The sequence below is a fragment of a genome, unplaced genomic scaffold (genome assembly GCF_019419815.1).
Source record: "Pyrus x bretschneideri cultivar Hongxiangsu unplaced genomic scaffold, Pyrus_bretschneideri_v1 Contig128, whole genome shotgun sequence".
Classification (NCBI taxonomy): Eukaryota; Viridiplantae; Streptophyta; class Magnoliopsida; order Rosales; family Rosaceae; genus Pyrus; species Pyrus x bretschneideri.
Genome location: NW_025999422.1, coordinates 269,271 through 330,218, shown reverse-complemented (window position 1 = coordinate 330,218; position 60,948 = coordinate 269,271). Strand labels below are relative to the sequence as shown.

The following is a 60,948-nucleotide window of genomic DNA, read 5'->3' as shown; positions in this document are numbered from 1 at the left end:
GGTTTGTATGACAGGCTGGGTGTAAATAAGTACGCTCAAGTGCTACGATCACGTGAAGGTTGTGCGATGAATCGTAGGTCACCTACGAGTCGGAACCACCTAATGTGGTTTGTACAACAGGCTGGCAAAGCTATACTAATGCATATGCTAAAATGTAAAGCAACCATGACATGGCATTTTAAACGAAATTCCATTTAAAAACATTTCTAGCAAAAATGGAAACATATATACATATATATAGAAAACCAAAAGCCCACTCACCTGGAGTCCGCGCTACAACTCCCTAGCACAAACATCAAGGCGTCACGAACGATCGGCGCCTAGAACAATTATCAAATCATGTCTTAGAATTCTTATCAATAGAACACTTAACTTACATATCATATTCGGGAAGATCCGTATGTCGGATTCCCGATACGTAAGTTTCTAACATCCTCAAATATTATGTATTATAACATATCAAATTTGGGTGATGATCCAACGGTCGGATCGTTGATTGCTATAATAATCAAGTGGCGGACCTTAATGGAACTACGTTCAAATGACGGAAATTCGTCAATCAGACTTCACCAATGAAATTCGTCAATGAGAGAAACAACTTTCATACATGTGGCCAAGCCCAATTTGGCAGGGAAAACACTTGAAATCCACCTCGATCTGTCGAAAACCCTTGAAGTGGGTGTTCTTGATTCAACTCCAAACAAGCTTCGACGCCTCCAAGGTTGATTGGTCTTTGTTTCTGGGTTCAAGGAAAGTCTAATGGTGGTAGAGATAGAAGGACTGTGCTTCAAAAATTGGCGAATTGCCACCAAGAACAACATGATACCGTCGGTGCCATTCTCACGAAGCCAAGACCAAATCTTGTCTAATTTGTGTGGAAAATTGAAAAAGAAAGGCTGGTGAGAAGTTCCCAGGTGATAACTCGGTGTAAATCGTCGGAAATTGGTTGGAAAACCATCGAAACCCATAGGGTTTCACAGTTTCCACGGGTCGGGTCGTAGAGAACTAGTAAGGGATTCATGATCCCTTTGTTCTCACCCTTCTCCTTTCCCCTCTTTCTTTTTTCTCCATTGGTCACTCACCATCTCTCTCTTCTCCCGGTTGGCTTCACATCCCCATCCTTTCTCTCCTTTATAGCCTATCTCCACCGTCCATCTTTTCTTCTTTAAATCTGGACCACACATGTGGCTCCACCAGATTTTACTCCAAAAATCTGGAGTATTCCAGAAAATAATAAATTTACAACTTTACCCTCGACTTCATTTGTTAATAACTCATTCATTATAACTCCAAATTACGTTTCGTTTACGCCCACGCGTCCGTAGCGACGAGTACTACAAGAATATGGCAAGAAAACAAGTCTTACATGACATGACATGGCAGTCAACAAAAGTCAACATTTTGCCTCGAAGGGCATTTTCGTAATTCACTTATTAAAATTATTAAAACTGTAACTTTTGGGGACGGGTCGTTATAGTGGGCCTCATTTTCACTTAAGATTGTCCTCATACAGTCCCTATAGGTGAGAACATGCTATGTATCCTGTGAGTCCCTATACCTTTAGGGACTCACTTTCCGATCTATTGGAGATTCATTTTGTCTCTGTATTTGTTTTATACCCATTTATAGGTGGTTGTCCCTATCTAGGGACTCCACAGGAGATGCTCTAAGACCTCTCACTTACAAGTGAATATGAATACCACTAGAATTGTCTAGGTGACTTTAACGAAGTTGAGAATCGAAATCATCTCGCATGAACTAAGTTGATTGACTCCTCCCCCACATGGTAATCAACCTAAGGGAACTGAACACGTGTTAGCCCATAGGTGTCCAAGCGTAGGGGAAGGTCCCAAGGTGCTGGTTTTTTGTTTTGAATGAACAATATTATCTACACTAAGAAGAATGAGATGGGCTTAGCCTCACAATGAGCTAGCAATAATGTAGTTCAAATATACCTTTTGCAAGAACCAAACCTAAAATCTCTCACTTGTAAGTAGAGATAAATACATTTAGATCGTAGTACTAAGTGGTCAAGGTGTTGAGTTTGTTCCGCTGTGTGAAAATATTAAATTTTTTATTTTATTTTGTATATTAGTGTTAATTGTTTAGTTAAGTGAGTGAACGCATGTTAAAAACTTAGAGACAGCAGACGCGCGGCCGTAGCGGGTAAGCACACGTCACGTGGCCGTCTCTCACCCTCCGTTAAAAAGCAGCCTCCCGTTTTCTCCTTCGTGACTTCTCTCTTCCTTTTCACATCGACATACCTTCCTCTCTCTGGTCTTCTTCTTCCCCTCGCAAAATCAACATAAACCCTAAAAAAATACTTAGGAATTTGAAATATTAAATTAATTTCGTTCAGCTTTTGCAGATCTCAGACGCGTCGCGATTGAAGCTTCAGAAGAAGGCTGCGTTTCTGTACTTGTTCTCAGGTGAGTCGCCAACTCGTGCTGAGTCAACCCTAGGTTTTTTTTTTAATTTATTTATTTATGTAATTGTCAAATTTCGTTAATTGTGTGTGTTTTGCGAGTGGGTCTTGTTTGATTATCTGATTAGTGTTTTTCTTCCGTGGTTCTTGGAGTTTTGGATTTTGTTAATCGGTTATGCTGGGTTTGTGTCTGTTTGGTTGCTGAGAAAATGCTAGGAAAGGGGAACAAAATTGAGAGAAAGTAGAAAGATTGGGTTTTTCTGGTTTTGTGCTTTTTGATAAAGTGAGAAGATTACCCAAGTTTTAGTCTTGTTTGAATTTCCTTTCTTTTTCTCAGAAGCCAAGCGGATCGTTAGAAAGCTGTGTTCTTTTTTGTTGATTTGTCTTGGAAATGTATGGTGTTTGTTGCGTGCAGCTTGGGGTAGTTGAAGATTGAAATTTTTGGCAATTTTTCGGGTAAAATTCGAGTAGCTTAGAGGGTTTTCTTGTTTAAAGTTCGAGCTCTGGGTCTCATGAGAATTGTTAGGGGAATGCAGAGATCGTTTCCCGAGGAGCAGAGCGTGCTGGGCTGGAAGAAAACCTTCAGCCAAGGGATTGGCGTGACTGTGCCCAAGGCCAGAACGCGTGACAAACATAACTCTAAGTTTGGGGTTTTGTAAAGGATTTTAGGCTAGGGTTTTGAAGACGTTAAACATTGAATGCAATGACTCGAATTCTGGTTCAGCGAGGTTCTTCGAGTGGTTCTTCTTCCAATTCAACTCGTCCTTCTTCCTTGTCTGGGTCTTCTTCTGCTTGGGCACAGCCACAGGTTAATAATCCTCAGGTTCTTTCGGTTGTGAAAGATGAGGAAATTGTTGAGGAGGCACAGGAAAATGTTATTTTGGATGAGCTGCCAGAGTATTGTGAGAATGGTGACAATAAGGCTGTGAAAAGTGAGGATCTTTTGACAGAAAGCTTTAATGATGACAGTGTGAGTCCAAGTGATGAACTAGCTGATGGGGAGAAAGTTGGTAAAAATGACATTGCAAGCCCAGGGGAATTGATGAAAGGTCTAGACGGGCTGAGGATTTCTGAAAGGGTGACAGTTGAAAATGTGGACTGGAGCAGGGATTCTTTACAGAATGTGATTGGGAGCTCTCAACCACCACCTCCTCCGGTCCCTCCCCCAAAACTTCCCTTGGCAAACTCAAATTCAAGGAGATCTGTCTCAGGAAGTTCAAATGCTGTGCGGATTGGACCTTCTAGAAGAGCAGTTGCCTGGCCTGTTGTTTCAACTAGGACTTCGCCGAATGGGTCGCGGCCTTCTTCTCCCAGGTCTCATGGTGAAAGCGAGGGGTACAATAGTGCTGATGAGCAAAGTCCTTGCTTTGTATCTTCCTATGATGACACTGTAAGTTTCTGATCTTATATATGCAAATAAATAGGAATATCTGATGTCTTCCTTAGTAGGTTTTATTGCAAAGAATCCCAGTGTTCTAGAAGGAATTGAAAAACGTGTCATAAGATAATTTTTTTTTTTTTTTTTGGCGATTTTTGGTACATTGTTCAAATATTTGCTTTGGTTTTTTGGTACTCAAGCATGATTGCATCCTAAAGTTGAACTTTTTAACTATTGTATGTACATGTTCTCAGAAACTAAGAAACAGCAGCATCCCAATATCAACTTAATACAAACTCCTCCATATCAGGAAGAAATGTTTAACAAAACGCTTATGCAGAAGCTAAATGCGGCCTCATTAAAATTCTTTACTTTTTATTTCATGCCTTGGAGGGCGCATTTGCACCCCCAGTGGGGTCTTACATTTGTTTGCTCCATTCTTCACTTCTAATTCAGAAGTCTCAAATTGGCATGTTAAATCTATGTCAGGAAAGAGAACGACAGTTTGAAATTGATATCAGACGTGCAAAAGGTTTTGAAGTGAAAAAAATGCTGGAGGATGGGAATTGTCTCTTTCGTGCTGTTGCAGATCAAGTTTATGGGGATTCTGAAGCCTATGACTTGATCAGGCAAATGTGCATAGATTACATGGTATTATTCCTTACCCGTCCTCTATTTTTTATGCCATTTATGCTCTTTATTAGGCGCTGCGGATACGTACAGATGTTTGGTACTTATTATTATGACAGCTTAATTTGGAATCTGGCCATGTAATGTTATCATATACTCACAAATAACAACTATGGGGTTGTTGGACAATGTTGTAAAGTGAATTGGTAAACCCCACAGATGTTACTAAGCGGGTAATGAGGAGAAAAATGAAAGATTTGAATGGTAAAATAGAAGAAAAATCATGGAGTAGAGGGAAAAGTTTTTCATAGTAACAATACTTATAGTTTTGATTCCCATTAATTGTTAAAGAAACAAATTACTGGACATGAACATAAATATTGCTTTCTTTATCATAATTTCATCAGTTAATGCTATACCATAATCTTTTTTGTACCCACTTAATGCTATAGTCGCCATGATTTCTGATGCTAAGTTCTATTTATTTTTCCAGGAACGAGAGAGGGATCACTTTTCTGAATTTATTACAGAAGGATTTACCTCTTATTGTAAGAGGAAAAGAAGAGACAAGGTATGTCATATCATAGTTCCATTGATGCTTTACTCAAAATATTTTATCGATGAGGTATGCCTACACAATAGCTCCGTATAGTCTTTTAAATTGGCATCTTGAGTTCCACTAGTTTATTCCCAGAATAATGGTAATGTGGTGGAATGTTAATTGATGCATGTCTTCTTAAAGATTGTCATCCTATTACAATATCATCCCTACGTTCCAAGGTTAGTTTCATAGTAGTTATTTCTAAGTTGGAAACTGGCGAAAGCTTTTGTAGTATCCGTTCATGTTCTTCAATGCCCTTCCCCCTTTTTTGTAGGCGAAGTTTCATAACAGTGGTATGCTTGTATGTCTCTACTCTTTATGTGTCTATTTAACAGCGGTATGCTTGTATGTCTCTACTCTTTCTGAAAGTGAGTCAACGCTTACTGTACTTGACTTTAAAGGGTGAAATGGCTTATTTTATTGGTCTGTTTAACAATTTAATTTTATCTTATTTTATTTTGAATGTTTATAAAACAATCTAGTAAGGGTAATAAAATGGGAGTGGGAAACTTAATTCTGTGTAGTAGTCTTTGATAAATACATTTAAGTTAAACTTACTAGTTATGTGGGAAAAGAAGCAGATTAATTCCAGGTTGAGTTTTATTCATTAGATTACTAACTTTATTCCTAAACCTTTTATAAAGGTGGTAAATAATGAAATCTTTATCCTGGTAGGTGAAATTACAACTATAATGCTTGCAGAAGTAATATATTTTTCCAAAAGAGTTCACAATTGAGTGTTTTGGAGATCTAGAATTTGTTTCATTTTTTGTAGTGAATCTGGGGAAATTAATAAAGTCTTCCTTTCTTTACTGTCAAAATTTTGGTAAAAGCATCAGTTTAAATGACACAAAATTGCCACAACGAAAGCCTCATATTTTGGTTTAACCAAAGGACAGCTAAAAACCCTCTCAAAAAAAAAAAAGGGCCTTTTCCTATGTTATTATGTAATCTTAGAGTATTTTGAGCTTGGAGCCACTAGAATTGATTTTTCTTCCGAGTTAAATTGTCTTGTTTATAAAATATTTAGCATGAGCGTCCTATTGGCAAATAGTTCGTAATGGTCCCTCATATTGATGGTGATGTGATTCCCATTTTTATCGAATGTAATTTTGTGTGCGACTTTTGCAAAGGTGGTGTTGGTTGAATCATGATTTCAAATTACATATTGAATTTGAATTCCGTTAAGAGAGGTTGGGTTGCATCGGTGAAAACTGGCAATGGCTTTGACGTTTTTTTTTTTTATTAAATGATTCCTGGGCTATGATGATGATGCATGTTCTCAATGAAAGGCCCTCTGCAAAAGGAGTTTTTATCTTTTTAGTTCCTCACGACATGGTCATATCCAGGCTCAGTCGGTGATAAAAGATAAAAGACATCTTAAGAATTTAAAAATATTGTGGACGGAAACTGCCCAACTTTGCACCCTCAGTGAAGGCATTCAACACCTAGATTTACACCCCCAAGGAAGTATTTGCCAACCTATCTTGGAAACTGCCCTGAATGGCTGTTGATTTCTCAGATGACACTGCACTATATCCTGGTGAAGAGTAATCAGTTTTCCTCTTGAAGTTATGCTTGCTAATTGTGAGAGTGCGGAAAGGCCTAGCTGCTGAATTATGACACATTGATGAATATTGTCAATGATCATAATAATTTTATGGTAGGTGACTCAGGTGAATTATAATAGAGATGGTATGATTAGAAAACTTAAAAGGTCTTATCCCCAGGATTGCATGGTACCTATTTTACCCTCCTCACCGTCTCTTTACACACTAAGCATGGTTGTTTTTTCAGTCGCCCTTCAAGTGTTTGTCTTTCAGTAATTTTATATTATGACTTGGATCTGGTGGCTTCAGATTTCACCATGTATTAACCTTTGTTTAGTTTTATACTTAATGGTAATATGATGTCTGTTAATTATTGGCGAGTGAAGTTTTGCACAGTTCCCCATCTTTTCCACTGCAGATGTGTTTAATAGCTCATTTTATCTTATGTCAGGTATACGGAAACAATGTGGAGATCCAAGCCTTATCTGAAATGTATAATCGGCCCATCCATATTTATTCCTATAGCACAGGTTTTGAGCTGAATAATGATTTCTTTCGTTCTTCCAGTGAAATTTTCTATTTGCAATGTTTTGTTAACTTAAGTGAGTTTGATGCAGAACCAATTAATATCTTCCACGGAAGCTATGACACTGACACACCACCCCTACGATTAAGTTATCATCATGGAAATCATTACAACTCTCTTGTTGATCCCCGTCGTCAGACCATCGGTGTAGGACTTGGGTTCAGCCGTCTTCGTGGGGTGGGTGCATGTGCTTAATCATTCTATATTCTTCTGGCTTTAATTATGTTACTTCTAATACATGTGGATGAAACATGGATAACATAGATTTTCCTTTTCTTTCTGACATGATAAAAATAGGCTTGTATATAAAGGGGAAGGTTAAAAAAGGAAACTAAGAAAAGAATTCTGAAGTGTAACACTATTGCCAGTTTCCTTCAAAAAAGTTCGATTACTATTTACTGCCATGTGAGATGGGCTCATAAATTTGTTCTGTACTTTATTAGGCTTTGGCTGCTTCCACTCCTATATAAACAAAAGAAGTTACTGTTAGGGGAAGGAGAACTGTGTTTAAGGGGTGTTTGGCTTGACTAAAGTGAATTTGATTCATTTTAAATCTTTTTCGGGGGCTGGGAGTGGGGGTGGGGAAGAAATACGGTGGGATGATGAAATTGGGCACTGAAAATGGCACCATTCACTCAAAGCATTGTCAGTTATTAGTGTTTCCAATTAAAGAAGTTATCAAAGAAAGCAAGGATGTGATGATCACATCACTTAACGGGCCAAGCTATCCAGTGGTTTTGTTTCTCACTATTTTTTCGTTTGTTGGGGGTATTGGATGAAGGGTATTTGGAGGTTTGGTAACCTAGCTGTAGTTCAGACTTTCTGAAAGATATTATTCGGTTAACTGTTCAACTTACATCTCATGTTTCATCTTTTCGTTTCTGTAGTCAAATGTTGACAAGGATCAGGTCAAGGCTGCTATTAAGGCTCAACAAGACCAACAAATTGATAATGCAAGTATCTTGATATTTGAGTGTTATAGTTTTCAAAAATACTTGACCAGGAATATCATGATCACTTTTTCCTCTCATCTTTACTATTGGCAGGCACTTCTAGCTGAGGGGCGATTTTACTCGGATCTGGAGCTTACTGAGAAAGAAATTGAGCGCATGGTGATGGAAGCTTCAAGGCTTGAATATGCAGACGGCACATTTAAGCAACAACTTGGTCGTAGAGAATCTTCCACTTCTAGTGCTGAGCCGTCATCTTCTGGAGCTAGTGAGTTTTCCGTTCCTGTGTTTCTTCCACCCGCCCTCCCTCTCTCATACAGAACTCGGTAGAAGAATATTTGTAGTTTGAGTGGGCTCAATTTTTAGGTATTAGACTGCATTTTTGGATGATATAGTTTGGCAACACTTGGGTACACGGGTGAAATTTGCATGTAGGCTTTGATTAATTCTACGCTTTTACTGACTAGAATGTCACATGAACAACAGGATCATCGGGCAGTGAGACTAAAATGGGAGGGAGGGACAAAGGATTTCAGGACTCGACCCTTAGCAGTAGTATGCAAGTCGTGCTATCGATGGGGTTCAGCTACCTGCAGGTGATCGAGGCATACAGCATATTCGGAGATGATGTCGATTCCATGGTTTGTTACTTGTTGGAAACTAGCAGCAGTGACCGGCGCAAAGGCAAGGCAACTGAATGAGCTGGTACGAGCCAATTTGGGGATGCTCGCGAGATTGTGCTGGTTTCGTTGTGCTGAAACTGTAGTGTTGGTAAAGAAAATGATTCCTAATTAATGGAGGCCTGTGAATCTTAAATATGTTATCCAAGTTTGTTCAATAAAATGGATTTACTAGTCTGTTTTTGAGGTCTCGATAGCGAACCTTTTCGTTAACTAAGCACTCTCTTGTCTTTTGTCATCACGTTGAATAGAAATTAAACGAAAATAGCGGATATAATTAAACAGGAGTGTGTAACGGGGGGAGAGAATGTAATCTGAGGGGTTCAAGGAGCCATTTTAATAGCTAGCTAACGTGTTGACGGACTTGTGGGTATGACAGGTAGGAAGCAAAAAAGGAATGCACTTGGGTTGGTTGGAGGGAATCACTTTTGCCGAAAGACTTTGACTCAACCAACGGTACAAAGGCCGAAGAAGTTGGATCTTGACAACTAGAAATTCAATTACTTCATAACTGCTACGTGAGAGTGGTCCCGAAAGCTCCAATAATTGTAGTCAAGGAACACTCTTTGAATACGAGCAACGAACTCTGGCATAAAATGACTACTAGTATTGAAATAGAGAACAATACAATTCTCTTCACAAGAGTTCAAACTTAAATTAAATATAATGTTTTCCTTATTTATCGAAAATGTTGTGCTCTAAAATCAATTTCCTTCAATCAACATTTCGTTACAAGGCGGGAAAATGTTGTCAGCGTAGCAGCAGCACTTATGGGCGAAGTGGGAAATGGAACTTTCCAGAAACAAATGTTAAAAACCCCCAAAACCTCGAATTCCCTTCTAGAAGAAGAATGTCGGGGTATTTTCGTCATTGTGAATAACAGAGTCACGGGTTCGCTTGAGAAACAAGGTTAATGATGTCTTTGGACCTTCGCCTTCCTTAAATTCCGCTTCTTCCTCTGAAATTTTGCGGTTGCGGCGGCGGTGCGGTGGCGGAGCAGAAGCCCAAGTTAGAAAAAAAATGTCGCAGAACGGGAAATTGACGCCGAATCTGGACCAGCAGAGCACCAAGCTTCTGAATCTGACGGTTCTGCAGCGAATCGACCCCTTCGTCGAGGAAATTCTCATCACCTCCACTCACGTCACCTTCTACGAGTTCAACACTGACCTCAGCGAATGGGTAGTCCTTCCTTTTCTACTTAATTTTTCATTATTTTCTTCTTGATATCTCATTATTTTTTGCTTATGATCTGATTCCATTTGCATAATTCTCTCTGATTTTTTTTCCTTTCCATATTTAGAGTCGCAAGGACGTTGAAGGATCGCTCTTCGTGGTCAAGAGGTAATTCTGTGTAGCAAGATTTGGGTTTTTTTTTTTTTTTTTGGTTGCAATTTGGATTTTGGGGGTTAATTTTGTTGCTGTTATTCCAGGAATGCGCAACCTCGGTTTCAGTTCATTGTGATGAACCGGCGGAATACTGGTCAGTGCATTTGCATTGTGTTTTAATTCCTGATCCGTGTCGTTTCGCTGCATGTGTAGTTCTCGTAGATTGGAAGTTTTATTGGTATTTGTGAATGGGATTGATCAGATTTTCCGAGTTACTAGCTAAACTTGATCCTTTAGTGTAGACTTCAAAAATGGAGAATTTGCTATGGTACTATTAGGTTAGGGTTTAACTTAGTAAGTACGCCAAATGTCTCACACTAGAAGAAGAAAATATGTTGAAGTAGCGTATGAGCTCTCGGGTGTCCTTCCCTTAGCTGGCTTGGCCTGCTCTGGTACCAAATATCATTAGAACCAGTCTCCAATCATTACTGGAGTATGGACTCTGGACCACATTTCTGAGTTCTTTTTTTTCCTTTAATTTGATTCCTCTCTGGTCTCATGTTCTTCTTTGCCTCGTGTTGAATCCTATGCATTTGATCCTGCATATGGTGAATATCTTGTACTCCACACAGCAAGTGTGCTACATGAAAGGCTAAGCACCAGAGGGACCAAGTATTTGAGATTGAGAGATGAAAGTTCATTCACTTGAGGCTTCAAAATCTTCTGATTTGGTTATTAGCCTTTCAAGTATTGTTTAAGTCTATATCTCAGTTTATTCAGACGCCTAATGATGTTTTTCTTTTAATTTTTATATGGCATGCTTTTTATGTTTAAACTTAACTAAATTTCTGCGTTTTAAGATGATTTAGTATGTTTGCATAAGCAGAAAATTTGGTGGAGGATCTCTTGGGAGATTTTGAATTTGAAGTCCAACATCCATATCTATTGTATCGAAATGCGGCTCGAGAGGTCAATGGCATTTGGTTCTACAATCCAAGTGAATGTGAGGAGGTGGCAAATCTTTTTAGCAGGTATTGTCTTGTGGCAGTTTTAAGTTGATTGAAAATTATAATCTTTGTGGTATTTTTTATTGACACGATCAACAACTTCGTGGATGCAATAAGTATGCCAGTGAATGGATATTCTATTACAATAAGGCATTTATGTGAACAGTGCATAACATTTAAATATCTGAAGATCTTAAAAGTAATCCAATAATGTACTATTTAAGATTTATCTCATTTTTTTTTTTAAGACAAGTAAGAAAAATAGATGAGTAACTCTAAACTTTAATACATGTTAATACGTGCCTAAAATAGATATAATCTTTTTACCTGTGTATGTTTATCAGTCATTGTTGAAATACGTTGTGGGCAGAAAAAATCCTTCCAGGGAATCTACCCTTTACTAGTTTCACTCTGTTGGACATAAATAATGAAGGCTAGTTTTTGTGCCAAGATACAATTGAACTTATCGTGTATACAATTAGTTTAAAACTTTAAATACGAGAAATATGTCTCATGGTGAGAGAAAGTTGAAGGTTATTGTGACATAGTAACGCCATAAGAAATAGTTTTGCGTACCACTCTTTCGAGTGTTTACTTTCTTATATACTTTGTGTAACTTTAATTTATTGGTCAACTGAAGTTCCGGAAATGCATTTTTTAGTGTTTTAATTATTGGTTTCTCACATGACATGACCTAGGGATGTTATTATTGCAACTGTTTGCTGGGATCCTGACTGAATTGCATTTTATTTATCCTTCTTGTTTATATAAAAGTTAAAAAGGAAAAGTTGAGATGTGCTAAATTATATATTATCCTTAAGTGCTTTGTTTTTAAATCCATTCTATCTTTTATTTATGTGGCTCCAGGATTCTTAGTGCATATTCCAAGGTGCCTCAAAAGTCAATGGTATCACCAACAAAGAGGTAATATTCCTTTCATCCCTACTTAGCACTAATGTAGTTATTCCTTTACTTCTGAAGTCTGTGGAATTACAAAGTTATCCTTGTCGACAATAGTATATAAACTTCTGGCTTTGTAATATTGGTCATTTTGAAGGTGATATTTTCTTTTTGTATACTGCTGAGCTTGCAAACTTCAGGTTTGTAAAATTCTTGGAATATTTATCTATGTTTTATTCTCAATACAATAGCATAAGAAATTATGCGTTTATGCTGTTGAATATTTCAAATGTTCAGTTGTGCAATTCTGTAGAAATTTTAGTCATTTTGGTTATGATAACAACTGAAGGAAGAATGTGTTACTTTTGTAGTGAGTTTGAGGAACTGGAAGAAGTCCCAAGCATGGTTGTTATGGATGGTCCTTTGGAGCCATCATCATCAACTGCCTCTCATGTCACAGACGTTCCAGATGATCCAGCTTTTGTGAACTTCTTCAGTGTATGTTCTCTTCCTCTTAATGTTCTGCAGTTGTGGAAGTTTGTTCTGGCCTTTTGTAGTATTAACCGTCTAGGATTTCATGAATTCCTAATTTTGAGTCATTGATTGAGGAATTTTGGTTGTTCTATACAGCTGTAGAATGAAAGTGTTTTGATTGTCTTAACAATTTCTGCATTTGATGCTAATATTGGTTTACTCTCAAATACAGCGAGCAGTAGTTAATGTGGGATTGTTGGTTCTAGTCCTTTAAGAAATAATAAATAAAATTGCCAACGGAGTACCTCCTAAATGTGCCTGTTTGCACTATGTTTTATGCTCATTTCAAGGAAATATAGACTTGGTAAGTGGATGCCTACATATACATGCCGCAGCACAAGCACGTGTCTGTATACAGCTTGGACATACTGATGGATGTAATTTTGTGTTCATGCATAATGTCATCCCTGCATATGTATATATATTGGTGAACATACCGATGGATATAATTTCAGGATCGATGAAACATCTTTTTTCATTTTTCCTATATCTGGGCTCATCTAAATTTGGACATTAATTGCAGACGGCTATGACTATTGTGACTTCTTCAACTACAGCAATTACCGGACAGCCTTACCAGTCGTCTTCGACAGTCTCCCTACCTTCTCATCCAGTCGGTGTTGCCCCTTCAAGTATTCCTGGCATGCAAATACCATCTACTCCACTGTTATCGTCTACAACTTTAGCCTCTTACCTTGACCTCCCTGAAGCCCATAACACCACCAACTTGGCCAGTAATCTTGTAAAGCCATCTTCTTTTTTTGTTCATCCTTCCTCTTCAGCAACAACCATGCCACCTGTCTCTGCATCAATCCCTGCTGCTCCTCTTCCTCAACCTGCTGTAAGTGTGCAACGTCCATATGGTGCTCCTCTTTTACAACCTTTTCCACCGCCAGCTCCTCCACCGTCTCTCACTCCTGCTTCTTTCCCGACTCCGAACTATGGGCCAGTTAACAGAGATAAAGTACGAAATGCACTCATTCTGCTTGTACAGGTTAGTCTTGTCGTAATGGTGCTATGTAGATATAATTACACTCATTTTTTTTTCAATTGAAAAGATTAAATGTTTGTGGTAATGTTCAAAATTCGTTCACATATTCTGGAAATTGTTTAAAAATGCATCATTAACGTTTTGTAGTTTTATAATCGATAAAAATGCATCAAGGAAACAAATACCTAGGTTTATATCTGCTGATGCCTTTTTCCAGGAGACATATCCGTTTGCATTACAACTTTGAATTTTTTGAATTATATTGGGTACCGAGTCATGATCTAGAGTTCTCGACTGAAGTAACTGCTTAATAATCTTTAGGTTCTTAATTATGATTATCATTAACTTTGTTCATAATTTGAATATGAACTTTGCCTGCTCTGTAGGATAATCAATTCATTGACATGGTATACGGAGCACTCCAGAAGGCACCCCACTCATAACCTTTTCGGAAAAGCTTTACTGTCAGCATGTTAACGCAGGCCAGTGAACGCCTACCTGAAGCAGCAGAGTCTACAAGCTGGATTGTTTTTGTTCGTTGTGTGCCTTCTTCTTTCATTCCCCCTTTAAACGTGTGCATATGATGTATAGGATTTCGATTCTCATTCTCATGGGAGGGGAATTTCGATATAGGGGTATTTGTAAGTTTTGAATTGACAGTGCCGCGTAGTTTTGAATGTTTGTTTAGTCTTTTACCTGATGCGCGAGTGAAGACCTTTGTATTCTCAGCAATCTTATACCCCTAAACACCCCCTGAACCCAAGCAAGTGAATTTTAAACACAATGCTGATGCGTACTAATTGTTAATTGAAAGTGCACTCGACTTTTTTTTAATGAAAAGTGTGATCAGCACTTCAATTTAGTCTCGCATTTTGTTTTCGCTAGGTAAGAGTGAGTTTTTAGGTATTTTTCTGCACTTTTGTGTTTCCTTTGAGGAAATCTTGCATAAGTTTGTCCAAGTTTGTTAGCAAATAACAAAAATAGGCCATTAGACCAACAAAAACAATTAAATGCAAATTGGAGATGGAGCTTGAGTTATCAAATTTGATTTATGGCGTTGGCAAATGGTTAGAAAGATTTTCTACTTGAATGTAGATATGCGAGTTTGTCAGGGAAATTGGAGATGAGAAATCATAGCCCTCTTTTAATGTAAATGTACTACCTCAGTCAATTTCTGCTATAAATTTCATCAAAATTGCATCGCATGAGCCTTTTTTCGCGTGTATTTTCACTACTTCATGCCCCTTGATGACATAGAGAAAGAATTTCGATGATAAAAGGTCGTGGAAACAACTCTATACTCGTGAATTATCCTCAATCTTTTAAGCACCTTGAAGTAGATAAGTACCCTTGAAAAATTGTTTATGACAGATAAAAAAACCCTCAGCCATCCATTTGTCACGTTTTAATCAATTCCCTTGCAGGAAGAGATCCCATCCGGATCTCTCCCACCAAGTCTTAGGGATCCGGAGATCTGGACCCTTGAAATTTGATCTAATGGCTACAATTATTATAACTTTTAGAAGGACTCCATGTTTGTAGCTGTTTGATCAAATTTCAAGGGTCCGGATCTTCGGATCTCTAGAATTTGATGGGAGAGATCCGGAGAGGATAGCATCCCTTCCTTTGCCCTTCTCTCAAAGTACATTAAAAAATTGATCCCTTCCTTTGCCCTTCTCTCAAAGTACATTAAAAAATTGTTTTTATATAAACTATTGAATTCTCAACACATGCTTAATTGGGAAATGTCATAAAAAAAGGAAAATACTCCAAAATGGAACAATTTCTTAATCTTGGGACAAAAATAGGACAAACTGGCCATGCACAAGCTATGCACAAAATCGAACTAAAATACCCACATATAAATGGGTTATTCCTCTCATTTTCTAATAACTCTCTCTACTCTCTCTCCCTTTCTCAGATCTCTGAGCTTCGATTTCGAAGCGATGGAAGTCCAAAGAAAGGCGAAAAGAGTGAGTTGGGCTTTGGGTTCACCTCATACCTTTGATTTTGAACAAAGGGATGCGAGAGAGAGGTAAGAGTGAGCTAGATTTTGTACCATATTTTCTGTTTTGGCCGGAAAGTTCCATTTTTTCCGACGACTGAAGCTTCAGCAAGCATAGTAAGGTAGGGTATTTAGTTCCAAGTTCCTTCATCAATGATTTATGGAATGAATGGGTTGTTTGTAAGATGAATTAATACTTAGAAGTTAAATTAGGGTTTGTATTTCATGTTGGGGCGTATGGGTTGTGGAACAAATTTCAAGTTTTGACGTGCTACAAGACTGGGATGGAAAAATTTCTGGTTCAAGTGTTCAATTGCAGAAATTTGTGAAATTTTTTCCGTAATGTGCATGTTGTGCGCATATTGTGACATCCCACATCGCCCAGGGGAGTGATCCTTAAATGTATATTCCCATCCTTACCTAGCACGAGGCCTTTTTGGAGCTCACTGGCTTCGGGTTCCATGGGAACTCCAAAGTTAAGCGAGTAGCGCACGAGAGCACTCCTGGGATGGGTGACCCATCGGGAAGTTCTCGTGTGAGTTCCCAAAAACAAAACCGTGAGGGCGTGGTCGGGGCCCAAAGCGGACAATATCGTGCTACGGTGGTGGAGCGGGTCCGGGAAGTGGTCCGCCCTGGGCCGGGATGTGACAATTTGGTATCAGAGCCTATCCCTGGCCGTGATGTGCCGACGAGGACGTCGGGCCCCTAAGGGGGGTGGATTGTGACATCCCACATCGCCCAGGGGAGTGATCCTTAAATGTATATTCCCATCCTTACCTAGCACGAGGCCTTTTTGGAGCTCACTGGCTTCGGGTTCCATGGGAACTCCGAAGTTAAACGAGTAGCGCACGAGAGCACTCCCAGGATGGGTGACCCATCGGGAAGTTCTCGTGTGAGTTCCCAAAAACAAAACCGTGAGGGCGTGGTCGGGGCCCAAAGCGGACAATATCGTGCTACGGTGGTGGAGCGGGCCCGGGAAGTGGTCCGCCCCGGGCCGGGATGTGACAATTTGGTATCAAAGCCTATCCCTGGCCGTGATGTGCCGACAAGGACGTCGGGCCCCTAAGGGGGGTGGATTGTGACATCCCACATCGCCCAGGGGAGTGATCCTTAAATGTATATTCCCATCCCTACCTAGCACGAGGCCTTTTGGGAGCTCACTGGCTTCGGGTTTCGTAGGAACTCCGAAGTTAAGCGAGAAGGGGGCTAGAGCAATCCCATGATGGGTGACCCACTGGGAAGTTGCTCGTGAGTTCCCAAAAACAAAACCGTGATGGAATGGTAAGCCCAAAGCGGACAATATCGTGCTACGGTGGTGAAGCGGGCTCGGGAAGTGATCCGCCCCGGGCCGGGATGTGACATTTGGTATCAGAACCTATCCCTGGCCGTGATGTTCCGACGAGGACGTCGGGCCCCTAAGGGGGGTGGATTGTGACATCCCACATCGCCCAGGGGAGTGATCCTTAAATGTATATTCCCATCCTTACCTAGCACGAGGCCTTTTTGGAGCTCACTGGCTTCGGGTTCCATGGGAACTCCGAAGTTAAGCGAGTAGCGCACGAGAGCACTCCCAGGATGGGTGACCCATCGGGAAGTTCTCGTGTGAGTTCCCAAAAACAAAACCGTGAGGGCGTGGTCGGGGCCCAAAGCGGACAATATCGTGCTACGGTGGTCCGCCCTGGGCCGGGATGTGACACATATGGTGTGCATGGCTACATCTTTATATGAGAAGCAAGAATGTTCAGTAGTTATGATGCACGTATGTTGAGCCCCATAATTTAGCAAGTATGACCACAACCTAGTTGGCCTCAACAAAAAACAAAATTAAGAAAAAAACATAAAGGACATTAAGGGTCATGCGTGTTCGTGAAATAACGACAACGAGTATCATGTTTTCCACGTGCACGGTTAAGCAGTGGTTGATATACGCAACAAGACTTTTCAAACTATCACTGTAACCTTATATACATAACAATTATGTTTTAATTGTATCCACTATACCATTATGTTGCCGTTAAAGTTTTTCTCGTTCTGTGCATATCATGTGTATGTACTATACATATTATGTGCATGTGGTGTGCATATTGTGAAATCCCGTTCCTGGATTTCACTGTTATAATTTACATATTTGTATTACTGAGATTATATATTATTTTCGGGAATTTATATTAATTTATTTGAATTTAGATTTTAATTAAACAAGTTATGAAGGTTGAGGTTTCGAAATTAATGATTTAAAATCCGTAGACCTTTCGAGGTCAAAATCTATATTTTTGGATAGAGCTTGATCCTATAAGTGCGTAGGTAAAAACCGTTCGCAAAACGGAATTATAATGGAAAAGTTACTGGCATTCAAAATCATTTCCTTCGTTTTATTAAAACTTAAATTTATATATTAATTGAATTCCCACCAGGTGGGAATTCAACCCAATCAGAATTAAAACCAAGGCCACCAATCAGAAGGGGGGACTCGGCCCAATCAAATGGGAGGTAAAATGAACCAATCTGAGGAAATGAGGGGGGAGGACCAATCAGAAAGAGGGAAAGGAGAGAAGAAGAAAATAGGGGGAATCGAGTAGCAGCCGACTCGACCCAACGGCTTGCAAACTTGATGCCATTCACGGCGTTTGATGCTAACTAATTAAGCACACAAATTAAAACCCTCTTTTGACAATTGTAGTAAAGATGCAAGTAGGGATCGTTCTAGACCGGGGATTAGGAGGGATTACTAATTCACTTGGAAACTGACTCAAAAACGTAAAACAAACGTTAAAACACTAAACTAGACTCAAAGAATACAAAACTAAACAATAAAACACTAAAAACAAATCAAAAGACTCAAAGAATACAAAACACTTATAAACACAAACTAAGACACTTTCTTAATACATTAGACACTAAAGTAAAGGGGGATTGAGGTTTTGACGAAATTAACTAAATGCAAAGATTGTAATTAAAAGGCAGAATATAAATATGAATGTGAGGAAAATATGGATGAATGATAGCTAGAAGGTTCTTCTCCACACATGTTACACTTGCATACAATTTGATTTTCAGTTGGTCTTTCGATAAATTATGAAACTCAACACCCCAGGTTAATTAGGTCCGCTTAAATTAACCGTCAAGTTTTCCTTAAGTTAATGAATTGGATGGGTTAGCGCAACGCAATTCAAAACATTCTCCAAAAGTCCTTTACGTGAAAAGCACAATAAAGATACAATCAAAGATCATTAAACATCATGAAAACTATAAGTGTTGACGAGGCATTCGTTACTATGATGAGCATGAAACTAGTGCCAAGAATTCATTTAACGCGATTGTTTATAAGCAACCTCCACTACTTGTGAAAATAAGTTCATAACTATTAGGTGAAATTCACTTATATTCTAGCGTCATATTCATGCATGAAAATTAAGCGTGCACTCTCAATAAACATACACAAATAAGTTATCAATCAAGCAGTTAAACAAATTGAATTCACCATTCATGAAATTCCAACCAAAAGTAATCAAATCATATTGCAAGCATAAACATGGTTTCGAATCACCCCCTAGCTAAATAGGGGTTTAGCCTCTCATGTTCACAAAAAGAGAAATACAATTGAATTTAAACATAAAGCACAAACGATTGATTACACCTAGAACGCCCAATGAATCCACTTGAATTTCTGCGCGTCTAAGTCCTCTTTCTTCTTCTCCTTGCTGCGGCTGTGATGTTTTTTGTGTGAAGGCTGCACGGTTTTTGGGAGTTGGGATGCACGGCTTGCAGGGAAAATATGGGAATTGGAGAAATATGGAAGGGTGGCTGCGGCTAAAGGACAAAGAATGGGCTGGAATGGAAGGGGGGGTGCACGGCTCAAGTGGATGGGAAAATATGGGATGGTAGTGAATTAGGGTCAATCATGCACGGCTTTTGGGAGAGTGGAGAGAATTATAATATGGTGGAAGGCACGGCAAAATAATGGGAATTGGCTGCAATGGCTTGGTTGTAATTTTTGGGTGAATGATGAATGGAATCAAAAGTTGCGGCTAAGATCCTTTTTTGGTTTTTTTTAAGGTCCTTGATTAATGGGAGCCACGACTTAGAAAGGGAATTATGGGAGAATGGCTGAATGGGTGCTACGGCTTATGGTGGAAAAAAAATGGGAGAATGTGAGGAATGACGGCTAGAAAAATGGAGAAAAAGGATTATGGAGGCTACGGCTTCAAGGGAGATTGTGGAAGGGTGCGGCTAGGGTTAGGAAAAATGTATGATTTCAGAAAACTAACCCTAGCTTATTTAAAATTAAATCAAAGGCTTACGAAAATAGGAAATTAAAACATAAATATAAAGGTGCGGCTAGGGTTTAAAAGCATGTGTTTTAAGTGCAACCCTAGGACAAAATTGCCCTCCCTTGCACGGCAAGGGAAGGGAAGAAAATAAAAGGGCACGGCAAGGATGGATAATTGGGCTAGGGCCTTGGTTTTGTGTCCTAAAGTGCCTACAAGGCCGTCAAAGTGGCTAGAAAATACGGACGTTTAAGTTTAGGAAAGGTTACCAAAACGGGAAACTTAGGGTTAACTTTCCTACTTCAAGTAGGAAACCTTGTTTTGGTAAGAATTCATCGTTGGAGTAGGAATTCGTCGTTTCTTCAAGTCTTCAACTCATTCATTCCTCTTCCGCTCCAAAATACTCCAATTTGCATCTTCTTGCACACTTTGGCCTTATAATCTGAAAATATACAAAAGTGGCCTTAAACACTAAAATAACTAAATAAACACGACATAAATGCACGAGAACAACCTAATTAAGTCGCATGAATATGCTCCTATCAGCGTTCCACGAAGAATCGATGCAAATTGCCACCTGGAAACAACTCCCTAGCCTTCCCTCTTCCTTTTCCAACCAAATTGTATTGGGTTTGAACACGGATTCGATAAGAATGAAATCCGTGGGTTCCGAGGGTGTCACGGCGGAATCCGACAATCGTGAAGGTCATGTCGAGCGCCACCACCATCAAACCACTCCTCTTGAGGCCAGGAACAAAGCCCAAATAGTTTTAGAGGTGGTGGTGTTAGAGATTGGTCGAATTAAAGAACTCTTAAAATCTAGGGTTCCGGCGGTTTGTGGACAAATTCAGGCGTACCTTGGCCAAATTGACCTTGGTCACAGGTATGAAAATTTTTCCCCTCACTGAGATCTACATGCTTATAAAATTTGGTAATTTTTAGAAATAGTCGAATTTTCCAGCGGACTCAGTGAAGCTTTGTGGACTTGTCCAAGTGAGCGACTTTAATATATGTGATATGGTGATTACCCAATTCCTTATATTAATATCCTTTGTGGATATGATTTGGTTTTATAAATGTGTTTTCTATTAAGATGTGATTCTTTTATAATTGGCCATCGATCTATTTTTATTAAATGTGATTTGATTCATGAATTGGTAATATTTGTGAAAAAGTGATTCGAATTGCATAGTGAAATGTTTGTTAAATTGAGGGCTAATAGGGGACTATGACCCTGCTTGGTTAATCCGCGATGAGGGGTTACTAGTGGTCCTGCTTGGTTAATCCGCAATGGGGGACCATATTATTTATGGATCGCGCTTGGTTAATCCGCGATGGGCCATCCTTATGGCCATGTATACTTAGGAGTAATCATGCTTGGTTAATCCACAATGGGTGATCGCTGCCTAATAGTTATGTAGGTGTGACTCTGCTTGGTTAATCCACGATGGGGGATCACTACCTACTTTGTTATCTTGACCTTGCTTGGTTAATCCGCAATGGGGGGTCACTAGTGGTCCTGCTTGGTTAATCCGTGATGGGGGACCATATTATTTATGGATTGTGCTTGGTTAATATGCGATGGGCTATCCTTATAGCCATACATACTTAGGGGTGATCATACTTGGTTAATCCGCGGTGGGTGATCATTGCCTAACAGATTCGTGGGAGTGACTCTGCTTGGTTAATCAGCGATGGGGGGTCACTACCTACATGGTTACTCAGGGGTGGCTCTGCTTGGTTAATCCGCTATGGGGGGGCCACTTCCTGTTTGGTTACTTATGTAGGTTTCGGCCGAACTGTGTCCCTCTAGCCCTAGTTTTTAATGTACATATGAACAATGGTTTTTTAAGAATCTTGTGGTTTTGAATTAGGAAAATCGTTGGATGTCTGGGTGACTCATTCAGAGGTTCATAGACTTGAATATGTTTTCATAATTATAAACGCATATTTGAGGTTTATAAATTGTGATCGGTGGTCTTTCCTTTTATTGAATATCACATACTTGTATTATTGTCACTCACCCGAGCTTTGCAGTTTATCCAAGTTTTGGTTGGCCTGTGCACCGTTTCCATGATGAAGGCACTGATTATACATGTGATAGGCCTGGGTAGATTACGAGAAACCGCTTGATATTTTGGATTCCGTTGAGCGCTCCGGAATCCTTGCTCTTGCTCATTTCCATAAGGTTAGTCTAAAACCCTAGATTCGAGTGAATGAGAATTAACCCTAATAGACGTTGTGAATATAAATTAGAATTACCATGTTTATTACTCATAATCCAAGTATGGAATTATATAAAGTTCCTTGGTTAAATTCGTGAAATGATATGTTATTGCATTGATTGATTAATGTAATTATGCTAAGATCATGCATCTTTGACTCATGAATTGATTAATTGACAGGATTGTGGAATGACGCTGAATATGATTGTTATTAGTATGATTGTTTTAGTTGATCGATGTGGCTAGAAAATAATATTGTGCTTTGTTGATTCTTTAATATGTTTCATGCTATGTATTGTGATTTTATGTGGAGAAACATGATGATTTATGCGATGGATGTAATGGAAATAGTAATGATCATGTGGGATTGTTATGTAACCCTGAATTTAGAAATTTCTAGCATGTCAAGTTCTATTAATTGATTGATGAGTGCTATGATTTTCCACTTAAAAGTACTGTGATAAAAGTTGAGTATAATGTTCGGACGAACTGCGAATGGCTTGATGGGTACGTAGGCAGTCTAACGGGAGGTTATATGCAGCCATAAAGTGTACGAAAAATTACTACGCAATCCGAGGATTGGGATGTGCTTGGTATATATTCCGGAGACGGGTATGTTAGATATACAGTTATTTGATGATGTCACGTGTTGATCCTGGACATATATTGGGATCGGGGCGTGACAACTTTTGTGCTATCCTGGACGTATGTTGGGATCGGGGTGTGACACATATAGTGTATTATGTGTAGATGATGCATATTTACATCTTTGATACTCTTCGCATTAACGTAGTTTACTACTTTTTTCTTTGATTTAAAGGCAAACCCTGGAAATACAAAAATAGCGAACGAGTTCATGAAACAATTTTCTTTGATTCAGTTGGGTTCTTTCGTGCCCATTCAAACTACAATTTTTTCAAATCCTTGAAATATTTGAACCCAATCAAATTTGATACCAAATTCAAATTAATGAATCTTCGATTCTTCATATATAGTTTAGGGTCATTTTTCTGATTTCGAAGAGAAAGATGTGAGTTATGGGTTTTTGGGTTGAGCCCAGATCTATGAGCATAGCATGAGCATGTCATGTGCATGTTGTGTACATACAGTGTATGAGAAAGCTTAATACGAAGAGAGCAAACGAATATGCGAAACAATTTCATCCATATCATTCTCTCTTCCTTCTTTCCACTCTGATTTCTCTCTTTTCCCTCAAATTTATCTCTTCTCCAAAAGGCAACTGACCTTTAATACGTTTTTTCATTTAATTGCAGCAAAAGCCAAACCCTATTTTGGTGCTTGTAAATTGGATCAAGAGAGGAAGCAGAGGGAGGGAGAAGACAGAAGAAATGAAAATCCACGTATAAATAAGAGAAATGATAAAATAAAAATTCAAAAAATCAAAATTGAAGGATTTGGGTCTCCTCCAAGAAACACCAAACCAATCACTTCAACTCCATAAATCCATCGATCAAAAAGCAAAATTAAGCAAACCCAGTTCGCAAAACCTATGAATGAAAAGGTAAAAATCGAAGAAGATGAGTGGGTTAGAGAGAGAGCTCTTGAGTATATTCGAAATTCGAAATGTAGAGAGAGAGAGAGAGAGAGAGAGAGAGAAGAGAGAGAGCTTGGATGAAGAAGATGGGTGGGTTAAAGAGAGCTCTTCGATGAAGAAGATGGGTGGCTTAGGCTTCTTTGAACTAGAATTGGGGGAGAGAGATTTCTCTCTCCTCTCTGTTTCTCTCTACAAAATGAGAAATGAGAGCTGGAATTTCTAGATAACTCATCTATATGGAAGGACAATTTGGTTATTTCAAGGTGTAGGAAAATTCACTATATTCACACAAAAAATGATAACCCACCCCTTTATCTTCCCCTACACACTCCTGTTTAATTCTGCTCGTTATTTCTATGTACGACAAACTGAGAGAGGTTGTAGGAGGAAAAAAAATATGAGACTTACACTACTTGGTTGGACATCTTGTATTCAATTCACAATCCCATCAAATTTTTTGAAGCCGTGCTTTTCAAAATAAATAGTACTTAACTACTTAAGAATTAGTAGGAATTCCTTGAGATCACTTGAGATTCGAGTCCTATTGCAAAAGACACGTCAGTAGAGTATCATACTTATATTTTGACATTGTTACCATTTAGGTGTGCTAAAGAAGGTATTGGCTCATCTAACATTGGAAATGCACTTAGACAAAAAAATAACCCAACTTCAATAACCAGGCTTTGAGTTTCTCTCTCACCGAATACCACCAAGGTTAAGTATGCAATTTTTTTTTTTTTTTTCTAAAGTTTTGTCTAAACAGATAAAAACTCGTTTTGAATCTTGAATCGTTAGCACAATCTATATATTCCAAATCGACTCGTTTAGGAATAACCAATTCATGGGGCGGTTGGAATATCGCAAGGGGTACTGTAACGAATCCGGATACTTGGAGTTACCAAGGTGTGGATGGGGCACATACTGTGTTTTCAGGCTTCTGATTTTTGGCAGCTATCTGGCATTGGGTGCATTGAAATCTAGAAATACTGAGGATTTATCTAAGATCTTTGGAATTCAACCAAAATTGGAGTTATCCGCTAAGAATTACAGTAGAGCAGTTTATGAATGTCTACGCGGTACACTTGCTTTTACCAAAGACGATGGGAATGTTATATTAATTAGAACAAAACACAAGCAAATGCAGAACAAAAATGGACCAATTCGAATTTCACTCAAAAACACATCGCACTTTGCACATTCTATAGGAGTTGAAACAATCGCGTGATAAAATTGATCACTCCGAAATTTTTTGCTACCACTAGGTAACAAGCGAGTGGAAAAGAAAACATCTAAGATCGTGTTGCTTTCTAGCAAAACCAAGTAAATATCTTCACCTTTGCCTTATTTATTCGACCCACTCGATCGAATTCATACAAGTTGCCAGAAATATTACTCGGATAAAATATGAAACGTCGACAAAGAAAAAATTCTCAGCACCTTGATGCTTTTCTGGCGCAATAAACTATAAGCATCTTCCTATAACGAACATCTGAATGATCCTCGTGACATGAACTAGGCCAAGACATGGATGGAACCACTAACAAACTAGTCAATTGTCATTTTAATCTAAGCCAGAGAATCTTCAGTACCAAAAATGCAATTTTCTGGCTCAATCCTACCTTCGGTAATCAAGCTGTTTTCACTTTACGCGAGGGAGGTCGTCGAAATAAACTGATTAGATCATCAAGACCCTGTCAACGAGCAGCACAAGCAATTCAAAAAATTCAGATATCTGGCTCGATTCCATTCAATCTACAAGTAAAAAGTGAGAATGGCAGGACAAATATACGATGCTATGGTATTGTAAGGATTAGGAACAATACCCTAGTTGTGATGACAAGGAAACTGAAAAGTACGATCAAATATGATCCCAAGACCAGAAGCAACAGCAAATCGAATGTCACACTAGCCACCTGAAATAACATGGTTAGGCTGATCAGTCTTTACGCCAAGAAAAGAACTGACGGGTAATTAAAAAGATAATGCAACATATTTTATGACGGACAATTCTCAAACACTCCTACCAGCATGTTTCTATGGCAGTTTAAATATAATAGGTGTCATGAGAAATTTATTTAAGCTCGAGCACTATAAAGGAGATTGTACTACCAAAGAAGATTGATATAAGAGCTGAGAGTAAGACTAGAAAACTAGCAAGTATAAGCTCTTGCAGTAGGAAGAGCCGAAGAGGCAGTTGTCATTCAATGTAATGCCCCTTGTATAGGGTTCAAAAATCAACATAAAATAACACAATCAAAGAATTTTGTTTTTTCATATACACAATTAGTACCTGATATACGTTAAGGCTAGCCCTAGTTGAATCGTAGAAAGTAAACATCCCATCAAGCACCTCATGCTGCACATTCACCTCATCTGTGTTGTCTTCCAATTCCTGTCGACAATATCAATTCTGATAAGTTAGAAACAAATACCAAGGGAATGAAAAGGAAATCAATTTTATACAAGACAAGTTGGTTTAAACTTTCCTCTTTTATTTGAGGTTCCTCCCTTCCCTCCGTTTTTTAATGGTTTCTATGTACTTGATTATCCCATAGTCTACCACAATATATACCCAACCCCACCTAAAATGGCAGCCTGAAGCACACCAGGTGCTGTCCCCAGTTTCTTTACCATGATGTCTCTGAGAAGTTTTGCATGCTCGCAGTTTGATCATATGCCACGAATGATCTCTAAGTATAGGTAACTTGAATTCAGAAAGACAGTTATTTTAAGAAACTCAAAGATTTTATTACATATATTGCATAATCCGACAATTACATGTTGAGCCCATAAATGAAACTTATTAACCCAGCAAAGTAGCATTGCCAAACTTCTGAAGGTTGAGCTCAAAAGACTGTCAACAACAGAGAAACCTTAGATGCATCCAACATATCTTTAACTTTATAACTTTGTTCTTTTTCATACACTAAGAAAAATTAGAGAGCATATCTGTAAATAATTATTTAATAAATAGTGAGCAATTTTTAGCATAATATCAAGGCAATTGTGAGTATGAAGATATAAACCATGAAATGTATGTAAAATATGAAGATAGTACAACCTTCTTCAATGCCAAGATAAAAGGGTCATTCTTTGATAAAAATGGCGCCACTCGAGGTGTTTGTGACAGTAGATCCAACCACGATTTTATGTAAGAAGGATTAACTGCTAAACTACTGTTGTCAGCGAAGATTTGAACGTTCTTTCCTTCATGACCATAGATATGCCTCTGAATAAAATAGAGGGAAATAATACATTAGAGATTATAAATAATTATGGTCAGGAACCAATTACTTCCAACCCATTAAGTAATTTTTCTGGCTACCATTTTAAATTCTATTGGACAAATATAACAATTAATATTCCAGAATTCGCAAGGTTACACACTTCCTGTTCAAGCAACTATTTCCACATCAATGCTAGTTGATGATGACCTGAATCAACTGCATCCATAATATAGACGATGCGGACACCATTACGTTATAGATCCTTCTAAATTCTATATCGAATGACATGACAATCACCAGGTGCAACTGCTTTTACAGTATCAAGTCACAAGTTTCTATACAGCATAATGTCAAAGTTTCTAAGTACCATGATCCTGAAGTTTCAACTTCAATAACTCAAGTCACCCAAACATGCTGCTTATCTAGATGGACTCTACCACTCCTCTCAGACCTACATGTCTAGTTGTCAAATGTATGGAATGTTAACAACATAACAGACAGAAGATTCCACAAAAACTTCTCATACTTCGAAGCTTTAGGTATCTACGAAGCATGGCTAAACGTTCTCTCTCCTTAAGCATGACAAAAAATAGAGAAAGTAGAAAACTTACAAACTATAGTATAAGTACTAAAACCATGATTGCATTCTTATAAAGATAGTACTAGAACCAAGAGAGAAATATGTGAAAAAAAGGAATGAATAAAGAGTAATTTCCAGATAGATTAACCCTACCGCAAGGCTCTCAGCAACTAGCTTGACACTTCTGATGATTGCAGTTTCATTCACAAAAGGTCTGCACAAACCAAGATCTCAGCAAAAGACCATTTATTTATAAGTTCCAGAAGTAAGAAGACGTGGGTATAGATAATAACCTGCCATCAACAAGACTGCCAGTGCTTTCTAACAGTTCAGGAGCAACGGGGAGTCCAGAAAGAGTGGCAGCAGTAACTCTCAGCCGTGAAAACTGTTCATGCTCCCAAGCTACCTACAGCAATAAAACGGTTTATCACCTGATATAAACAGTAGGGTACAGGAGTGTGATGAAAATACAGCATGTTTCTAGCAATGGACTAGTACTTTGAAGAAGATGCACCCTGACTGATTTACAGTCCCACAAAAACACCAAATCAGTAGTGTCCTGTTTGGTTGCAGCAGCAGAACATACAATTTTAAAAACAAACCAACAAATTGTCTGTGTAAGGTATGACCTCAACATATACCAAACAAGCAAAATATTCATGTCGATGATCAGTAAAGATGACAATAGATTAAAAGTTTGCAATGAACCTCATGCATAACAATGATTAGTTTGATTATCCTAGAGCCAGATATTAGATTAAGGGGATTCTAGTTATTTTCTCAAGCCAACATTTTCCATGAAATTTCAGTATAGCAAGATATTGGGCCCTGAGGATTTCCATATCAAAGTCAGTAATGAAATTGATTGCAGGTATCACAAAATTCCCCAAGTACAAGATTTTCAACCAACCCAGATACCAGTTTATTACCTGAGGAAAACCGAAGCAATCTACTTCCGGAGCTATAATAAATAATAGTTATATTGCTTCCAAGAATAAAGTGCAAGATAACCAAACATCTTTCCTAGTTTGAGGCATTTAGCAATATACTTATTCGGGGATTTGAAATATTATCATTAAATTGTTCGGCCACAACATAACCAAATATTCTTAGTTCACCAAAAAACGGGTACTTACTCGGGGATTTGAGATATTAATCTTCTTGTGCTTCAGACCAACTTTAAGGCCCAGTTCTTCTGCTACATTAGAGAAACCCTACAGCAAATCCCACATTTAAACCATACTAGCAGAACTCAATGTAATTCAACATACAACTTGTAGTATATTCTGTAAAACTTTATTAGCTTACTTCATAAATTTGCTTTATGTAGGCATTTTCTGGTGGTTTAGACACATGAATCCACAAGTCCTTGTCCCATGAGCCAATACTATTCAAGCATATAGCATAGTCAATACTCTCACGCTGGCGTTGATCAAAGCTCCGAAGCCACTGTAAATGAAAATAAATAAGATATACACAAGATAAAGAGAGGAAAAATATTTAAGTGACTTGGAGACAAAATGCTAGCTGTAATAAACCAGGAAGAGATGAGCACCTTATAAGTTCCATTGTAGTTATAAGGTCCTCCTGATGTTAACCCGAAAAGTAAATTATACCTTCCTCTTGTCTTAGGATTGGAGTAAAGAACAGAAAACAACCTAGCAATCTCAAGAAGTGCCACAACACCGCTTCCATTGCTATCACTTCCCACTGATAAAGCCTATAAACATAAGAAAATTTAGACCTTTATGACGATTAAAGTAGCTGAAGTTATTGACAATATGCAGTAAAGTTACATACAGGAGCTGCCCCAAAAGTGTCATAAGATGCTACTATAGCAATAGTTGGAAGCTGATTTGCTTCTCCCTCTGTTTTCAGTCCTGACAACCATCCCTATATTCATCAAAAAGAAACATTCAATTTCCAAACAAAGTGAAGCAAACTAAACACAATCAACTGCATGTTCAATCTTCCAATAAAGGGTTTCCAATTACAATGACGCTCCTATGAAAACATTTGCTGATGCTAATTGCAGAACAAGGTTACAAGACTACAACTAAAACCGGACCGACGCTCAGAAGTGTGAAAATATTTAGTACAGGTGACGTACGATGTTAACAAATATTTATCTCCAAGATGCTAATATGAATACAGAACTGAGAAACTAGATAATCTTGGCCGGCCATGGAGTTTTACAAAATGGTGGAATATATGTGCAATGACCTCACTTCACTTTAATGTATTACAATGAATTACAATGTCAACCAGCTCCTATGCATACTAAAGGTATTTCTGGTTGCAACATAAGTTGTCAAGTTGTTATTGCAACATAAGTTGTCAACTTGTTACTTAACAGGTTTGGAACACTTTTTGAGCTTAGCATAGCTTTAACACCTCTACCATTGCAGGAAAAGACTGCAAAAACTCAAATCCTATTGAATACAACTAATCAATACATAGGCAACAAATAAATCCTGGGGGACTACTTAAGGTAATATGATAAGCCAAAATTATTAACAACTTCTCCATCACTTAACTCTTTGTTCCAATCAGCTAAAATGCAATCCATAAAAGCAGTAAAGCTTTAGTCGTGTACAGGGAAATGTACCCAACACATTATAAGAGCAGTCCAGGGTCAAGTAGAATAACAAGTCATGTTCTAAAAACAAAGCAAGTTTTTTACGGAATTGTAATCAAAACCTAATACTCTTCGAGGGTGCATTGGAGTTACTAGTCATGCCTTGAAGCCTAATGATGGAAAACTCATTTTTGGAACGGATGTGAAGATTATTGTTAGGAGCCTCTTTTATCATTTTTGACGTAATAGTCTTCATCATCCTCATCGACAATACTAGTCATGTTCTTGAACACTCTGAGAAACTCTCTTGCTACCACAAACTGGGGGTCATTTTTGTTGCCATCGTTTTTACGTGTGCTGTTTATATTTGGGAAAAAAGAAACACTCATCTTCCATAAAGCTTAGAATATATATCCCAAACAATTCGATACACTTATACGTGCCTATTAACTTCAATAACAATTAGTTACAAACACACCAATTTGGTTTCACACGTAAACAGTGCATGAATTTTGTTAAAAACTTGGTGAAAAGGTCAGACCAGTAGAGTTATTGTAGAACCTTGGAGAACTTTATGGACCCAACTACAATGATTCAACTTGGAAAAATTTCCCCATGGAGCATACTCATAACTATTATCTATCTCAATACCCAATGAAAGAGGACGCCAACAGCAAAAGAAATAAATAAATAAAAATGAAAAAATAAACGAGAAACTTTTTTAGCTTAAACCTGAATGTTTGTGATGGTGGGTGATGCGCGCTTTTTAGGTTCTGGCACTGAAACAACAAGCTTGTATCTGCGAAATGTGACCAGAAAAAGAAAGTGATTCAGAGGTGTTCCATGACTAAACATTATAACACTCCTCAAGCTTGTGCAAAACAAGGATATACAAGTATAGTGTGAGTTGTTACTGATATACCTAAAAGGACTGATGCGAACAATGACAATCATACACAAGTAACAGTACCACGAACAGAACCATATGTATGCATTTAAAGCATAATTAAAATTCAAATATTTTCCTTCAAAAAAGCACAATTGAAATCTTTAGAATTGAGCAGAAGAAAAATAATAGATGAGGTCAGAAAAATAATGATATACAAAGGAAAACAAACAACGAGGATAAGAACAAAAGCTTATTGCTGTATAAGTTGTACTTGTTTTCTAGACGTGATCGAAAAGATCTCCTGAATCAGCAACCATATATGTATTTTCACACTACAAGTTTCAAGTTTCTAGTCCCCCAAAAAAACTCTTTGTGGTTTTGCACAACCACCTTTAACAAACTCGGTCTCCAAATATTTTGTCTACAGACCTATGTTCTTTTATTCTTTTCCCCTCCAGCTGTCCTAGCCAAAACCAGCTCACATCCCATGGGAATTAAGATTCCTTTCTCTAAACCTCTAACCCTCCTATGACCAGAAAGCTGCACCAAAATCCACCTTCTGGAAGTAGCTATAAGTTTATTTATTTCAGGAATTCTGATTGCCGCCCCTCTAGAATCCTGATGAACTTGTAACGCAATGATTCTGTGCAATCTTTGCATCCTTGGTATGGCATTCCAAGTAAAAGGTATAAGGGCCCAAACTCGCTAGAGGGACCACCCTCCCAATGTAACTCACTCTCACTAGAAATCACTCTCTAAGACCAATATTTTCTGGCATATCATCGATTTGAAATTCAGAAAATTCTAATTTAAGATGCACATTATACTCTGCAGCTATCTGTCAAATAAGTTTCATAATATTAAGGGAGTTTTAACGAAAAGCCCGCGGTACTGTTCACTTTAACGAAAAACCACATTTTTACACTAAAAAGTCAATCCTGGTACTATTTACTTTACTCTTTATTTTTTCCTTATCGTTAAAACTCAAAGTTTTCAAGCCCTTTTCGTTAGTTTTCCTTAATATTAATCATATAGCCATTTACTTACCCGCCAGTTGTTGCAGTAGCAGGTTGACCAGTGGCATCATTCCGCTTGACATCAGCCAACACAGCCTCAATATCATCATCTTCAAAAGCAAAATATACAGGATACTGTAACAGAACACACCACCACAAAAATATCTTTTAGAAAAAATAATTTAATAAACACTTAAATAAGCAAAACGCAACTAAGACTTAGAATTACTCCCATCCTAATATATGAATTCTCCAAACAAACAAAATTCAAACATTCAAATAGTGAATCACAGATAGGAAAGAATTAACATGAACCAATACAATTTCATTTATGAATGCTGAATGCAATTCATTGCTTCTGAAACTAGAACCTACATATTAGTTTCCCATTGACTATATTAGAAAAGCACATAATAAGTTTCCTAATAAAGTTCTTACAACATATGGTACAACAATCAAGGATCAATATTTCACCCTTATTGGTAAGCATAGATACGTATAAAATACTATGCATATTCTAAGAAATCCTAGAATAATTCATTGATCCTTCTTTGGTCAATAACATGCAGTGGATGGAAAATAGATAATAGGTTTAGATGTTCTTCCATGAAACCCGAATTCTAGGCAAACGTATATACAATAGAGTGTAATTTATTTATTTTTTTTTTAAAGATAAAAAAGATACATTGGAAGTGTAAATGATGTAAAAGTTAACGTAGAAGGCCTTTTTTAAGAATCTACTTGCCATTTTCAAGTTTAGTATTGCTGGTGAATGTATTCTTAAACAAATGCTCACAAAAAAAAAACCAAATGCACCACAACGCCAATTATGGTGCAAGTACTTTGCTTTGCTTTCATTGATTGGTTCAAACTCAAAATGCAAGATAATAAAAGGAATGAAAAACAATTACTGGGGCGGTTTACTGGGAAAACTAAGATTGCATTGGATTTCACAAATTAAGCTAGTAGCAGTTTCTACCAAAGTTATGTTGAGAATATGTGCCATACTGATCAAATAAAGAACCTCAAGCGTACGGTTCAGTGGTGGAGAAAATTAGGGGAAAAAGTTAATCATATATCTTAAACCACGGAAGGACACTGAAATATTCAGAAACCTACCAACTAATGTTCCAACAAACAAGTCAGAAAATAAACATTCATCATTTAATCACTATTTCATAAATTTACATAGGAAGGCTCGAGGAAAACTATAGAAGCTAGCTGTCAAGCAATCATAAAGCTAAATACAACAGCATATGCATAGGCACACGGGTATCATAAACCATAACTTGGGAGCTGCAAGAAACCAAAAAACAATTGCCTGAATGTAAAAAGAATAAGAAAAAGTTATGGCTGTTTGACTCACAGGTATCTTGGAATGAATAAGTAATTTTTCAAGTTCGGCCAGATAATTCTTCATTGGCACCTCTCCATCAGTTTGATGATTGCTCGTTGCCCTTTCTCTGTTTTCAATACTAAATATCTGGGGCAGCAAAAACAGCAAACCTCCCAGAGGCTGCTTCTGGGTAATGTATTCTGCAATGTGATTACCAATCTTGATCAGCAATCACAAAATCACCAACGGAAAGGCTGGTCGGTACTCAACCAACTTAACAAGCTCACTTAAATTAGTTATATTTTTAGAAACAATCATGTTAAACATTCTGCTTAATTTGGTCTCGAGCATTCATATATTCAACATTCAAACCGCAATATGTTACTCAGTTACTTAAACATCAATTTTTTCACTTTAACGAGCTGTTGGAGAAAGGAAATTTAGAGCCCTGCATTCAATACGTCAAGAACTTATTCGAATGCTGGAATTGTTACTAATCAGCATTTTAGAAGTAAAATTATCGAAGCACTTTTGAGAAGCATTTCTGAGATTTATTCAAATCTTAATCTGGAGAGTGGTAATAGTAGTAGTACCAGTGACGAAGGAGATGTTGAGTTCGTGTAAGGGGATGATGAGGACAGTACGGGAGAGATCAGAGCCAGAAGCGAAGTTCAAAGAGCCAGCATGGTGGTTGAGGTTGGCGAGCCGAGATCCGAAAGGAGCACCAGAGATGTCGTACTGGATCAGCCGATACACGTCGACGACGGTGGCGGCGTCGCAGAGCTCAACGCAGGCGAAGATGATGAAGACGAGCGCAATCATCGAGTACATAGACTCCAACACTTGGCGCCTGCCGCCGCCGGGCGTCACTTGAGCGGTAGCCATTCTCCGATTGGGATCTACTCTCCCCTCTCTCTGTGGGTTCGAGGGTTTGGGATCGGAGGAAACAAAGAGCAGGTCAGAAGGGAGAGAGAGGGGGTTGTGTAGGTTTAGTGTGAACTGACTCTCGCTGAACTCTTGATTGGTTATTTTTTTTTACTTTTTTTTTATGAAAAAAAAAAGGATTCATTAAACAGAGAAGCGTCTTGTTAGACTTGGCATTCATGTCATGTTTTTTTATGCTTATGTTGTTTTTGCGTTATACTTAATATTTTAACGGGTCGTATCATGTAACTTCCGTTTAAGTAAAAGGGTAATATGATTCAACTAAAAATCGACCAGTTAATATTATCAGGTAATATGATTTGACATGTTACCTGACACACCCCGACTGAAATCAAAGAATGCTGCCCGTCACGTGAGAGTGACGTAACCATGTGCATAGTGCAGAAGCTAAGAATAATAATAAAAGTATGAACAAATAGAAACCAAACTGCATACAGGGTAGTTAACACACATGTGCAAGTGTAAGTGTGAAAAACAATATTCAGAGCACAGAAAACCTAGTGCAGTCTAGAGGAACAAATACTAACTAAACACACCCAGAAGGGGTCCTATTGGTGATAATCTGTCAGATATGCCGTGAATTCCTCGTGAGCCACCAAAAGAGCAATCCAAACTAAAACTTGGAGGGGCGTAAAACAAAAAGTATGAGTGGGCAAAAACAAAGCTTTTCAAAATCATTTCATTATCAAAAGTTCTAACCCCTTGCTGTAAAACCTGTATAGTTTCCCAGAAAATAGAATACACACATATATAGAAAACATGCTCAGAAATATGCTATGTCGAATGCCTCTACATAAAATGTAAGTAAACCAGGTAATACCAATCAATGCAAGTAACATGTCAGCCGTAGTCACCTAACGTGACCTGTACGGCTAAATCTAGAGCTCAAATCTCCAACTCACTAACTATACCTGCACACGAGTCGGAACCACCTAAAGTGGTCTGTACGACAGGACTGGGTGTAAATAAATACGCTCAAGTGCTACGATCACGTGAAGACTAGGCGAATAATCGCGGGTCACCTACGAGTCAGAACCACATAAAGTGGTCTGTACGACAGGACTGTGCACCTAACTTGGATCTAAGATAAGCGTGTGGTGCGGGAGGTGAACATCATGTGAAGGACTGTGCCCTACTCTGGGCGGGAGCATTAACACCGGGGGTGCAGGTTATGAGCTCACTGTGCATCTCACATAACTACTAAACATCATCATAAACCATAACTTACTTAGCACTTACATGTGCGTCCGCAGCACCAAACATACATATATGCAACTACTAATGCATAAATAAATAAGCAAACGCTATGCATGGCATTTTAAACATATAAACATTTCATTTCATTTTCTGGGAAAAACCACAAGTATATAGGTATATACGGAAAACCAAAAGCCCACTCATTGGTATGTGGAAAGGTCGTAATCCCCTTGCCTCGAGTGACTGCGCTTGTCCTCAGGATAGGTCTCACCTATATGCGAAACAACTATAAAAACGTTAATTTAAAGCACATAACCAAAACTAGGTAATAACTTCTCATACAATGCTCAAATGGGGTGTATGAATACACCAACGTGATCTACTCAACCTCACGAACATCCCTATATTTTTAAAATAATTTTTCGACGTCTCACGCGCCCCCACGCGCAGTCCACACACAAGCACATGCCTGGCACACTGACGAAATACCTAACGGCATTAGGGAATATTTTATCCAACAGTAAGCATATTCCGTTAAAACTAACCTAACGCCGTTAAGAATATTTCGCTAACTTAACGGAATATTTCCCTGTCTTCTCCGATGAGTCTCGCCGGAGCTGTTGCCGTCCGCGCCGCTGTCTGCGTTGCTGGAAACTGGGAAAATTTTCAAAACTTCATATCTTCTTCATTTCTTAACCAAATTCCACGAAATTGGTACCAAAATGAAGCTTACAACAAGTAGAACAAAACCTTACCACTTTGGAGCCCTAAAACCAATGGAATCTCGTCAGAAAAACTTCACAAAATTCGACCAAACCTACAACTCACGATCCCGACGTCCAAAACCTTCCAACGAACCACCCCGAGCTTCCTAAGGACCTCACTAAGCTTCCTACAAGCTTCAAATTCCCTGAAAAACAACATTTCACGTGTGCATGAACAGTGACCAAAATCGGGGTTCCATGGTTCGACATGAAATCGAAGGATTTCCTGCCTGAAATGGGCATGGTTGAACTCGTATGAACCCCACGAACACAAAGGGTATAGTTTTCCACCTCGATCTGCAACGTTTTCGAAGGTTTTTTGTCTTATCCGTACGAAGAAGAAGAAGAGAGAGAAAGAGAGAGACACGGGACAGGGAAGGTGATGAGGATGAGAGTGTGGGTGTGTGTGTGTGGTCCAGATGCAGCCAACCAAAACCCCAAAACAACCACACAACGAAAAATAACCACTAGGGGCAAAACCATCATTTCACACCTACGGTACGAATAATCTGGGACGGGCTGTCACATTACCAGTTAAAGAAAATATTTTTAAGTCAACAAATAATGAAAATGGAAAACATAATTTTACAAAAAAAAAAAAAAAAAAGGGAAGTGTTATTTGCACTAAAAAATCTCATTCTACACTCCTCATAAGTGTATATTTCTTTTCTAATATAGAAAGTTTGGAATGTAGAATGAGATTTTTAAATTACTTGATACTTTTATTTTAATGTATTTTTTTTTCTATTTTATAATTTTTTTCGTCTCATTCTTTGCCTATAGTATAGTATAAAAATAAACAAATAAATAATAAAACTTAAATTTTTTTTAAATTTATATAGAATAATAATACAATATTACATATTTTATATTTAATTTATAATATATGCATATACACTATGACTATTGTATTTATAGTAAGTTTTTTTAGTATTTTAAAAATATGTCATTTTGGTTCTGGTCACAAATCAACCTAATTGTTAGACTGAAATCTTATTTGTTTAAATATTTTGATCGAGATCCTTTGCCTCATTTAAGAGATTTAACTTATGCATTTATACATTTAATGTCTCACAAATTATGAAATTTAAACAAATTTAAATAATTATTTTAAATATAATAAATACTTAAAAATTAATTTTAGAGTAAATTGTTCTTCACAAAAATTATAGCAAAAAAATAATGCACCCACATAATTATTAACATTTTAAAAAATAACTATTGATATATTTTAAAACAGAAATTAAATGCATATAATTAGCATGGATACATTTAACAAAATTAAAAATGGGTACAAATAATTAAAAATATGGGTACAAATACCAATAAGAGTTTAAAAAACATGGACACAAAAAGGAATTAATATATGGCTACAAATAAAAACTGAAAAGAAAATTAGTACAAATTAAAAAAAAAAGTTGCAAATTAAAAATGGGTACAAACTAAAAGTAAAAATATATGATAAAAAATTTAGCCATGAAGGCATGAATATAAATATAACAAATGTAACGTTTCTAACACAAAATGAATATATTTAGAAATAATTTTATTATTAAAATAATTAATGACGTTTATTAAAATCCAAGGACATTGATCAAAAATTGAAAATGAATAAGGTTTTAATCAATAAAGTAGGAAAAATAGGGATTTGAACCTAATTTTTCCTTTAAAAAATCAAAATCATCAAAATAACTTATTTCTTAACGTTTCGAAACAGGTTACCCTCGTGTCACTTTCGTATAAACCTGTTAAGGACATATTATTAACAGGTTCTTATTGCGTGACTCGATTATTTATCGTGTTGACTCGAAACTCGTTATTTTCGTGTCACTTACGTGTCATGTTAACATGTTGTGTAAGCAATTGCCAAGTCTACGCCTAGTGCAACCATTTTGGGTACAACAAATAGGCTTGATGAGCAACTAAGGGGAGAGATCTATCCTAAACATGTAGATTGTTGACAGAATACCCAACATTAGTGACATCATCTGCAAGAAAATTGGCCTCCCTGAAACGTGCTTCCAACTAATCACCTCAAAAGAACCAGGTAGGTTCCGAATGTCCTCGAAGATCGTCTTCAGTCTCCAGGGGGATGTGATAAGTGCCACGGATGGAGTTAATAACAAGTTTGGAGTCTCCTTCAACATTGATTTTTTGAAACTCCTAATTTTTGACATCCATAATCCATCTCGAAGAGCCAGACATTTCGCTATAGAAATAGTATTATGTCCAACCTACTAGCCCTTGCTAAAATAGGCTCCCCATTCTCATTTCTAATGACGAAACCTGTTGCTGCACCTTTATTAATAACAGAACCATCAAAGTTTAATCTAACAAATTGGAATCAGGGGGGACCATTTGTTGGATTTGTCATTCCTTTTACTAGAAATCAGAATCTTTTTATTTGTTTTTATATATTCCTTGCCAATTTTTAGGGCAATAACAACAACTATCTTAGGGTCTATTCTTTTATTCTGAAAAACAGTTAAGTTTCTTTCTTTCTAAATTTACCAACAAATGAGCAAAGCCGCACTTGTGTCATTTAGATTGCCATCCACCTTGTAATTAAGAGACTGGAGCCAGTCATTGAATTGTATGGAACGATTTATCTTTATAGTATTACAAATATCTGGACTGCTCCCAACTTGGTTAGCAAAAGTTCAATTCATAAAAAGATGACTTGTGCTTTCATTCTCCAAGTCGCAAAGAGGGCAAACGGTGGGAATGTTATTAATATGTCTAGATAGGCAATCTCATGTATGAAGTCTTTCCCACGATAAGCAATGAGCTAAATATTTTAACCTTATGATGTACATTAAGCTTCCACATTCTCTTCAAGAGATCCACAATATATGTATCTACAACGGAAGAAAGCAAATCTTGATCCCAATTACAATTGGCAATGACGTGATTGACCTTCAAGTTCCAGTTGATACTACTTAATTGATCATTGTTAAAGAGGTTAGATATAAACAAGCCCCGCTACTCTTTCTTCAAATACCCACCACCCACCAACCCAATTCACCTCTTCATCCAATTCCAAGAACCCAAGTCATAAAAAATCAAATCCGTGGGTGGCAAGAGTTCTGTGAGATTCTATTACGACCTGTTAGGGTTTGGAGAAGAGTGAGCGAGGAAAGAAGGGAGTGATAGAATAAAATGTGAATATAAGGTGGATTTGAAATCCTAGGGGTTGAGGTGAGATTCTTTTTTCTCTTGGTTATACATATTTGTGCTCACAAATCCAACAAAATCCACTTTTGAATAAATCTAGATTTATAATCACTTTAAAAATTCCTATTAAAATCTAAATTGATTATTCATAGATTTGGATGTATTTTTAAAATCATCTTACATCCTAGTTTGACTACACTATGATTTCAAATTCTTTTTAAAATCTTCTCTCAAAATTTTGATTGACTATACTCTGATCTTAAAGTCTATTAAAGTCTTATGAAATTCTGATTTGACTACATCCGTAAGCGTTTAGTAATATTGATGAGTGATTTGAATTCTAAGCCCGGCCCAAAGCTCATATCTGAAATGGTAAGCCCATCTAATAAGAGAGCTGAAGAAGGAAAATAACGTCTCCTTCTTCTTCCTCCTCGTCTCGGATACAGAGGACCAAATTCTTCACAGGTTTCAACACCTGTACTCGAACTTTCTTCTCTAAAAAACCCTAATTCAAGAGAGTGGGGGAGAGGGAGAGATGGACAAGGTGAGGATAGAAGAGGTTCAGTCCACTACCAAGAAGCAGCGCATAGCCACTCACACCCACATCAAAGGCCTTGGCCTTGAGGTCTCTCTCTCTCTCTCTCTATATATATATATATATTGTTCTACACGCACTGGTAGTGCATTTCAAAACTATTTATTCCTTTTTCTGATGTAAAATTGTCTTTGATTTTAGGGTTTAGGGTCTGTTTGTTGCACTACATTTTATCAAAATTCCTCTTTGATATGCCGAAAATGTTCTGCTATTAGTACTCTGACTGATAATGCATATTTAGAATTTAGAGGGGTTGTAGCTGATGCTTCATTTTTTACTTTTGTGTTCACTGAATTCGCAATGTTGTTTACTGTAACTTTCCCTAGCAATCTTGTGTGTGTGTGTGTGTGTGTGTGTTTGGAATCAAAGGTCAATGCTTTATCTATATATAATATTGTATTGATAAATAAATCGATTTCTGGCTACAAAGAAACCAACTTATAAACCGGACAAGTATAAGGGTCGATTCTTCTGGCCATTTTTTGGAAGAAAATGGCTAATGTATCTATTTTTTATGTTTTAAATGAAAGAGACTAGTGTGAGTTTAACTTCGATACTGCAATGATTTTCCTTTCTCAGCATTTTATGGACTGATCTCCATCTGAATGAATTGCAATGTTATATGGGTTTTTCGGTGTCATTCTTTTTCAGGCCAATGGAAGAGCAATACCTTGGGCAGCTGGCTTTGTTGGTCAAGGGGAGGCAAGAGAAGCTGCTGGCCTTATTGTTGATATGATACGACAGAAGAAGATGGCTGGTCGGGCACTTCTGCTTGCTGGACCTCCTGGAACAGGAAAGACAGCACTGGCTCTTGGTATATCTCAGGAGCTTGGGAGTAAGGTATTCTGACCATTTTTTTTCTCAGTAATCTAGTATTTAATGTTAAACTGATTATCCTGTGTTTTGTGGGAGATTCTGATTCATATTCCATTAGGAATAGTTTTTTTTCATCATGATTTCGAACGGTTGATTGATCTTGTATGCAGGTTCCATTCTGCCCGATGGTTGGATCAGAAGTATACTCATCGGAAGTAAAGAAAACTGAGGTTTTAATGGAAAATTTTAGACGGGCTATTGGTTTGCGTATTAAGGAAAATAAAGAGGTCTATGAAGGAGAGGCAAGTTGCTAATTGATATCAAATTCTTTATCAATAATTCAGTCTGATAATGCTATTTGAGTTGGTTGGTTATGGTTCTTGATGTTTTGATATTCTCATTTTAGGTGACAGAGCTCACACCAGAAGAAACAGAGAGCGTTAGCGGTGGCTATGGTAAAAGCATTAGTCACGTCATCATTGGATTAAAAACTGTTAAAGGAACCAAGCAACTGAAGTTGGACCCCACTATTTATGATGCATTGATTAAGGAAAAGGTAAGGCCCTATAATTTATTGTGCAGAAGAGAGATTTTTGTTTCGCCATGTTGATTATATAATTTTACTTACTATTTTACACTTTATGTGAAGCTACTGATGGCAAATAGTCTAAACGATGTCCAACTCATGTTGTCATGTTAAAGGGGCTTTTATATCAGGTCATTTCTTCTTTTCATACAACTTTGTTGGTACAACATGCAGTTAGCTGTTGGTGATGTTATATACATTGAAGCAAATAGTGGAGCAGTTAAAAGAGTTGGTAGAAGTGATGCTTTTGCTACAGAGTTTGATCTCGAAGCAGAAGAGTACGTACCACTTCCAAAAGGAGAGGTTCACAAAAAGAAGGAGATTGTGCAGGTTTGTTCTATGTGATCTGTGCTCTTTTAGTAAATGTTCGATGTTGATAGCATCCATTTTGTGGACGTAATCTAGGATTGATTTTTCATCAGCTTGCAGCCTTATTAGTAACTATATGGATTATTACTCAAGCTGATTGGTGAATGGTTCTGGCTAGCTGGATGCTAAATATTTTTGAAAGGAATATGCATCATCCTTGCATGATGCAGATGTTTCCCAAATAATACGTTTCTATGTTTTATTGTTGGGTTGATATGGGGAATTGGATTCGTGAAATACGCTGAAAATTTTATTTCCCTGCAATTGAGTAGTTGGACTTGATTGATTGGTCAATTCATCGAATTGGACGACTAATATTTTTTTTGGAATACCATCTGAACCTACCCCCTATTGGTATCTCCTCCTAAGTCCATTAACACTACAACTTCTGATCAATTTTTTATCGTGCTTTCTTTAAATTCTATATGTCCAATATTTGTTCATAGAATTTAATTTTTGTGTACTGATAATCTGCTCTTTTCTTGATGCTCAATTTCTGTTCACTTATACAACTCCTGACAGGATGTAACACTACATGATCTGGATGCTGCAAATGCGCGGCCTCAAGGTGGGCAAGACATATTATCTCTAATGGGTCAGATGATGAAGCCGAGGAAAACAGAAATTACTGACAAGTTGCGACAAGAAATAAATAAGGTAGTGTTGTAATAAAGAAATGTTGACCCAACTTAATGTCCTTTCTGTGATTGGTGCCAAAGATATGGTTTCCATATGAGAAAGGATCATTACTAATTTCTTCAATATGGTTGGAGAAGCCTGCTGAAAAAGTTACCAATGAAGTCAACTGATAAAAAAGTTCCAAGCCTTTGACGTATTATAAGTCAAATCAACTTCAGTTTTATCCCTACTTCCTAGTGTTCATAGTTCTTCGTATAGATTAGATTGGCAAATGTTTTGAATTCGTTGCTACTTCACTAGTCTGTCACCAGAGATTTTACCCCTGCATTTGGAATTTATTGAGGAGCGCTTTTATCGGCGGTGGAGGTGGGCAGTCTATCAAGGAAGTTTTGGAAGTGGCAGTAGTTTAGTAGCCTGGAAAGTTTTGATAGTTTGCTGAAAGTGGTTATTTGGAGGAAGGGAGCAATAGGGCGGTTGAGAGAGTTCTCTACTTATTATATGTATGGAAGCAGGGTGAGCTGGTTCATGGAGTATACTAAGTTTAAAACTTCAAGTTTAATTTCTCGTTATGACTTCTTTCTTCTCTAGTCTATGGTAGGGTATTTCAAATTCCTGTAGTTAAGCGCTCAGGTTTTTTCATGCAATGAAGAATTTGAAACAAACTATTTTTTCTCCCTAATCCCTAAACTCCAAACCAATTTCTTTAAAATGAAACTTATAATTAATTGAAATAATTTACATAGGTTGCACCAGTATTACAGTTTTTTTCCTTGTAATAATATTTCTATTAGCTTTAAAGTAAAAGGGAAAGAAGTTGTTTGATACACTTAATGATTGATGACAGGTTGTTAACCGGTATATTGATGAGGGTGTAGCGGAGCTTGTACCTGGAGTTCTGTTCATTGATGAGGTTATTTTCTCATCCAAGTCAAATCCTTTATAACTATTACATTTCTCCTAATCACTTGTACTTTTAAATCATGACCAATAGGTACATATGCTGGATATGGAGTGCTTTTCGTACTTGAATCGTGCTTTGGAGAGCTCGTTGTCTCCAATAGTGATATTTGCGACCAATAGAGGAATTTGCAATGTAAGGTATGAGAGTTCTAATCATACAGGCATTTGCCCATATAACTTCTGAGGTACTACCTATATGTCAGTATAAAAGGATATACCCAGGCAATGCCTATCTTTCCATGTCCAATTGTACAAGGATTTCCTAGAAACCTTCAGTATTCTGACGGTAACGTCCTTTCAGTTTGCTCACTGTAATTGTAATGTCTTGCTTTCTAACCATGAGTATGTTACTGTGCAGAGGGACTGATATGGCTAGTCCTCATGGAATACCCGTTGACTTGTTGGACCGGTTGGTGATTATCCGAACACAGACTTATGGCCTTGAAGAGATGATCAAGGTCTAGACCAATTTCATTTGCTTATTGTCTATGAAATTTCTCTTTCTACTCTTATCAAGTATCAAAACTACTAATTTTTTTTCCTTTCGTGAAAGTGTCAAACTACTGATTACTGTAATGGTTGGTGCTTGAGCCAGATCTTAGTAATTCGTGCACAAGTGGAGGAACTGGCGATAGATGATGACAGTTTGGCTTACCTTGGAGAGATAGGACAAGAATCATCTTTAAGGTCTGGCATAAATTTTAGACGTGATAGCTTGTGAGTTCATTCCCTCTGAAGGATGCTTACTTTATTTATTGTTTCATCAGGCATGCTGTTCAGCTCTTATCACCCGCAAGCATTGTGGCGAAAATGAATGGCAGAGACAAAATCTGCAAGGTAGTTACAAATTTGACAATGTTATTATGTTCTGAAGTGAATTGTCAAAGCCTTATCATTCATGAAATTAATGCACTATTGTTTTGTATGATCCGTAGGCTGACCTAGAGGAGGTGGCTACGCTATATCTGGATGCAAAGTCTTCAGCAAAGATTCTTCAATTGCAGCAGGAAAAGTACATTACATAAGTACTGAACGGTTTCTCTAGAAGTCTTAGTGTCGTTTTCGAAGTAGCATGATTTGGTACTATCTTCACTTTCCCTGGCTTTTGCTTGAGTGAAATACATTGGTTAAGTCAATGGTTTTGCGTTTTGTATCTTCCATCTGCGCGAGAGTTTCTTTGCAATTTTCAAAATGCAAAAACTCAGTGAAGATAGTTATAATCGAATTGTCACTTTTCTTGTTTGATCAATTATTGGGCATGGGACAGGTTTCTGTTAAGCAGTTGCGCGCGCCTACTATTCCGTCTCGTACATGAAATTCTTGAATACAACGGGTGTAATACATTTCTCCCAACATTTGTTCGGACTGCATGAGGAAGTAGCTATGAAAGCTGTGTTGTGTACGACCATTTTGCAAGTATACTTCCGAAGGCGATGGGGCTGGTATTACCATTGGTGTCGAACTTTGAGTCGATAACCATGGAAATTAGGTTCCTTGTGGTTCTGGCTTGTTGGGCTGAGCAGGCACCATAGAGTTAAACAAGTATCATATATGAACTCAAAGGGAAGTAATACCTCGTTGCCGAAAGAGTTTCTATTAAGTTGATATTATCGTGGAAATATCTTACATGCCACGTAGCTTTTAATCTAAGCCGTCCATTTTATAGTTCTGGCTTGTTAGTGGCCGTGATACTCTGACAGAGATTGATGGCGGGGCTGTTGGTCTGTACTGTGGGAAAGAGGTTCGATCGATGTGGTGGTGGTCTTGAAGGGAGCGCTTGGTACGTAAACGAGACAGAATGGTACGGGATGGAATGGAGGTTGTGTGCTACGTTTGGTACGGACATGCTAAAATAGAACAAAAAGATTAAATGACCAACATACTCCTATTTTGTGTGTTGTTTAGTACAATGGGCGATTTTTTTTATTGTTCATCTTGATCAACTCCTTCCTGGTTGTTCTTCACTTTCAGCTTTGGGACCTCCAAGTTCATCTGATCAACATGATCAACTACAAGTTTTTTGCACAATTAAGTTACAAGACTCCATGTATTTATGGATACTGGAATGTAAGCAACAAAAGGTTCTTTGTTTAAATTCTCTAATCTCCATAAGCTCAGCTGCTAGTATTGGAGCCGTGAACTCATGGGAACCGGTCTGTTTCAAACGGGTCAAATTAGACCCGATTTTAGTTTAACTTTCTATATTCAACCTTGTCTGGCCAGGCCATGATTACTCCTAACTAGGGTAAAAACAAAGACAAGAGAGGCCCAATGCGAGAGTACTTGAAATCCCAGAACAAAACTGTAATGGCGAATTTGTAAGTGAGAGGTCTTAGATTCAATTTTCGCACAAAGGCAAATTTGAACTATATTATTACTAGCCTATTGTGAGACGTAAACCACACCTTCTTAATTTTTTTTTTTTCCTTCCGTTGTCTTCCTCACTTAGGCTTAGCAGCCTTGCCCACTCCCAGTAGAAGCAAAAAAATCCCATGAGTGTGGAGGGTTTTGCCAAAATATTTGGTAAGCCCAATCAGTTCAAGAGTTGAAAACAATAACTAATTAAGAATAGTGCAGGAAATTAAAAGGAAGAAAAGGGAAGAAGTTGAGGCAAAAGGGAAAAAGGATTATTTTCATTCATTCATAAACCTTAGAGGACTGAGTTTACATATTTATACCAAGCCAAAAGAGGAAAACCCTAATCAAGGGGCTTGGGCTTGAAGACAAGACAAGACAATTATTCTAAAAAAGGGCCAGTGTTGAAAGAGAGGTGTGAGGCCCAACTGGTAGGTCCTAACAACTCCCCCCTTAAAACGAGGCATGTCCTCAAGTCTTAAAATCCGGGTAGCGAGTGATGATTTCGTCAACTTTCTCCCATGTGGCGTCTTCAGTTGGAAGGTCGGACCACTGGATAAGCCACTTAGTTACTGCAGCATTCTTCTTTTTGAACATTCCTTTGTCCAAAATCTTCTTTGGTTGCCACTGCAAAAGACCAGTAGAATCAATTGGAGGCAAATATGGGTTGGGAGAGATAACATCACCCATCTTCTTCTTCAACAAGGACACATGGAATATGAGGTGGATTTTTGAGTCATGGGGCAGATTCAGGTGGTGAGCCACGACACTTATGCGAGCCTTCACTTGGAATGGTCCATAAAATTTTGGTGCGAGTTTGTTGAATTGGCGAGTGGCCACTGATTGCTGGCGATAAGGCTGGAGTTTGAGATATACCTAATCACCAACATTGAATTCTCGTTTTGTGCAGCCTTTATCATAGATTTGTTTCAAACAATTCTGTGCAAGCTGCAAGTTAGCACGCAACATTGAACTGTTGTAGTACCAAACATGTAGGATTGAATGGATGGGGGGCATACTGTACAACGCCTGTAAATGAGACATCTTAGTGGAAAATTGAAAAGTGGTGTTGTACCACCATTTAGGCCAGGGAAGGAGCGTAGGTGACTTGTGAGGATGATCAACAGAAAAACATTGAAGGAAATGCTGCAATGTGTGATTTAGGACTTCGGATTAGCCATCGAATTGAGGGTGGTAGGCGGAACTACGACAAAGTTTGGTGCCTTGGTTTTTAAAAAACTCTTGCCAAAAGTGACTGATGAATGTGGGCTCACGAACATATATAATTGATTTCGGCATGCCATGGAGATGAAAGATTTATTTGATGAAAATGTCTGCAATGGATGTAGCCGTATATGGGTGCTTGATTGGGACAAAGTGGCCATACTTAGTTAATCGATTGACAACTACCAAAATGACCATGTAACCATTGGATGGTGGCAAACCTGCTACGAAATCAAGTGCAATGTCCTGCCAGATGTCATCAGGGATGAGAAGGAGCTACAAGAACCCCAGCGGGTGAATAATCTCAAGGTTCTGTCGTTGGCATTTAGTGCAAGTGGATACGAAGTGCTTTACATCCTTTTAAATACCTGGCCAAAGAAAATTGCGAGATATATGGTGGTAGGTTCAAGAAAACCTGAGTGACCACCCTGCAATGAAGAGTGAAATTCCTCTAATATCTTTGGATGCCACTGTGATGCAAAAGGGATAAAGACTTGGTGCTTGTAATGAAGAATACCATTAACAAGTGAGAATCCTCAAACACTTGTGCTGGATGTCTGGAGCAAGGAAGGCCGGAGAGTTTGGACATGTGGATCCGTAGCATAGGATTGTTGTAGTTCCAGAATACAATCGAAAACAGGGGAAGACAAACCTATAAGAGGCAGCAAGTCATGTTTGCGGGAAAAGGCATCCGAAGCTCCATTTTGAGAACCCGGCCTGTAATTTACCGTGTAATTATACCCGAGAAGTTTCATAAGCCATTTCTATTGTTGTGGCGTCGAAATACGCTGCTCTAGGAAGTGCTTTATAGGCTAGTGATCGGTCACGATACAAAACTGTTGACCCAGTAAATAATGTCTCCAATTCTGCACAGCGAAGACGATTGCTAGCATCTCTTTGTCATATCTAGAGAGATTAAGATTACGACCTGACAAAGCCTTACTGAGGTAAACTATGATGTGACCTTCTTGGCATAAGATAACATCAATACCGATACCAGACGCATCTATTTCGACTACAAACTGTTTAGTAAAATTGGGAAGGGCAAGAACTGGAGTGGTAGCCAGCGCATGCTTGAGCTCGTCGAAAGCAGCGATGGAGTTAGTGGTCCAAGAGAAATTGCCTTGTTGTATCATGTTTGTTAGGGGCTCTGCGATCAGGCCATAATGATGGACGAATTTTCCATAATAGCACATTAAAACCAAGAAAGCAAGGAGACTTTTGATGGACTGTGGTTGAGGCTAGTTGAGGATAACTTGTATTTTGGAATTGTCCATTGCCACCCCTTGTCCCGAAATTGAGTGTCCCAAATAATCAATTGTGGCTTGCCCAAAAGAACACTTGCTAAGCTTGACCTGCATGCTGTCAGTGGACAAAACTTGAAAAATAGTCTCCAAATATGAGAGGTGAGTAGCCAAAGAAAGATTATACACAAGGATATCATAAACAAAAACTAATACAAACTTACGCAAGTAAGGCCGAAAGATTGAATTCATCAAAGATTGAAAAGTGGATGGGCCATTGGATAATCTAAATGGCATAACCAAGAATTTGAAGTGACTGCCATGCGTACGAAAAGTTGTTTTTGGAATGTCCTCGGAATACATTCGGATCTGATGGTAGCCGGACCAAAGGTCTAGCTTTGAAAATATCGCTACACCATGCAATTCGTCAAGTAACTCATCCACCACAAAGATTGGGAAATGGTCCTTGATAGTGGCTGCATTCAGTGCTCTATAGTCAATACAAAGACGCCAAGAATCGTCATTTTTTTTTTCACCAGGGAGATGGGAGAGGAAAAATGGCTGCTACTATTTCGTATGACTCCCGAGTGTAGAAGTTCCTGCACTTGCCTTTCTATTTCAGCTTTTTGGGAATGTGGGTACCAATAAGGACGTACATTGATAAGTGTTTGGTAATAGGGGGATTTTATGGTCAATTTGGCATTGTGATGGAATATTGGATGGGATGGAGAAGAGGTGTTGGTATTGTGTTAAGAGGGAAACAATGGCTGTGTGGGTACTAGGAGGTGGGGAAAGTGAGGTTTCGATGGTTGGGGGTAGGGTTGAGGAATGAATGGTTATTTGGGGAAGGTGGTTGTGTCAAGTGACATGCTTGGAAAGTCGGTTGGGCTGTAACTAAGCCTGGAAGAGTATGGGTAGTGCCCTGAACATGAAATATCATGGTTTTGTTTTTGAAATTCCAACCAATAAATCCTAGTGACTCCAACCACTCGGAACCCAAAATTAGGTCATAACCAGGTATGTTCAAGAGTAGAAATGAACCCCTAAGAGTATAGCCTTGCAGTTTGACTTCCACATTATGAGCTCGTAAGGATGCTACAATTTGTTTATGAGAGGCTGTGGTGAAATGAATTGGGCCAACAATTTCAATTGGCGGGTTTAATTGATGTGCAACATCAATGTGGAGCAAGTTGCAAGCAGATTCGAAATCAATAAGAATCGTAATAGGTTGGGAGTGAATAGTGCCTTTCAATCTCATCGGTTGACCAATGCTATGACCCAGTATCTGAAAGAGCTCCAGCATGTTACAAGTAGGATCGGGAGGGAGGTCTTCCTCCGATTGGCAATCATGAAACTTAGTAGAATCATCATCGGTGCTAGGGACATCAAGCAACACAATTATAGGAACTTTGCATTTAAGGCCTGGGACATGAGGTTCCGAGTAGTGGAAACATTCACGTTTGCGAATTTTTTCTTGAACCTCGGTTAGAGTTAACATCTTCAATGGACCAAGTTGGGGTTGAGATGGTTTAGGGGCGGAGACGGCATGTGTAGGGTTGGGTTATGAGGGTTTTGGGAAGGTAGAGGGTATGTATTGCCGAGAAAAGGCAGGTCAAGAGGTTCTTTTGGCTTGATTTTTGGTTTCAAAAATTTTTGCTAATTTTTGAGCTTGATGTAAGGAATCGGGTTCTAACGCGTGGACATCGTGACGAATATCCTCCTTTAAGCCACCCAAGAATACATATTTCAGTTGATTTTCAGTCTAATCAATCACCCGACATGAGAGTTTAGTAAACTTAGCTATATATTCATCCATAGTGCCTATCTGTTGGATGTGGGTGAATTGTGATTCAATATTGGCTCTATCACCTCCACCAAAACGTTGAAGCAACAATTCAACAAATAGACCATAGTTGTCTTGGCCATATCTCTATTCGAAACCCCTCATGCAAATAGAAGCATCAGCACCAAAGTTACATGCGGCCATGATGACCCATTGATGAGGAGGGACCTTGTAATAATCGAGGTACTGTTTTGCTATAGCTAACCATCCATAAAGGCTATCCCCATTAAAGTGAGGAAGTTCCATTTTGATGGCTTTAAAATTATGGGAGGTATTCGGGTTGGTAGGGGTGTGGGTTGCAGAAACATGGGTTGTTGAAATGGCGACATGGAATAAGTGGGAAGTGGACGATATAGGGGTGTACGAGGGGGGGTGAGAAGAGGGAAGAAGAGGCATGTTGCTGTTGGGAATAAGTAAGTTGACTGGTAATGGTAGACGGGGATGGGTTGGTTCGGGTAAATGTAATTGAGGTGGGGATTGGGCTAAACTTGGGGATGAAGGGTTAGATAGGCCTAAACAGGATTAGGTAGTGGTGGTTGGGGCAAATAGGGACCAAAAAGATGGTGGGGGGTTTGTTGTAGCAGGGCGATAAGGGATGGGGTTAAGTGGGGGTGCTACGGTAGTGGTTGAGGAAGGTGGGTGGGCCGATTTGAGGAGATGAAGTTTGTCGAGCATTAAAGATTGGAATGCTGCGAACTGGGTGGTCATGGTGTTTTGGAAGGTTGTATTGGAGGTGTTCATCTGGTCAAGCGCCTTTTGGAAGGAAGCTTGTTGGTTTTCCAGGGCGGAGATGGAGTCATAGACATCATCTACCTAGGTACGAAGATGCTTATGATGAACATCGACCACGGCGGCTTTGGCGTCGGGATCAGAGCTTAGGAATGGTGTGTTTTTGCCCATTGATGCGCTCTAATACCAATTGGTACACCCAATCGGTTCAAGAGCTAAAAACAATAACTAATTAAGAACAATGCAGGAAATTAAAAGGGAGAAAAGGGAAGAAGTTAAGGCAAAAGGGAAAGAGGATTTTTTTCATTCATTCATAAACCCTAGAGGGTTGAGATTTACATATTTATACCAAGCCAAAAGAGGAAAACCCTAACTAAGGGGCTTGGGCTTGAAGACAAGACAAGGCAATTATTCTCAAAAAGGGCCGTTACTGAAAGAGAGGTGTGAGGCCCAACTGGCAGGTCCTAACAATATTCTGCTACTCATCAAAAAGATTGGTGTGGGGCCGTCAATCTAGGCCTCTAGTGCTGCGGTAGATCGGAGGATACGGTGGGGAGAAGATGGGTGCCAGCGACGCTGGTGTCGGAAATGGAAAAGATGGTTTGGTTAACTGGGTTTCTATCATGGTAATTCGATTGGGTAGTGAGGTAGTGCTGATTATGCTTGAATGGGTCGAGTGCCAAAAATCGAGCCATGGTGGCAAAGCTATCATGGTAGCCAAGCCTTCTAGACAAAGACGATGGGGAAAGTTTTTTTTAATTTTAATTTTGACATAAAAAATAATTTTTTTATTATCTAAATATTTAATTTCATAGTAATATTTAATTAGATTTGTGGGACTTACTTATTTGACACATCAACACATAACAGAATTTTAACGGAATTGTAACGGAAAAACTACATTGATTTGCGATACCTATTTTTAGGGACTACATTGATCGATTTTCAATTTCAAAGACCATTTTGATGAGATGAGTCAATTTCAATGATTATTTCTGGTAAAAACCATAAAAAAACTGCAATGGAGACAGATGAAAACACACATGAGTCATCACCCCAACTAATCCAAAATCCTAATCACAGACTGATAAGCGAACCTTAAACCCTAAACCCTAAATCCAGCTTGAAGACTTGAAGACATTGCTAGCATTGCAAAGGCAAAGGAAAAATGCAGAGAAGAGAGAAGCAATGAATCATTTGAGCATGGAGCAGGTGCTCAAAGACAACAACACTCGCGACCCCAACTTCATTTCAACTCTCAAGTGATAGGACTCCAGTTCACAGAGGAAGAAATAAAAAGAAAGAGAGCTAAGTTAGGTAGGAAAGTTAAAGCATCTTCATTTCATAAATCAGAGGAAATACAATTGGGGGCTTATAAACCCATTAGCCAACACAAACAAAAGGCTCAAGTGCTGAGTCATCCTCTAATAACTACTCCCAATTACAATAAGTATACTAACAAAAGGTAAAGAAGGTAAACCCGATAAGATTCTAACATGGCTGATGTGAAAATTAACTTGACACACAAATTAAACCCTATTGTTGACAATTGTAGTATATATGTATGTAAGTAGGGATCATTCTAGACCGGGGATTAACTAGGGATGCTAATCAACACAAATAAGACTCAAAAGCACTAAACTACACTCTATAGACTAAAAACTAACTTAAAACACTCCAAACAGCAACAAACAATAAAAAAGACTCAATTTTAGACCTAACAAGTGATTTTGACGAAAATAAAACTTAACTTGACTAAAAAGACTAAAAGAAAACAGATTTTGACTCAAATAACAAGACTAAATGAAAAGGGGATGTTTTTGACGAATTTAAAACTTAAAACATAAACTTTGCATAAAACACTTTGTAAAAACGAATTTGGTGAATTTAAATGGGTGAAAGACTAGTTAGAGGGTCCTTCTCCACACATGATATATGCATACAAACCAATTTCCAGTTATTATTCCTTTAGACTACGAATGACAACGCCCCAAGTTAATTGCATCGCACAACCAACCATCAGATTTTCCTTATTTCATTGAATTGAATGAATACACATTACAACCAAATTATCTTTCTCAAGTTCCCTATATGAAACGCATGATAGAGATAAATATCAAAAGTCATTAAGTTCTATGAAAATCATAAGCATTGACAAGGCATTCATCACTATGAAACGCATGAGACTCATGCCAAGGATTCACTTAAGATGATTGTGACTAGCAACCTCCACTACTTGTGAATATAAGTTCATAACGATTAGGTGAAACTCCCTTATACTCTAGCATCAAATTCATGCATGCAAATTAAGTGTCAACCCTCAATCAACATACATAAACAAGTTTTAATAACTCAGATAAGCAAATCACATTCAAGACTAAAGAAACAATAACTGGATGTAATCAATTCATATAAAACATATAATCATGGCTTCAAATTCACCTCCAACTATAAAGAAATTAGTTCCACATGTTCATCATAATTGAAAACCAAATTAACATAAACATTGAACTAAAACTAAGGATATAAAGAACCCAGAAACACTCCCCGCTCCAATGGTAGATTTTGAACCCTCCTTGGATGGCAGATTGCACGACACTTTTCTTCTCCTTCCTTCCTTGCTTGTGGCACTAGGGTGATGTGGTGTGAATTATGGTGTTTTATGGCTGAATGTATGAATGAATGAATGAGTGAATGGATGATTTAAAACCTGCGGCAAAGGCTTGTATTTATAGGCTAGGTCTTGCATAATTTCTGAAGGAAAAAGATTGCATAATCCAATGGGAAAAGGACTAGGGTTTGGCAGAAACCAAGAGGGAAAAGGTTAAGAACCTGCGGCATTCAATTAGGATTAGGTATAGGGCTTCTAGAAAGGATGTTTTAGAACATATTTTTTACTCTAAATCACCACACATGCGGTAAGGATGTAGGAGAGGGATTATAACTCCCAATCCACCAAGGAATGTCATATATGCGGCACACAAGGGATAAGGTCTCTAGAATATGAGTTATGTATTTAAATGTATAACTAATCCTTTCTAAATAGCTAGAATTAAGGCACAAATTGATTTGGATAAGATAAGATAGGATAATGCTAGATTTAGGAAAGGATAAGGTTGGTTAGGATATGATAAGGTTGGATAATGTTCCTTATTTCATGCTCTTTCCTTATGATATTTGTATTTGAACTTGTTTCTCCAGATTTGTAGCATATTCCTAGCCTCTCTTGACTTCAATTTCGTCCATCAACCTTGCTCCATATGCAAGCTATCCATAATAAGCCCAAAACTGCTCTAAAAGGCTCAAAATTGCCTTTTTTTTTTGCCAACTTTACCATTAGGACCTACAATGACACACACCGACGGAGATCAGGGCATGTTGGCCGTCACGAGAAGGTGATGTAACCATGTGCATAGTGTGGAAGCTAAGAATAATAATAAAAGTATGAATAAATAAAAACCAAGCTATACACTAAGTAGATAACAAACAAGTGCAAGCGTAAGTGTGAAAAACATTATTCAGAGCACGGAAGACCTAGTGCAGTCCGGGGGAACAAACACTAAATAAACACACCCAGAGGTGGTCCTACTCTGGTGATAATCTGTCAGATATGCCGTGAATCCCTCGAGAGCCACCAACAGAGCTATCCAAACTAGAACCTGGAGGGGCGCAAAACAGAAAGCGTAAGTGGGCTTTTGGTTTTCCGTATATACCTATATACTTGTGATTTTTCCCAGAAAATGAATTGAAACGTTTATATGTTTTAAATGCCATGCTTTGCGTTTGCCTAATTAATTATGCATTAGTAGTTGCACATATATATATATATATATATATGTTTGGTGCTGCGGATGCAGATACAAGTGCCAGGTAAGTTGTGGTTTATGTTTATGTTCAATTGTGAATTGAGATGCATAGATAGCTCATAACCTGCACCCCCAGTGTTAGTACTCCCGCCCAGAGTAGGGCATAGTCCTTCACGTGATGTTCACCTCCTGCACCACACGCTCATCTTGGATCCAAGTTAGGTGCACAGTCCTGTCGTACAGACCACTTTAAGTGGTTCCGACTCGTAGGTGACTCGCGATTATTCGCCCAGTTTTCACGTGATCGTAGCACTTAAGCATATTTATTTACACCTAGTCCTGTCGTACAGACCACTTTAGGTGGTTCCGACTTGTGTGCAGGTATAGTTAGTTTGTTGGGGATTTGAGCTCTAGATTCCGCCGTACAGGTCACGTTATGTGACTCCGGCTAGCAGATTATATGGCATTGATTGACATTACCTGAGTACTTGCATTTTGTTTAGAGGCATTCAACATGGCATATTTCTCAGCATGTTTTATATATATGTGTATATTCTATTTTTTGGGAAACTATACAGGTTTTACGGCGAGGGGTTAGAACTTTTGTTATTGAAATGATTTTGAAAAGCTTTGTTTGTGACCCACTGGGAAGTTGCTCATAAGTTCCCAAAAACAAAACCGTGAGGGAATAGTAAGCCCAAAGCGGACAATATCGTGCTACGGTAGTGGAGCGAGCCTGGGAAGTGATCCGCCCCTGGCCAGGATGTGACAATTGGTATCAGAGCTAAACCCTGGCCACGTGTATGCCGACAAGGACGTCGGGCCCCTAAGGGGGGTGGATTGTAAGATCCCACATCGCCCAGGGGAGTGATCCTTAAATGTATATTCTCATCCCTACCTAGCACGAGGCCTTTTGGGAGCTCACTGGCTTTGGGTTCCGTAGGAACTCCGAAGTTAACCGAGAAGGGGGCTATAGCAATCCCATGATGGGTGACCCATTGGCAAGTTGCTCGTGAGTTCCCAAAAACAAAGCCGTGAGGGAATGGTAAGCCTAAAGTGGACAATATCGTGCTATGGTGGTGGAGCGGGTCTGGGAAGTGATCCGCCCCAGGCCGGGATGTGACATACAAACACACGAAAATAGCTTAAAACACTATAATAAGTAGTAATTAGCTTACTAAATGCAAGGAAACAACATAGCTAAGTAGCATAAATATGCTCCTATCAAATTCCCCCACACTTAGCTTTTGCTAGTCCTCGAGCAAAACGAAACAAACAAAACAAACAAAACATAACCTAACCCTTCAAATAATTGCCTCAGGGATTTCCAATGCAACATGACATATTAATGATCACCACTCACATAGATTTTAGTTATCCTTACCCTCAAGCATATACTTAACCACAGTTACCACTCACTAGCTTGCATTTAATCAATTAAAACAACATTTTGAATGTAGTAACATGCCTTAGAGAATCCCTCAATTCCTCACCAGATACACTCTCTATTTTCACACAGATTTTCTGACTACAGTCCCTACATTAGGTATATGTGAGAAGATTGATGTAAATATGTAGACTAGCACTCACATAAGTTATAATCAAAGAAGGCAATTTCTGGAATTGTTAACTTGTATATGATCTCATGAATGGAATGCCACTACTTAGACGCGAGAACCAGGGATATCATATGCTCGTACCAATTTTAAACTCCACATATTGAAACACATAATAATCAAGATAGAAGTTAAAGGGTTGTAATGGGGCTAAGGTATTGGCTAACAAAGAAAGGTAAGGATAAACAAAAGTTTTTAAAGCAATAGTAAGCAAAGTAATGAAATAAACACTTAGAATTCACTTTTGAATGCAGAAATCAACTTTGAACACCAAGGGAAACTTCACACAACACTTAGGGCCAGATTCAAACTTTTGGACCCTTTCTTTAACAATCAACACTTGTGATTTCATTCTCACTTATTTTCAACTCTTTTTCTTTCTTTTCTTCAACTTTTTCTTCTTTTTTCTTTCTTTTTCGCGTTTCTTTTTCTGTGCCCAATTCTTTCTTTGGCACACAAATCATACATTCTTCATATATTTCCAATGAAAAACCTTTCCCCACACTTGTTTTTCTACAATTTTTAGATCAAAAGGAATTCCCTCTAAGTCATGCTTCACTATCCTTTAAGAACAAGGGTATGGATAGTCCTATTCTAGGCTAGGTAGGGATAATGTGGTTAACAAAGAAAATAGGCTAACTAAGGCTCAAAGGGGTTAAACCTACAATACATATACATAGGGAAAGGCTTTTTGGCTCTGGTTTAACTAAACAACTTCATCTTATTGTATGTTATGCACTCAATTTTATGCTTTGAATGAAATGGGCATGTGTTCTAGTATTTGGAACTATAGTGATACAATGCATTCTAAGTAGCAACCAAGCAAAGAATAATGAGATCATGCAACGACTTTAGAAAACAAAAACATCAAGATTAATAACTCTCCAAATAAAGTTTAGGCTCAAGTCTCTCAGGGTTGTAGCGTTAGTTTGAGTTTTTTCCTTCAAGCATGTTACAAAAACTGATTTTTTCCTTTTTGTGATTACATGTGAATTCGTAAATGTCAACTACAACTAAGCATAAACCAAAGAGCATATCAAACTTCCATCCATGTTTGTAACTTTCTTTAACAGTCATGCAATTAAAAACCAAATCCTCATCATTGTGTTGGAAGGTACCCTAAGACACAAACAAACAAACAAAAACAACTCTTTTTGGGTTTTTCAAACACTCTTTTTCAATTTTTTTTTCTTCTGTTTAAGACACATAAAAACACTTCAAAACACACTAAAAACACTTAAAAATAGTGAATAACAACATTAGAAGTGATAGGTGATAAAATCCCACGAAAATCATGCAAAAACAGCTTGTTTACCCCCCCTCCCCACACTTAAACCAAACATTGTCCTCAATGTTTTAAGCATAGACTCACAAACAAACAAACAAATAACACAGCTAACAAACATGACCATCATGGCAAAGTAAAAGCAATAAAGAGTAGGGTTTAGGAACGCAAATCTGGCTGTGGAGTGTTGGAGATTCCTAGGTCTTCTTTATTTGAATGCATGGGTTGCCTCCCAAGAAGCGCTTGCTTTAACGTCTTCCAGCCAGACGATACCTCATTTTAAGCTTCATTGGAGCCCACGACATGGAGAGGTATATCTTCCACGACATGCTCCTCAAAGTGCTCAGTATGGCTCAATCAATAGGAGGGGATAGTGATCCTCCTTGATTTTGGCGTTGAGCTTCCTAAAGTCAATGTGAACTCTCTCACCACCTTGGATTTGATTGGGAACCTGCACCAAAGAAGGTAACAACCTATTAGTTGAAATGGGAATTGGAATTGAGATTGGAGACTTACTTGGATGTTGTGGCAATGCCCCTAGGGCAGCCACCATCTTGCCAATTTTATCATTAGGCATGGCCAGTTTGGGTGTTTTTAGGGTAGTGGCGTGCTCCTTGTGCTCCACTCCAATACCTTCCTCGATGGTGGTTCTAGATACATCCTTCTTGATTGGTGTTGAACGTTCCTGCCTTATATTTTTAAATACACCAATGGCAAAACAAGAATGAACATCATTAGGATTCTCAATAGATTCAAAAACTTTAAAGTTAATCATATCGCCACCAAACTTCATAGTTAAGGCTCATTTGGCCACGTCAATCTTGGTGTGGGCTATTTTCATGAAAGGTCGTCCAAGTAAGATTGTCGATGGTGGAGAGTAGGTTGAATCCCCCATGTCAAGCACATAGAAATCTGCAGGAAAAATCAAGTGGTCTACCTGCACCAAAACATCTTCCAAAACTCCTCTCGGGTATGCATTAGATCGATCGGCTAATTGAATAATAACTCCATCATTTTTAAGCTCTCTTAGATTCATAGATGCATAAACAGAATATGGCATGACATTAATTGATGCACCTAAATCTAGCATAGCATGTTCAAACCTTGTATTACCAATTACACAAGGGATAGTGAAACTACCTGGATCTTTGCATTTAGGTGGCAACTTTCTTTGTAACATTGCAGAGACATTCTCACTTACATGTACCACCTCTTTCTCCTGAATCCGTTTCCTTGTTGTACAAAGCTTATTCAAAAACTTAGCGTACTTCGGGATTTGCTTTATAGCATCAAGGAACGGGATATTGACGTGCACCTTCCTAAACGTCTCCAGAATGTCCTTTTCATCATTCTCTGTCTTAGATTGCATAAACCTGCTAGGAAATGGCACATTTAGTGGAATAGAACTAGAAAAATTCGAATTTGGACTTACCTTGGTGGTTTGGGATGATTTTGGTGCACTAAGGAGCTGCGGCAAAGTTTTGGCTTCCCTTGCCGTGGCTTTTGCTCTCTGTTCTTCTTCTTGCATCAGCTTTTCCTCCTCTTTTTGACTTGCTTTGGATGGTTTTGGATGATTTCCAAGCTCCTTACCACTTCTCAACGTAATGGCCTTGGCGGTTTCAAAGCTTCCATTTGGATTCATAACGGTTGAACTAGGAAGTTTGCCTTGCTCTCGAAACTGCCCAAGGAACTCAGAAATCTGCCCTATTTGCTTCTTCATGTCACTCATCTCCTTTTCTTGGTTCGCTATTCTATTATTTTGATTTTGTAACCCCTGCGATATAGAAGTTAGTAATTGAATAGTTTGATCATTATCAATTAGCGAACCTGAGTTTTGTTGGGCAGTTTGTGATTGAGGTTGAGATTGTGCAAATGGCCTTTGATATATCCCAGGGGGTGACTGTCGAATTCCTCCTTGTTGTTGAGGTTGTTGAGGCTCCCTCCACTTGAAATTTGGGTGATCTCTGATGTGAAATATTCTAACACTCAAATTAAAACCCTATGATTGTAGTATTGAAAGTAGGGATCGTTTTAGGCCGGGGATTAGAAGGGATGCTAATCTACTCTAAACTGATTTAAAAATACAAAACAAAACTTAAAAACACTTAACTAGACTTATATGACTCAAAACAAACTAAAAAGACTCAAAACACACAAACTAAGTTAAATTGACTCGAAACAGACTTTAAGAAGTTATTTGGACGAATTTTAGACTATTAAGACTCAAAACACTAAATTGGACAGATTTGAACACGTTACTAACTAATCTAACACACTTAATTAAAGGGGAGATTGATTTGGACGAAATTAAAGTAAAAACAAACAGATTTAAAGACTTTAACAACTTTGGACGAAATTAGGGAAAACTATGGGTGATAAGCTAGCTAGAGGGTCCTTCTCCACACATGACACACTTGCATACAAATTGATTTCCAGTTGCTTTTCCAATAAACCATGAACTTCAACACCCCAGATTAACCGTGAACATCACTAATTAACCTTCAGATTTTCCTTAAGTCATTGAATTGGATGAAATACGCATCGGCAACCAAATTATTCTTCAATAGTTCCCTACATGAACAACATAATAGATATACAATCAAAGATCATTAAGCTTTGTGAAAATCATAAGCATTGACAAGACATTCGTAACTATGAACAACATGATACTTTTGCCAAGAATTTACTTAACAACACAATCATGACTAGTGTGTGAATATAAGTGAATAACGATTAGGTGAAACTCCCTTATATTTTAGCATCAAATTCATGCATGCAAACTAAGCGGGCCCTCTTAATCAACACACAAGAATAAGTTCTTAATCAAATAGTTAAGTAAATTGTATTCACGATTTATGAAATCACAACTAAAAGTAATCAATTCATAATGCAAATATAATCATGGTTTCAAAGTCTCCTCTAGCTAAAACAAGTTTAGCTCCTCATGTTTGCAAAACAAAGATAATTAAACTTAAACATTAAAAAAAAAGATAGAATACACCTAGAAACACTCCAGGTGGCTCCTCCTTCCTTCCTTGCTGCACACAATGTGGATTTGTGTGAATTTAGGCTCTTGAGGTGTGGTGGATGGTGTGGTGTGAAATTGTGGTGGAGGGTGATGGTTTATGAGTGTTGCAGCATCTTGTATTTATAGGGTGAAGGGAAGGCACGAAATTAGGCTGAAAAGGAGAGGAATTAGGACTCCAAATCACCAAAGAACAAGGACACTTTCAATCAGATTCCAAGGAGGACAAGGAATGGTTTTTGTGGCAGATTCTAGAACTTCTAGAAGGGTTACATGTAGCATAAACTTAGGGCACGAAAATAGGGCTCCTAGAACATGATATTTAGGTGATTTAATGTGAAAATGAGTCATCTTTGAAGCTGGAATTAAGGTAGGAAAAGATTAGGATAGGATAAGATAAGATAAGGTTGGATAAGGTTTGGATAAGATAAGGTAATTTGGATAATATTCTTTCTTTGTACCTGATTCCTTATCTTCCAAGTCTTCAATTTAATTCTTCCAGATGTTGATCACATTCCTAGCCTTTCTTGATCTTCAAA

The 60,948-nt window shown here is 38.2% G+C and overlaps 4 protein-coding genes across 17 annotated transcripts; 3 read left to right on the top strand and 1 right to left on the bottom strand.

The window, feature by feature from the left end:
- The first annotated feature begins 2,200 nt into the window (after positions 1-2,200).
- On the top strand, positions 2,201-8,977 carry LOC103963856 (OVARIAN TUMOR DOMAIN-containing deubiquitinating enzyme 6). 13 transcript variants are annotated; one of them, XM_048578633.1, is made up of 11 exons: positions 2,262-2,277; positions 2,369-2,429; positions 2,841-2,881; positions 2,962-3,815; positions 4,293-4,454; positions 4,927-5,004; positions 7,036-7,114; positions 7,202-7,347; positions 8,058-8,123; positions 8,217-8,388; positions 8,607-8,977. In XM_048578633.1, exons 4-11 carry the CDS (start codon positions 3,129-3,131, stop codon positions 8,819-8,821), a joined length of 1,605 nt encoding a protein of 534 aa, XP_048434590.1. In that variant the 5' UTR covers positions 2,262-2,277; positions 2,369-2,429; positions 2,841-2,881; positions 2,962-3,128; the 3' UTR covers positions 8,822-8,977. The 13 variants fall into 13 exon arrangements, with proteins under 13 accessions (XP_048434586.1, XP_048434577.1, XP_048434583.1 ...); XM_048578629.1 differs by lacking the exon at positions 2,841-2,881 and having other exon boundaries at positions 2,201-2,277; XM_048578620.1 differs by having other exon boundaries at positions 2,219-2,277; positions 2,841-3,815.
- A 792-nt stretch (positions 8,978-9,769) lies between these two features.
- LOC103963842 (mRNA-decapping enzyme-like protein) lies at positions 9,770-14,420 on the top strand. Its single transcript, XM_018651527.2, has 8 exons — positions 9,770-9,979; positions 10,101-10,141; positions 10,231-10,280; positions 11,013-11,157; positions 12,001-12,057; positions 12,405-12,531; positions 13,091-13,561; positions 13,945-14,420. Exons 1-8 carry the CDS (start codon positions 9,821-9,823, stop codon positions 13,999-14,001), a joined length of 1,107 nt encoding a protein of 368 aa, XP_018507043.2. The 5' UTR covers positions 9,770-9,820; the 3' UTR covers positions 14,002-14,420.
- Positions 14,421-24,915: 10,495 nt separating this feature from the next.
- On the bottom strand, positions 24,916-34,243 carry LOC103963841 (nicalin-1). The gene is made up of 14 exons (XM_009376697.3): positions 33,831-34,243; positions 33,268-33,437; positions 31,933-32,036; positions 30,729-30,795; positions 29,219-29,311; positions 28,974-29,138; positions 28,727-28,867; positions 28,555-28,632; positions 27,712-27,824; positions 27,572-27,632; positions 26,673-26,840; positions 25,902-26,003; positions 25,435-25,524; positions 24,916-25,302 (listed from the first exon to the last, which is right to left on the bottom strand). Exons 1-14 carry the CDS (start codon positions 34,120-34,122, stop codon positions 25,240-25,242), a joined length of 1,707 nt encoding a protein of 568 aa, XP_009374972.2. The 5' UTR covers positions 34,123-34,243; the 3' UTR covers positions 24,916-25,239.
- A 5,473-nt stretch (positions 34,244-39,716) lies between these two features.
- On the top strand, positions 39,717-44,738 carry LOC103963840 (ruvB-like protein 1). Of its 2 annotated transcripts, XR_007256120.1 has the most exons (13): positions 39,717-39,942; positions 40,564-40,752; positions 40,899-41,030; positions 41,135-41,284; positions 41,489-41,644; positions 42,206-42,340; positions 43,167-43,232; positions 43,314-43,420; positions 43,641-43,740; positions 43,878-43,969; positions 44,050-44,119; positions 44,218-44,362; positions 44,550-44,738. XR_007256120.1 is itself a non-coding variant. In XM_009376696.3 (12 exons), the coding sequence occupies exons 1-12, from the start codon at positions 39,853-39,855 to the stop codon at positions 44,305-44,307; spliced, it is 1,377 nt and encodes a 458-aa protein (XP_009374971.2). In that variant the 5' UTR covers positions 39,717-39,852; the 3' UTR covers positions 44,308-44,531. The 2 variants fall into 2 exon arrangements, 1 of the variants encoding a protein (XP_009374971.2); XM_009376696.3 differs by lacking the exon at positions 44,550-44,738 and having other exon boundaries at positions 44,218-44,531.
- Positions 44,739-60,948: the final 16,210 nt, after the last annotated feature.

Excerpts from the sequence above, each read along its gene's own strand:
- LOC103963856 (XM_048578629.1), top strand. The coding sequence starts at position 3,129 with ATGACTCGAATTCTGGTTCAGCGAGGTTCTTCGAGTGGTTCTTCTTCC. Across the intron at positions 7,348-8,057 it reads GGTTCAGCCGTCTTCGTGGG|TCAAATGTTGACAAGGATCA; the intron begins GTGGGTGCATGT and ends TCGTTTCTGTAG. Across the intron at positions 8,124-8,216 it reads AAGACCAACAAATTGATAAT|GCACTTCTAGCTGAGGGGCG; the intron begins GCAAGTATCTTG and ends TACTATTGGCAG.
- LOC103963842 (XM_018651527.2), top strand. The coding sequence starts at position 9,821 with ATGTCGCAGAACGGGAAATTGACGCCGAATCTGGACCAGCAGAGCACC. Across the intron at positions 10,142-10,230 it reads TCGCTCTTCGTGGTCAAGAG|GAATGCGCAACCTCGGTTTC; the intron begins GTAATTCTGTGT and ends CTGTTATTCCAG. Across the intron at positions 10,281-11,012 it reads GATGAACCGGCGGAATACTG|AAAATTTGGTGGAGGATCTC; the intron begins GTCAGTGCATTT and ends TTGCATAAGCAG.
- LOC103963841 (XM_009376697.3), bottom strand. The coding sequence starts at position 34,122 with ATGGCTACCGCTCAAGTGACGCCCGGCGGCGGCAGGCGCCAAGTGTTG. Across the intron at positions 29,139-29,218 it reads ACACTTTTGGGGCAGCTCCT|GCTTTATCAGTGGGAAGTGA; the intron begins GTATGTAACTTT and ends TTATGTTTATAG. Across the intron at positions 26,004-26,672 it reads TTATCTTGGCATTGAAGAAG|GAATTGGAAGACAACACAGA; the intron begins GTTGTACTATCT and ends TATTGTCGACAG.
- LOC103963840 (XM_009376696.3), top strand. The coding sequence starts at position 39,853 with ATGGACAAGGTGAGGATAGAAGAGGTTCAGTCCACTACCAAGAAGCAG. Across the intron at positions 41,031-41,134 it reads AAGAGGTCTATGAAGGAGAG|GTGACAGAGCTCACACCAGA; the intron begins GCAAGTTGCTAA and ends TTCTCATTTTAG. Across the intron at positions 43,421-43,640 it reads AGAGGAATTTGCAATGTAAG|AGGGACTGATATGGCTAGTC; the intron begins GTATGAGAGTTC and ends GTTACTGTGCAG.